The following is a 72,089-nucleotide window of genomic DNA, read 5'->3' on the forward strand; positions in this document are numbered from 1 at the left end:
TTTATACTAAAGCTCTGAAAATGATTTCGGTTGGTTTCCCTGCAGCACCCTCTTTTGTCAGACTCATAAAAAATTGCTCTTTATCCTTAAACCAATGCCAAAACTCCGAGCAGAACTTTGGCTTGAAATTCCCTGTATAACACTTAGAATCTCAGTGACCTGGATTTGTCATTTAGGATTTATTGTGACGATCGAACAGGCGAGATCCCAAACCTCTCAACACAACGAGGGTTTAAGGGCCAGTTCTGAAGTCTGTCTGTGTTCCGGCATGAGATTGTGAGTGCTGTATAAGAAGATGATTTAATATTCATTTATGATCATTTACATATTATTAGCATGCACTGTATCGAGGTATAATGATGTATTTTTATTAGAGAAAAATTATTAGCTCTACGATTTTGCACAAAAATTTTAAAAGTTAAAAATATTTAATTGTATTTTCTATTAATATTACAATATATTAAATGACATTTTAAGCCATTTTATTTTGTAGGCAACTTTTCATCTATTTATTATTTATGAATTTACTATTTATTCCTTTATTTATGCATTTTTTTTTACTTATGCATTTGTTTATTCGTTTGCTTATTAATTTATTTACTTATGCAATTATATACTTACATGTTAATTTGTTAATTCATGTATCTTTTAATATACTATTTATACTTTTTTATATTATTATACTTATTGATTGTTTACTTAATAAACTTTAATTAATTCATTTATTTGTGTATTTGTTTAGTTATGTGTTATTAACATTTATTAATGCATTTATTTGGTTGTTTGTTTCTGCATTTATTTAATTAAACAGTTACTACAGCAGTTTATTTCTAAATCTAGAACTCTCATGGTCCATGTTTTGAATCCATTTGTAAGTTTGAATTGTCTCCATCACACTGTCCCCAAGAACCTTTGTAGCAGAGACTTTATGAAATTTAACTGCAGCTGATTTTCACTTTTGTGCAAAATCAAACCTTAATTTTTTAGGACTATTTTTGTTGTAAATTTGCGCCTGGCCACTGAACCCCTCTCCGTTCCTGACCGTGTTCTGAGGAACCTGATGGTGTTTCTTCATTTAGATGACCAAAGTGGTTTATGACAAATCATTTAACGTTAGCTGTTTATTTGCTCTCCTGCTCTTACGTTCATTCCACCCAATTATTATAAAGTTTCAGGCTTAAAAGCGCAATCATCGATAGATCATTATCTTCTGCTCGTGACAACCAGCACTTTCCTTTCTGTGCTGTTCCCAATTTGCTTCGGAGATTACTCTTAAGTGCCATAAAGTCTTTCCTGTGTAATTATCACCAGCTAATATTCATGCTGCACTGAGAGCTTCAGGCTGGGAGAGATTGAACAAATCCTCGCATGTCATTCTGGAGCGTCCTGCTAGTCCTGATGCTCCAGATGCACACCGTTTAGGGTTGGTGTTCTTTATGTTTGATTGATTAGCAGTAGCTGAGGTTCTGAACTATTAGAGGTGAGATTGGGGAAAAAGACGAGCAGGCTGTTTGTCTTTGGCACGGTGTGAGCTGGAGTCTGCTGGAGCTGTCAGGAGACGGTGAACCTTCGATTATTTGTGGTGCAGAAACCCGGAGCTGTCCTATGGATAAGACATAAGTCCCGCATGAAGCAAATTAGAACAGCTGTGCAGTGTCCTTGGGAAAAAAGAGGAAGAAGGAACAAGTTTTTGTGTGTTTAGTGCATGTTATATCAGAATCTTTCTTACGTTTCTCATTCCTGTTCAGGAAGAAAAAAAAAAATTATTGAATCTGTGTATTTAATCCTAATCAGTGTGTTACATGGCTGATAAATCTGTCCCAGGAATTAAAGACCAAGAACTATCTCTGCTGCAGAGGATACGTTTATTAGAGTTAGCAGCTTCAGAAAACATCAATTTACATAAATACTTCAGACTTTTTTTTCCAGAATGACGTCACACAGGCGTGATGGGTGATCTCTGTTCATCTCTCAGTTTAAAACCATTTCATTCCCTCCTTTAAATGATCCATGTGTGGTTAGGAGACTGGAGAACATAATCTAAATCTGGTATCAGGGTTATCAGAGTTTGTGTGCATTCACACACAAGGAAGGAAAACACACTCCTGTAGACTCGCCTGCAGCACGTCAGACAGAGAGAAAAGTCAAAAGTCCCCAGTTCACTGCTAATTTCTTATCGGATCATTAGGCAGTTGTTGGGGATTTTGGCAGTGCAGATTACACTCAGAGTGGCTCTGAAGGGAACAGTGCTCCTAATGACACCGGTCTCCTGGGTGCAGATTGGATTGTCTGAATATTTGTAATTCCTTCAGCTTGTGTGTGTGTGTGTGTGTGTGTGTGTGTGTGTGTGTGTGTGTGTGTGTGTGTGTGTGTGTGTGTGTCAATTCCTGCTTCACACATCTCTCAGGAGTGACATGCATGAGTTCCTGCTTTCTCCAGACACGCATGACTGATGCTCAGCAAACCAACTCTGGTTCACAAATGCACCCAATAAAATCTAGACTTCATCTGCACCTGGGGGTATGGTTACAGTTTACCCGCGGGATACAGTGAATGAAATGACATGGAATAATTCCTTCTTCTCTAGAACACCCTTTATCATTGTCATAATCCATATGATCAAATGTGGTATGTGCACCCTGACATTCATACGAGTTTGGTATCAAAATGTTAGGAGACTCGCTCTGTGTACAAAAAAATACTTTATTTATCTACGTTTACACACGATCACCTTCAAAATAGTGGCCTTACACAGTAATACAGAGCTCCCAGTGTTCTCCTAGATCGTGTCCTGGAAGTCTTCTTTTCAAAGTGTTTTCGAGCATCTTCTGCGGTTCTCTTCAATGGTGTCAAAATTGTGAGCTGGATCTTCATCTTCGGGAACAGGGCAAAGTCCGCAGGAGCCAAATCTGGCTAGTAGGGTTAGTGCGGAAGGGAGATCATGTGGATTGTTCTCTGATCTCTTGTCGTCTTCCAGTGAACAACTGTATGTCCTGCGTACGTCACGTCAAACGTATCTGTGGCAGATTTGTTAGGTTTCATGCAGAATTTCATGTTTGCTCTTTGTTCTAACTTGCTTTCTGTGATGAAATCGAAATAAGATTCCCAGCAGTGCTCCAGTGGTGTGAAAGTTGGGCTGAAAGAACTTGAGTGTCCTTTACAGAGCCCTGACCTCCTCAACCAAACTGAACACCTTCAGAATGACCTGGAACTGGAGCCTCCTCGAACATCCCAAGATCAAAAATAAAAAAAAACCGGAAAATTTAAGCGAAAGCCTTTGTTTAATATTAGTGGCTTTATGGATTTTGATCTTAAATTCCTCTTGTCTTGATTTGATTGAGTCCTGGTTTTGGACTTGACAACACCCTCTAGATGTACCTGAAACTCTTTAATTATTACAGGTTTTTTTTTTTTTTAAAGAAAGCTTGTGATGTTGCTGAAAAAAAAAATTCTTAATTCAAACTTCTCCATAGGTGACACTTTTTCCTTTTAATAAATAAAGACAGTTGAGTGCGTCCGTGTTAGTGTCTGGGAGAGCTGTCTTAATTAGCAAGAAGCCTTTAAAAAAAAGCAGGTGACATTTTTCACCTTATCTGCCTGTTAAAAAGAATGCACTGCAGCGTCTCAGTCTTAGCAACAGCTATGCTTTTATTCTGCTTTTGAAGATGTGAGAGACAGAGAAAAAGATCAAGAGAGAGATGGAGAGAGAATTGAGTTTGCAGGAGCGATTCACACTCGCTCTGTTTTTCTACCTGAATTAATTAACTTCTTGAATATGAATATGGTTTGTCTCGAGACGCCGTCCCACGAGCTTGACAGACCGTGCTTCGTACATGAAATATGCAGGAAATTGTTACTTCATTTAAACAATCCCTAACCTCCTTGCTTTTCTGAAGTCCCAAAATAATTGGCGCACTTCATGCACTTGGGGGTGAAATCTGAATTTGTCGCTCGTGGCAGATGACGCTAGATGCTGAGATCACACTGGGGTTTTATATTTCCCCTCTGTGAGGTCTTATAGCAGGAAATAAGTTTACAGCTTTTTGGTGCTATAGAACTGGTGTTAATGTGATCTCATGTATGGGGATGTCAGAGACAGAGCTAATAAAACACACCAAATACATGTTTTCATGGTAAAATACAAAAAAAAAGGCAAAAACATGGCAAAGTGACTGTGTGTGTGTGTGTGTGTGTGTGTGTGTGTGTGTGTGTGTGTGTGTGTGTGTGTGATCAACAGAATATTTTTTCTATTGTAAGATCTAGTTTGAAGATGGAAGATAATGAAGTGGATAATATTGAAACCGTGATTCCCCTAAACAAAATCAGAGGAATTATAGACAGGTAGCATTTCTTTTTGCAATGTTTTTTTAGAACATTTTTGTTTATATAGTACAATTTAATATTCTACCATTTACTCCTATATGTTTTTCTATATAATTGTATCCCTATTGAGCGAGACAGTGGTGCTGGTGATGAGGGAAAAACTCCCTGAGATGATTTGAGGAAGAAACCTTTAGAGGAAACAGACTCTAAAGAGAACATATCTTCACCTAGATACCGGATATTTATTCATTATACACTGATCGGACAGAACATTATAACACTGAGGGGTGAAGTGAATAACACTGATGATCTTCATCATGGCTCCTGTTAGTGTGTGGATTTATTTATTAGGCAGCAGGTGAACATTTTGTCCTCAAAGTTGATGTTAGAAGCAGGAAAAATGGGCGTAAGGATTTGAGTGAGTTTAACAAATTGTGACGTCTAGACGACTGGGTCAGGGCATCTCCAAAACTGCAGCTCTTGTGAGATGTTCCTGGTCTGCAGTGGCCAGAATCTATCAGTAGTGCTCCAAGGAAGGAACAGTGGTGAACCCGGCGACAGGGTCGTGGAGGACGAGAATCATTGATGCACGGAGCATTATACTTTATTAGGAAAATAAAAAAAATGGACTAAAAGAGAGGAATCTGTTTGCACATGCTTTAATTAAGTTTGGAAAATGCCTGGAAACAATGCTTTCTGGTGGGAGAGATGTTTGATTAAAGTACAACATCATCACCTGATGAGAAACTGAGACAAGAACTTTATTCTATAAAGTAACACGATGCCGCATTTAATGGGGAACGCCGGTGCGTTAGAGGACAAGCTCTGAGATTTATGTGATCAGTTGTTTCAGTGCTGCACTGTTGTTTTAGATGTTTCTCACAGTGGAGATTTTTAACGTCTTATCTGTTTTTATTTTTTATCATTCAGCAGGTACAGGCAAAATTCTGGAAAGCCAGACATGATAAAAAATTGCAGTATTTGCCCTTTACAACAAAATATTGATGGAAATGTGCTGAACATAGTATTTTTTTTTTTAATGCATTTCCATATTACTGTTTGCATTTTATAAGTAAAGATGGTGGGAAGTGTGTTCTCATCCTGACTTTCAGCCACATGGAAAATTGAAGATGATGCCACTACGATTGAAATGACTGAGTAAAGCCATTCGAGTCAAAGCCGAGCTGCAGTTTAATCAAAACAGCAAACAGCTGAATATCACCTGGTTATTTTTATCCAGTTTTAGGTGTCAAATGTGAAGTATGTCGGGTCAAGAACATGAGCATCCCTGCAGCAGGTAATCAGAAAATTACTGTCATTGTAACTCCTGCTGTTTCCCACTGTTGTGAGAAACTATATACATTTATATAGAAGTTCTGTCCAGTTGTGTGCCTCCAACCGTTTTCTCCAAAACAAAAACTGAGGAAGGGAAAACAGATACAATTTATTTTTTTCCAATGACCTATCTTTTTGGCCAATTTCTTTTTGGTGTGTGATTTTTTTTTAGATCTAGTTGGGGAGAGTGAGATCCTCAGTGGTCATTGCGCCAGAAAAAAGGAAGGAAGAAATTGGAATTTAGGACACCAGAAGCCCTATTTTTGTCATGAGTATCAAAAGCATGCAGACGGCTTTATTGTATTTAAGTTATGAAACTATGAAAATGAGCACCATGAACAAAAGACGCTTTAAAATGAGGCTGTTGTGGTCTAACAAAAAAGCATGATAGGTTTCTACAAAATAAGACGATGAAAAAAAAGACATAAAACCAGACAGGGGCAATAGAGTCCACAGAGAAGTTGCACATGTGCCAATATACTTTATTGGTGTGGTTTTGTTGCTCCATTTGATGGCCAATGATGCTGTTTCACACCCGAAGTGCAGCACTGCCATGCTTCAGAACCGGCACCGGCATGCTACGGACCTGCACAGCATCACACCAAGTGAATAGAGGAACATCAGGAGAAGAATAAACATAGCAAAATCTCATTCACCTGCAGCAAAAGCAGCCATGAACGCAAGACCGACGATCGGAAATACAGAGTGGAGAACAGAATATACAGAAAAGGTGCGAAGACTATTTCAGAAAAGGATAAAGATCTGAAGACTGCATTGCAAATTCTGTAGTTCCGAGCAGGATGATGGTGTGCACCTGAAAAACCTGCCTTTTAATATATAGTCATATTTTTCTCTCTTGTTTTGATCTATTTTCTACAGAAACAGTAAAATATCTCCCATAATAAAAAAATATAGAATGATAGAGCTTCATTTTGGATTTTTTTGTCAGTATCTGGATGGTCAGAAACAATTCCAAAGCTCATGAGCTCCAAAAAAAAATGTTCCAGAAAACTCATTACATTGTGCAGCATTTTTTGTGTGTTTACAGCCATAAACCGGAAGTTTAACCGAAACGAGAAGAACGTTGCATAGCAACTGTAAAACGCCCTTGAAATCTATTCATGCGTGATGTGTTTGGAGCTTAATAGCACTCGATTTATTTGTTTACAAAACCTGGCTCTGTTTATTCTGCAAACCTCAGTCAATATGCAGAAAAAAAATATATATATATATATATATATATATATATATATATATATATATATATATATATATATATATACACCATATATGGCCAAAAGTATTGTAACAGACGACTTTTCTTTTACACACACACACACACACACACACACACACACACACACGTGGTTCTTCTCCAAACTGTTGGAGACACACAATTGTATCCGACATCTTTGGAGGCTGTAACTTGAATTATATTTTTACTTAAACTAGGAGACCCAAACCTGTTCCAACATGACAATGCTCCTGTGCACAAAGCCAGCTCCATGAAGATCTGCCTATTGAACATAATAAATGTGAAGCTGACTGCACCCCAGGCCTCCTCACCTCACCCACACCAGTACCTGACTTTACTAACACACTTGTAGCCAAACAAATCTCCACAAAATCTAGTGGAAAATGTTCCCAGAAGAGTGGAGATTATTATAACAGCAAATAAAGACTAAATGCAGAATGGTCCGGTGTCCACAAACTTTTGTCCATACAGTGTGTATGTTTTTATGTAGAGAGAGAAAGTACAATAACGTAGATAAAGACACTGCTACAGTGCAAAGAAAATGACAGAGCAATAGCAGCATCTTCTGGTCAATCATGAAGCATCCAGTAATTACAAATCACTGCTGTGGGACCATTCAGATCATCCAAAAAACATTTTTGCAGGCACCAGGTATGAATAAATCCTGCCAGTGATCTAGCAATTGGATGTATTTAACTAATTGGCCAGGTATGTCCTGAAAGAAATCACAGCATGGTCTGTGTGATAGAACTGATTTATGTGACCATGCTTTATTTTTGGTTTGTTGTGAGACAACAATATGAGACTCAAACGTGTTAAGCACGTTATTAATCACAATATTAATAATCTAACGATAAAAACACCCCAAGGCTTTTCTCCTCTATTTGATCAATTTGCACCAAAACATTCTTAAATATCAAATGACTGATATCAGGAAGTCAAACAGTCTGCTGCTGCTAACATCTGCATGATCCTCCCACTTCTTTACATCAGCTGGAAGACACGTGCGTTTGGCTTGTGTTACTGTGATTGACAGCCAACAGAAATGCACTGGAAACAACTTAATTTAATACAATATATTTGTATTGCATTTTTTACAGCAAAGGTTCTCACTAAGCGACTCGAAGGAAATAAATAGATTCATAATTTGCAATATTCTCTGAGATTCCCAGGGAATCAAACTTGCGATCTAATGCTAAACTCTGGCAAGGGAGGAAACTGCATTCTATTTGATTACCCCCCCCTTCCCCCATCCTGCAGTAAACCTCTAGAGAGCTCACAGTTCATCTCTGGCGTACAAACCAGGAACAGGACAAATGCATGGTTCTAACTGGTGAGTTCAGAAACTAAACAACGTCCATTTGATGTCTTCGGTGTTGAAAATGATGTTATTGTGGAATGATATTTGTAAATGATACTGAAGGATCTGCCTAGTATTTGGAAGAACCCACACCTCCATCTAGATCTCTGAGGCTGAAACCTGACTCATAGAACAACGAAATGCCTAAATGAAGACCATTGGTTCAGGCTTTTCTTTATTTGTGTGCTATGTGCATGCCAGTACACTAGGGGGTGCTACAATTAGCACAATCTAAATGATGATTATTTTGTTTGCGTTCATAAAAAAACTCGGAAATTCAGACCTCCCGCTTGGAAATGAATTTATAGCAGCATTTACTTTAGATATACAGTATCGTTATAGGCGTGTGGATAAATCTATAATCTTGTGCGCTTTTTGAGAAAGTAAATACATAATAAACTCATTTAACAGGACACATGATCTCATGGAGGTGGCCATGTTGTTTTATTTGAATTTTATCTAAAAACCCACCTGAACTTGACCCTAACAGTGTTAATGAAACCACTTCTTCTTTCCTAGCGTCCCCATTTCCTAACATCTACATATTGTTTTATTCAGCAGCAGAGATGTGAGATATAAAAAAAGAAGAGCATTGTTAGAGGCTGCGACTCAGTCGGTAAACAAACATTCCACTTCCTCCGATTTGACTTTCAAATACTGATCGCTGAGCTTTAGGTACTTCTGAACGTCAAGGTTCTCTCTTTAGACGGTTACTTCTGCAGTAACCTCAGAGCGTCGACTCTCTAAAGTGTTCACGTCGACCTTGATTAAATTATGTCTAGAGAACCGAGAGACGGCGAAGGACGTTGTTTTCGAAAGATTTCCGGAGAAAAGCAATGCCTTTAACATTTCCATATGTCACTGTCCAGTTTTGTCCTTTTGTCCTGTATGTGTTTGTGTTTACTTTATACGTGGCAATAAAACTCTTCATGACGTCATCCTTAAGCCTCGATCACGACCCAGAGATTACAGCAGGGTTTACTGTGATTTTATTTTATTACCAGAAATATTTTGCATCCCACACACACACACACACACACACACACACACACACACACTGCAATGTAAAATCGGAGTGTGTTTGTAGAAGAGATCGCTCCTTTTACTGCATTTTTCTGTACAATGAAGGTGTTTATCGTGCATTCATGAGCAGGAGAAGGAAGGAAGACAACGAGTATCACACAAGCTCGTAATCCTGTGTGCTCTTGTGTCTCTGACATAACAACTAATGAGGCATTAAACAAGTCACCAGGGAATCGATTTATCAACAGCATCACTCAGTGACACGTTCCAGCCCTGCTTATGTCACTGCAGACGCACACGTGGTCATGATTTGTTTACAGATCATCTCTAAAGGCATTTCGCTTAGCTCAGGTGTGTGAGTGTGAGTGTGTGAGTGTGTGTATCTGTGTGTGTGTGTGTGTGTGTGTGTGTCTTACATATAGCTCCCTAAATACCCCCACTTACCCCAGTTCCTGATGGAGTCGGGTAAATCACAGGGGCGAGGGAGTCGGTGCAGTGCATCTTAGCTGCTTTGTGACTCGACTGCACAGGCAGATCTTTTAGGCTCTTGAGAAATTTATGTTCAGAACTGAGCTCCTTTAAAACACACACACACACACACACACACACACACACACACACACACGTACACACACAAGACCTCATGGCTGAGCTCACAGATAACAGATAGCAAAGGGAGGTGTAGCTGGAAACAGGACTCACATCACTCATCCTCTCTCTCTCTCTCTCTCTCTCTCTCTCTCACACACACACACACACACGCATGCACAGCAAACCTCAGGCATGTCAGTAAGTATAAAATATATTGAGTATAAATTAAAACACCATTATTATGTATGTTTATATATTTACATTTCTATATAGATATTTTTTTATTTTCTTAAAGAAAAAAAACAACAACATACAACTTAGGAGTGAAAACAGCAGTCTGTAGAAAATCCACTTTCTCTGGATTCCCTCATCGCCAGAGTTTTTGGGCAACACGCTATAAAGGAGCGTGTGTGTGTGTGTGTGTGTGTGTTATGGCTGGAAGGGCTGGTTCTCTCAGAAACTGGGGCACTTAGATAACAGTTGGCAAACTGGGGAACGTATGGCTCAGAGGAGTGCAGAGCAAAAAAAAAAAAAAAGGAGAGGAGAGAAATGATGGAAAAACAAACAAACAAAAAAAGAAAAGGCTACAGGCCTTGACAGACAACTACAGCAGCCTGGGGAGCGATAAGCAGGAAGAGGAAAACGAGGTAGTGTCTGATCCTGGTCCCTTGTTGCTCCTTCCAACTTTCCCTTTACTCACTGAGTGAGTGGGGAACAGCTGTCAGAAACTGTTTGACAAAATGCGGAAAACAGGAGTAAAGATAACTCCTAAGGACAAGCACCTGGACCGGCAGTTCGGGACGAACGCTTGTGTTTCCGTCACCGCTGAGACTCGAGACTTTTTTTTTATTACCTAAAGAACATCCTCACCAGAAGCAGGAAATCAGCATATGTGACTGCGTTGGTAACCGAGGCGCACAAATGCTCGTGGGTCGAGTGTCGTTGCTATAAACTGTACAGGAGACAAACGGCCCTTGTTTCTGTAAGTGACGTTTATCCTCGTGTGTGTAATCAGGAGCTCCGGCTGTCTCATCACTTACTACTCAAGCTTCCTCAAAGCAGCCTGTCATTAATACGGGGAAGTACACCCGCTTCCTGAATACACTCTGTATGCTAAAGTTAATCCTAAAAGGCAGATTGACTTGTTTTGTCATCGTTCTTATGCAGAAGCAGCAAAATTCATCTGTGTACCTCAAACCCTGGAACATGAAAATATTGTGCACAGCTTTTCACAGCCTTTATCTGAGGTTTTTTGAACACCCTATTCCACATTTAGAGCTCCACTCTTCTTGGAAGATGTTCATCTAGACTTTGTGGAGATTCATTCAACTACAACGGTGTTAGTAAAGTCAGGTACTAGTGTAGGTAAGAAGCTGAGAAGACCTGGGGTGCAGTCAGCGTTCACATTCTTACCAAAGGTGTTCAAAAGGGTTGGAGTTCTATAGCAGGAGATCTTCCACATCTTCCAACTCATGGAAAGCAGATCTTCATGGAGCTTGTGAACAGGGGCATTGTGATGCTGGAACACGTTCAGGTCTCCTAGTTCAAGAGCAGGGAAAATCTCATGCTACAACATGAGCTGATGAGCTGATCAGTTCGAGGCAGAACCACATAAGGCTGGAAAAGCTGGTGTCCCAATACTTTTGGCCACATATTGTTGACGGTGGTGTGGTGGGTCGTCTCTTATCCCAGAGATCCCTCATGTCTGTGTTACCTTCTGGTTCTTCCTTTTAGTTATGCTGCCATAGCGAGTCTTGCCGGAGTCCAAACTGCACAGTGACATTAACTTTCATACACCAATAGTTACACTTAATAATCCATATCCTTCTCTTCCCGTCACCCTCTCTCTCTCTCTCTCTCTCTCTCTCTCTCTCTCTCTCTCTCTCTCTCTCTCTCTCTCTCTCTCTCTCTCTCGGTCGAGTTAAACATGCTCCTGAGGCTCCAGTGACCACTGTTCCTGCCCCTCTCCCCTCCGTGGATCTTCACACTTCTGTGCAGCTTGGGACGGTCTCTCATCAACACCTTGGGTGGTTCCATATAATTCGGAGTAGAACGGGTGCTTTGAGGACGGATTGGACTGTAGTTGGTGTCGGCGGTCTGCTGCACTGACTCGGGAGTGCAGTTTGCTTCTGATCATCATCACTGTACCCCGCAACTTTGTATATATGCTTCAAATGGACATTTGGTGCAACCCAGATGAGGATGGGTTCCCTCTTGAGTCTGGTTCCTCTCAAGGTTTCTTCCTTATGCCATCTCGGGGAGTTTTTCCTTGCCACAGTTGCTCATCAGGGACAAACATACTTACAAAGAACATATTTATGTTTAATCACCACATTATCTGTGTAAAGCTGCTTTGAGACAATGTTCATTGTTAAAAGCGCAATACAAATAAACATGAATTGAATTGAATTGAATATTGTTTTCCATGTAGAATGTCAGGATTTGAGAAGCCTTCTTTTTAAAAATTTATTTTATTTGTGCTTTTAATTAATTTTAATTTATTCCCTGTAATTGCATTTTAAAAAGGTATATCAAATCCTGATCTGAGAGATATTGAAAGTCCATTCATTATAGTTCCAACATTGTTGAAGTTTTCAGATGTTCACTGATGAAGATTCGAGTGATTGTAGAGCTGAACCATTACAGAAAAACCTTTTGTGTATATTGCAGTTTAAATCCTTTTTTTTGCCACCCACAGCAATCTGAAGTGGGGTTTGTTCTGCTATTCGGATCATCCTGAGCTGCAGTGAGATTGATGAGAACTTCATCAGGATGGATAGGAACTGTTTAAAAAAAAAAAATCTATCCAGGACCTGTGATGTCTTCATGATACACCTGCCACATCACATCACATGTCCCCTATTTCTATCCTGCCTACTAATATATATATATTACACCTAATCCTGAGAAGGGAATGAGTTCCACATTTACAGCCATCAACAACCAAACAACACATCGATGACCTTAAAGCGATATCGCACTGTTAACCAAACATAAAAAGATAATCCGGATCAATTAAAGGAACACTGAAGTGGATCCTACTGGGTTTAATAAGCCTTCAGTGATTCCGTTCACATGTATTCCTTTTGTAAAAGGTGTAATAGTGCTGGCAGAAGGGCTCGTGTCGTGCGTTAGTCGCCGCTCGTACTCAGCAGGAGCAGACGCTCGACTCTGAACCCTCCGTTCCACTAGATTGCGTTTAATTTGTCGGAAAGCGCCTGATACAGCAAGACATCTTTTATTTATTTGGTTGGTAAAGCCTCTATCAAATGAACCACTGAACCCGAGAATAGACAATCCTCTTCCCCGGTCACTCTAATATTCTTTTTTAATGAGGCAGTGCCGCTCCCTTCGGCCGGTGGTGACATGGGGGGGGGATTTATGCATCCGGAGCTTTATGGCGTTTTTGATGATCGTCATTATGAGGCGATTGTCCATGTTGGGGTTTTAATGTTTCCACAATAGGTTTTAAATCAGGCAAATGAATCATAATTCTTATTATAGTTTACAAATGTATTTGAATATTGTTGATAATTGGAGAAGTTGTTCTGGATAGTGTGGACTGGCACAAATGGAGATGGTAGCTTGGGGGTTAAAGCATTGGACCTTAGAAATGAGTTCAAATCCCAGTACCACCAGGGTGCCACTGCTGGGCCCTTGAGCAAGACCCTTAACCCTAAACTGCTTATTTGTAAGTTGCTCTGAATAAGGGCTTCTGCCAAAATGCCATATATGTAAAATGATTAATATTGTCCTTAAATACATAATTAATGTTTTTGTGTATTGAAGTTTCCAAAAAAAGAACAAAAAGTGTACAATGCAAAAAAAGAAATGGGAAATGTATTTATGATTGAATTGGTTTTATATATATATATAATTATATAAAAATTATATTTAATAATCACATTTTTTTAATGTATTATAAAAATTAATAGATTAAAATATGATAAATTTTTGTTATAAAAAATTTTATAACAAAAATAAAATTTGTATAAAATACATTTTTTGTTGTATACATATTTTTTTATTATCATTGCAGCAGATTGCTAGGAGTTTGTGAATGAACTCATATATCATGAGATAATATATAAAAAAATTAAAAATATAATAATAATAATAATAATAATAATAATAATAATAATAATAATAATAATAATAATAGTAACTCTAAGTATGGTCATGTTTATACGTATATAAGAAAAATAGAAATGCTAATAAAATGACTGCAGGCTTCCTTTTTCCTACTGACATGCATTTAAACTATTTCCTTGTCACTTCCTTGTGCAATAAAGTCAATGTGATACCCATTTCCTGTGCCAGCAGGAAGTCACCCCACCCACTGCTGATGCCCAGGCTGCTCGGTCTTTTTTCTTTATCTGGTTGCCTTTTTTGACAATCTGGTATAATTGGATTTGTGCAGCTTATACGATTAGATCTTTTCCTCAGCACTGTTTGTTGATGAATCACATTTTTTTGTGCAAGCGCAGCTTCGTTCTGCATCTGGAAACGCTTCATTTTAAGAACTCAATTTGAGATCTTCTGTTGTGATGACGCTGTAGGATTCACACACAAACAAAAAAAGATCAGTACTAATGCGATTAGCTCAGTCCCATGGATAAAGGATGAAGCTGTCCATCACATCACAGGCAAAAACACAAGAAAAAGTTCAGTGAGAAAGTAAGAACAATCACAAGTTCTCGTCCAGGCGACGTGTCTGCTTTGCTGTATTATGAAAATGTGTGTGATTCTGTTGTTGTATATGAACAATGTGGTTTAGTAAAAGCAGATAATCCTCCAGCTGTCTGAAGGTCAACGGCTTGAAGATGTTCAGCTCAATCAGAGATGAATACTGGGGCTAGACTTTATCTGAACATGATAGGAAAACACAGACAGACAGACAGACAGACAGACAGACAGACAGACAGACAGACAGACAGACAGAGACAGACTCATGATGAAAATTTTACTCTTTTTTGGCAACAATATACATTTTTATGAGAATTGTGAAACAGAGATTGTACACATTTCCTAATGACCTCACTGAGCTACATGGAGGAGTTTTGCGTGTGGTGGAACTTCTATGGAGAATACGAAATGAGGGAAGTAATGAAGTACAAATACTTTGTTTCTGTATTTAAGTAGATTTTTCTGGTATCAGTATTTTTACTTTATTTTTTACTTTTACTCTACACTTTTACACAAATATCTGTACTTTCTACTTCTTACATTTTCAAAACAGACTTGTTACTTTAGTTTTAATCTGTTTGGTGACATCATCAATATTTTCTTCTCACTGCACCGTTTTCAGCTCATCAACCTGCTTCCTGTCATTGTGCTTTTTTTTAATTCACTGGTGGATCATTTCCTGTCTCTCACACCACAGACGTAGACTAGATTCTGAAGCTCACAGTGAGCAGAGCAGAAGGTAGTAAGAAGTCTGGGGTTAATGTGGATGAGACAGAGGGAGTCAGTGATGAGAAAATGACTGAGAACAGAGACATTCCTGATCATCATCATCATCATCTTTTCTCTGCTTGTGTTCTATATGGTGGATCTTCAGTCTGGAGACATTCATTAGAGAACAACATTTTTAATTAGTTTTATATTAATATATTGATATGACGTGAGGTTCAGTTTCCAGCATGACACTAAAACAGGTAGTAATAATCACTACTTTTTACTGAAGAACATGTCGGAGCACAAACTTCTTTACTTTAACTTGAGTAAAAAAGTGCAGTCAGAACTTCAGCTTTTACCAGAGTCTTTTAAAACATCAGTATCTGCACTTCTACTGAGTGAAGGATGTGTGGACTTTGGCCACCTCTAGTGAATATGGGGATTTTGATAAACGGCTCAAGATACAATTTGATGAACTGGAGAAGAAAACGTTGAAATGAGAAATAGAAATGAAAAACAGCACCAGGTGTTCACTCCAACAGCTTCATTATCATCATCTACAGCCTAAAGATCTATGAAGTTACTGAGCAACTCCAGAACTTTGACGATAGATTGAACTGTAATTATTATCACCAGTCTGCTACAATGTGCTCAGGACCACAGTTTGCATGAACAATTCTGCACGTAAGCGTCCATCACTAAACACTTCAACAATGATGGATCTGCAATGAATGAACATCTGGTGCTGATGATGAGGATGAGGTTCCCTTTTGAGTTCCTCTTAAGGTTTCTTCCTCATGAAGTCTTAGGGAGTTTGTGCACAGAAAAACCTCACAGCTGTTATGAAGACTCGTTCATTGAGGAGAGAAACGTGTCGACTCTGAGATGCCTGAGAGAGAAAGACACCAGGCAAGAAAGCTGTTTGAAAGCCTGCATATAAATATCAATCCCCAACCTCGTGATAACTTTCTCTTCTTTAACCAGGAAGCTGATTTAGGAGGATGAAGGAGATGGGAAATCGATGTTTACGCCATACAGGTTGAGTGACCTTCTCCACCAGAGGAGCCGCAGGAGCTGCTGGTTATGTTGCCATTACTCATCCCAGAGTCCATCGCAATGAATTTTCACATTCCACCTCATTCACTCCTCCCGTCTCACCTACGCAAAGAAAAAAAATACGCAGCTCCAACATGCCGCCTGCACCCGGATGTGCTGTATTAATCTTTTTTCACATTCACGGATTCTTTGATTTGCAACAGCAGCAGATGCTATTAAATGGATTTGAGTGAATAAAAGGTGGGGATGGGGGATTTCTGCTTGGAATAGAGCGAATAAATCTCAGAGTTTAATCAAAGCTGTAAACACTCCTGGGATGAATGGAAGGAGGAATGGAGGAATGGATGGGGGTAGTAAGAGATGGATAGAGGGAGGAATGGATGGAGGGATGACTGAGGGAGAGAGGGAGGAGAGGGCTGGATGCCGCTGTCTTTGATGGAGTGACTTCGGAAAGTTGGAAACGATGGATGTTTCTGGAACCGGATGAAAAATAAAAAAAAAAAAAGCGTGCATTGGGAGGGATAATGTAAAAGTGCCATTTGTAAAAATAAAATATAACTTGATGTATGAGCTCATAAATCAAATCCTCGAGCACTCGAGTCACTTGCAAAAAAAAAAAGCAATGCAAATATTAAAATTCTGCCTCGTCGTCCACTTTCTAAACTTCTGCTAAACTTTTAAGGTCATGGGTTCCGTTCTTGTGTTCTACATCCCTTCAGAAACAAATGCTGTGTTCTGACATCTGCAGCGACCTCGTCTTCACGTCTGCTCGACTTCCCTCCACTTAACAATCCACTGAAACACTGTAGAAGAGTAGAAAGGAAAAAAGTACAAACGGTCATGAAAGTGAGGCCAGAGATCACCTCTGAAGGAAGATGGAGATAAGAGAACAAATTCAATCTGTTTTATTCTTCTTTCCTGCACCGTAAACTTTAAAACATATTATTATTATTATTATTAGGGCCCGAGCACCGAGGAGCAGGGCAGAATGGCCTGCACCAGAGGTGCGAAGCCCTATTGTTTTCCTTAGAATTTTTTTTTTTTTTTTTTTTTTTTTTACACACATTGGTCATTAGAGGTCCCTTAACATACTCGAAAACTCTTGAAATTTGGCACACACGTCAGAGTCCTTTGTCACTAGGGCCGGACAAAGGCCGGTATTCAGGCGTGGCAGGGGGGCTCTGTAGCGCCCCCTGTAATTAAAAAACAAACATTCGTGCACAGATCGGGCAATTATGTACGCACATGTACGAGAGTTGGTACGCATATAGATCTCATCGAGCCGAACAACTTTCGCGCTTTAAACTATGAGCTCCGCCCAACAGGAAGTCAGCCATTTTGGTTTGTTGTAAATACTCCTCCTAGGGAATTCATGCGATTGACATCAAACGTGGTGACCATGATGCCGAGACATTGGACTTGCTAAATTGTTTAATATCTAAAGCAAAAAAATGTCTTATTCGGATGACACGCGGTGTGTATGTTCTGACAAGGATTCCGATCGCATCGATGTGCCTATTGTGAATCTCGGACATAGCGCCACCAACAGGCGCCAGGAAGTGTGTCAGTCACAAAAGGTGGATTTTTTGACAGTTGCATGTGGTGAACTTTTAAATACTCCTCCCAGGATGTTTATGCGATTGACACCAAACGTGGTCAACATGATGCTGAGACATTGTAGATAATAAATTGCGAAGGAATTTTTGATATCTCGAACGCCGTTCCCATGGCAACGCCTCAAACTTTCATTTTCAGGCGTATTGAAGCACTTGGCATGCACTTTGGGTGCCTTAACATGCTCGAAAACACCGGAGATTTGGCACAGACGTCAAAGTCGTCTGCCATTAGGACCTGTCAAAGGCTGGAACATAGGCGTAGCAATAGGGCTCTGTAGCGCCCCCTGTAATGTAAACAACAAATATTGGTGCACAGATCAGGCAAACATGTACGCACATGAACGAGAGTTGGTAGGCATATAGATCCCATCGACCCGAACAACTTTCACAATCAAACCTATTAGCTCCGCCCAACAGGAAGTCAGCCATTTTGGATGGTTTCAAAAGTGCATGTGGTGAACTTTTAAATACTCCTCCTAGGGAATTCATGCGATTGACATCAGAAGTGGTGAACATGATGCCGAGACATTGCACTTGCGAAATTGTGAAGGGATTTTTGATATCTCGAACGGTGCTGCCATGGCGAGGCGACAAATTTATGGCGAATTCAGAGAAACAGGAAGTGTCTAATATCTAAAGCAAAAAAATTTCTAATTGTATGACACGCGGTTTGTATGTTTGGCCAAGGATTCCGATCGCATCGATGTGCCTATTGTGAATCTTGGACATAGCGCCACCAACAGGCGCCAGGAAGTGTGTCAGTCACAAAAGGTGGATTTTTGACAGTTGCATGTGGTGACCTTTAAATACTCCTCCCAGGATATTTATGCGATTGACACCAAACGTAATCAACATGATGCGGAGACATTGTAGATGATAATTTGCAATGTGATTTTTGATATCTCGAACGCTGTTCCCATGGCAACGCGTCAAACTTTACTTTTATTTCAGGCATATTTAAGGCTTTTGGCGTGCTTAGATTATCTTGAAATTTGACACATACATCACATTTGACAAGTCACATACATCACAAGTGTGGACAAAAAGGTCGGACAATGGTGTGTCTCTTAAGTAGCTCACTAGTGCCCCCGTTTGTCTAAAATGTGGGGTTTCTTTTACCTACAGTCCACAAATGGGTCAGTAACAACATAAAATAGTCCACTGATATTTACCCACTTGATGCACTTGCCCACCGTGCATTGTTTTCTGGAAGGCACCGTATAGCGATACACAAATGTGCGAGGGCCCGCCATCGCTGCTTGCAGCTATATTTATTATTATTATTATTATTATTATTATTATTATTATTATTATTATTATTATTTATATTTCTCCTATAGGGGGCAGTGTTTACATCGTTTGTTTTTATCCTGATATTTATAGACACATAGGACATCCAAGATGTTATCGGTCATAAAGTCATTAGATCCCCCACCAGAGGAATATCTGAGGAGCAAAGAGTTTACAGCAGCTTTCTTCCTCATATACACTATATAGCTAAAAGTATTGTGACACCTGACATAAGTTGGAGTGGAAGATCTCCTGCTCTAAACCCTATTAAAACTTTTCGGTTAAATGTGAACGCTGACTGCACCACAGGTCTCCTCACCTTCTCACCTACCTGTACCTCGGTATCTGACTTTACTAACACCCTTCTGGCTGAATGAATCTCCACAAAATCTAGAGGAACATCTTCCCAAAAAAAGTGGCGATTACAATAACACCAAATGGGAGCACAATGTAGATGTTCAAAAAGTACATAGCAATCTCGAGTGGTCAGGTGACCATGAACGTTTGGTCGTACAGTGTATATACACCTTCAAATCATAAGAAATGAAATCTTCTGGTCTTCGGTAGTTGTTTGGTGCAGCCTCAGATTCCTGTTCTTCATAACCATGATGTGATCTTCACAACAGTTGTAAAGCGTGGTGATTTGATTGGGAATGCCTTCTGGTCGTTCTTCTGCACTCTCTCATCAACCTCCTGCAGAAGTTCCGTTTGCTCAGTCGTTTCTCTTTCTGTTTGAACTTTACAGTGTTTAAAACAGTCGCAGTGATTAACTGAGATCGCAGGAATTCTCTTGATTCCGATGTTTGATGCAGGCTGAAATTGTGTGGATGAAAAGGTGTAGATGTGTTTCTAATGAAGTGGACAGTCTCCACACACCAAGTTTATGAGATAATCATGAGCGAGCACTCGCAATCTCACAGATTTATAGAGGAATGCACGTTGGAGTCGGTTCTCCTTTGCACTCAATATAAGGTGCCACGTGCCAAGGGTAATAAACAGAAATTTGACGTGAAGGAGGAGGAGATCTGTCCTCTCCCTCCCTCTCTTTTTCTTTCCTCATATGCCCAGGAGCATGGCCTTCACAATATTAGCCTGTCCACTCACCCAGCATGTATGAATCAGCAAACAAGGTGATGCAGTGACAGTAAAGGTCTGAAACAAATCATATACATTTTTGTGTTTTTATATATAAACATATACATACTGGAATAAATCTAAGTTTCTTCTTCCGTTATTCTTTATCACATTGCGATTTTCTCTTCAGCCGTAATCGTCAAATCTTTTAATTTTGTTATCTTTTACCCATAAAAGTGTCAGGTTTTTACAGGTGTGACGGGTTCCTGCAATCAAAACTGATCTTCTGGTGAAAAATGTGAGAAGCTTCTCTGCATACTGTATATTTTCTTTTTACTTGTGAAATCATTTACTCTTTGTCAACTTGACTTTTCTGCCCCCTTGTGGAACAAATAGAGCATGACAACCATTTCGAATAAAAATAAACCAAAAGAACACGTGTTTAGATTTAATAAATAAATCCTTCTGGCTTGTTCTTGGAACATTTTCTATTAAGTATCATAATTTCCAAACAGATCAGTTTCGAATGAACACCATTTGTATGTTTAGAGCGTATCAAAGCACTTCTGAGGTTTCTCTGTAAATATTTTTAATGAAACTCAAAAAGATTTGAGATGTTTTTCAAACTACAGAGTCGTAATGGATTTGCTTCAGTGTGTATAATCATGAGCTACATTGAATTTACATTTATTTAGGGTTTAATTTAGGGTTTAATAAAGTATCTTCTGCTTGTGGTTCTTCTGAATTAATAGTTTATTTGCTGCAATTTGACGTTGAAGGTCAGACTCCTCTCACAGTCTCCGCTGAACAGTGGATGTTGAAATATATCTACCATTTGAACTCTGAGTAGCATTTATGTAAATCTGATATTTCTAAGGCTGGTAATTCTAATAAATGTATCCTCTGCAGCAGAGGTAGCTCTTGGCCTTCCTTTCCTGGGATGGTCCTCATGAGAGCCTGTTTCATCATAGCGTTTGATGGTTTTGGAGACTGCACTTAAAGAGATACATTTAAAGTTCTTGAGATGGTTTGGATTGACTGAATTTCATTTCTTAAAGTAATGATGGATCTTTTCTCTTTGCTTAACTGAATGTTTCTTGCCATAATATGGATTTCTCCAGTAGTTGTAGTAGCACTAATAAGGATATTGACTGGTACTGTATAAATACAGTAATCCCCCGTTTATCGCCGTGGTTACGCGATACGAATTCCTCAGTCTGTCAGTGGGCAGGGTAGTGACAGCCACCTTTCACTAAAGCTGCTCCTCTGCCTGGAGACAATGCTGTGCAGTGGATGCAGTGGTTTGTCCATGATTGACAGGAACCTGCTCAGCACCCGTCTCTCTGCCACTGATGTCAGGCTGTCCAGTTCCGAGCCTCCAAATGAGCCTGTTTTGCTCACCAGCTTGTCCACACATGAAGCGTCTATCTTCTTGATGCTGCCTCCCCAGCACACCGCCACATAGAAGAGGGCACTTGCCATGACAGTCTGATCTGCAGCAGCTTTTTGAAGGATGCCAGCCTACTGAGGAATTACAGCTGGCTCTGCTCTCTCCTGCACAGAGCATCTGTGTTGGCAGTCCAGTCCATTCTATCATCCAGATGCATTTCCAGGTAGTTGTAGGTCTTCACAATCTCCTCACAGTCACCGTTAATAGTCACAGGCTCAGGTTGAGACATGGGCCTCTGGAAGTCCACCATCATCTCCCTGGTCTTTGTGGTGTTGAGGTGGTTAAATTCACACCATGTAACGAAGTCCTGGATTAGTTTCCTGTACTCCTCCTCCTGTCCACTCCTGATACAGCCGACAATAGCAGTGTACTTTTGTACGTTGCAGGACTCTGAGTTGTATTGGAAGTCCGATGTGTACAGGGTGGACAGGACCAGAGAGAGCTCAGTCACTTGTGGTGCTCCTGTACTGCTGATTACCTTGTCAGACCTGCAGTCCCCCAGTCGTACGTACTGAAGTCTGCCTGTCAGGTAGTCTGGGATCCATGCCACCTGGTGTGAGCTCACTCCCATCTCTGTCAGTTTATCTCTGAGGAGCAACAGCTGGATGGTGTTGAAAGCAATGGAAAAGTCCAGAAATGTAATTCTCACAGCCCTGCTGGCACTGTCCAGGTGAGAGAGACGAATCGGTGACATGCAGATGATAGCGTCCTCCACTCCCACCTTCTCCTGGTTTGCAAACTGAGATTACTGAGAGTACTGTACTGTATTAACATTTTACTTCATTTTATAATTAATAATTATATTTTTATTAATAAATGTAATTCTTTCAACATAAACTCCATAAAAACAATTCTCTAGTATTACTTACGTATTTCCGTTTGGGGAGACTTTGACTTTAACTTCACTACATTCCAAATTGAAATATGTAACTTTTTACTCAACGTCATATCGCCAAATCGCCAAATCAGTCGTTTCTTTTTATTATTATTATTACGTATAGAAACGTAATTGGTGAAACACGCAGCGAGTCACCAATCAGGCTCGAGCGCACGCTGTCTTCTGATTGGCTCTTGGCAGTGGCGGATTTAGGAGACGTGTGCAGACGCACAGAGTGCCATCTTCCCGGTTATGCGGCACGGAGAGTGTTGCACCCACCACCCGGAGAAGTTCCCTCACTCATACACTCAGAAAGGAGAGGAGGGGGGTTGGGTGACGTCTCACCAGTAACGTGAACTGAATCCAAATTATAATTATTATTATATAAAGGTGTAAACCCTCAGGAGACCAATTGAGAAAAAAGAAGTAGTGATTTAGTTCTCACTCTCCAGTGTTCTGTATTGTTTAAAGATTTATGATCACACTCTTGATGTCACCCAAATGAGGATGAGGTTCCCCTTTTAAGTCTGGTTCCTCTGAAGGTTTCTTCCTCATAACATCTAAGGGAGTGTTTCCTTCACCACAGTCTCCATCAGGGATAAACACACACCATTCACCTTGACTGTTGATTTCTGTAAAGCTGCTTTAAGCCAATGTCTGTTGTGAAAAGCGCTATACAAATAAACTTGACTTGACTTGGGGAAACGTGCAGAAGGTAACGGTGTGTGTGCAGCTCTATCACTCATCTCGGGATGAGGAGAATAAAGAATAATGCATTTAATGAAATAACTGTATATCACGTAGGTTATGCTGTTGCCTGCTTTGCTTTAATGCACAGAGAAACATTTCTTTTAGCTGCATAACATAATTTATAGTATGTGGTTTGTCATAAAGTGTGTAGTTTGCAAAGAAAACAACTACAACCTAACTAGTCTAGTCTGATACACTAGCTAAACTAGCACTTGTGGATTTCATTACATTTACATGAGGTGATGTCATAAAGGTTTATTTAAATATTTAGAGAGGAATAAATGATGAAGAAACTCCTAACTTGCCTCAGCAAAGTCGTTTAAGCAAAGAGTTTTGTGATATAAATTATAATACATTATAATTATAATAAATCACTTCTTTGGATACTGAAGTACATTTGAAGGCAAAAACTTTTGTACTTTTACTCAAGTGAAAGTTTAAAGAGACACTTTTACTTTACTGAAGTCACATTTTACCTACTGGATCTACTTTAACTCAAATACATGCTTTATGTACTGCTTCATCACTGGTGGAAAACACAAACAGTACTGCCATTATATTTCATTCATAAACAAATATGAATATAAAAAGTAAAGTATATCATGTAAAAGATGCACAGAAACATTGAATATAAACATATTTATTATCTGTTTTACTATTTTCTCTATTTACATTTCTGTCACATCCGGCACGTGAAAAAAAGACAAGCAGAAATTGTGCCACCTGTGTATACGTGGTTACAAACACTGACAACAAGAATAGTGTAAGGTATGATGGTGATGGTGATGGTGATGATGTTCACATTGAATCCAGCTCTTGTGTCAGTCTCTCTTTCTCCTTCTGCAGCTCCATGATGCTCTTTTTGTTCTGCTCCAGTCGGTCCTCCAGCCACTGCAACAGCGGCCCGCTAACTGCTGACATCTGACTGCACAGGTTTTTGGTGAATACTAAAACACACACACACACACACACACACACACACACACACACACACACACACACACACACACATCTCTTTGAAAGAGATTCAAACACTAACCTTTATTTACACTACATCTATAACTACACCTCTAACTACAACTCAAACTACAACTCCAACACCGACTAGTAGTCTAACTACAACTACAACACCAGAAATAACAACAACAACACTGACTCCAACTACAACTTTAACAACACTGACTCCAACTCCAACACTGACTCCAACTCCAACACTGATTCCAACTACAACTTTAACAACACTGACTCCAACTCCAACACTGACTCCAACTACAACTTTAACAACACTGACTCAACTCCAACACTGACTCAACTCCAACACTGATTCCAACTACAACTTTAACAACACTGACTCCAACTCCAACACTGACTCCAACTCCAACACTGACTCCAACTACAACACTGACTCCAACTACAACTTTAACAATACTGACTCCAACTCCAACACTGACTCAACTACAACTTTAACAACACTGACTCAACACTGATTCCAACTACAACTTTAACAACACTGACTCCAACTCAACACTGACTCCAACACTGACTCCAACTCCAACACTGATTCCAACTCCAACTTTAACAATACTGACTCCAACTACAACACTGACTCCAACTACAACTTTAACAACACTGACTCCAACTACAACACTGACTCCAACTACAACTTTAACAACACTGACTCCAACTCCAATTTATAGCAACTACTACAAAGACTAGTAATGTAAGAACTACTTCTTATAACTCCTAAAACTACAGCTACTACTAATACTAGTTAATTAATACTATATTATGCTACAACCAATACAACAACTAGTACCTCTGCTAACATCAACACCTACCCCAATTTAACTACCAAAACTATTACAATGTTAATAATAATAACAGGGTATGTAGAGCACAGAGATTAGAGTAAAGTGATGTACCTGATCCATTGTGTATCTTTGTGATTGGATCCAAATGTGTTAAACTACAATGAGAGAGAGAGTGAGAGAGCGAGTGAGAGTGAGAGTGAGAGAGAGAGAGAGTGAGAGAGAGAGAGAGAGAGAGAGAGAGAGAGAGAGAGAGAAAGAGAGATTTAGTTTATTTCTCAATGGTACACATTTCATAAGAAGAAATCGAATCATTATAATGAGCAGTGTTTAATTACCACGTGACCTTGGATTAGACCTTCCTGGAGAGGACAGATCTCCACAGGAACATTACACAAATGAGATTTAAAGTATAATGTGTTTTCTGATTTAACCTCCGGAGCACATCAGTTTAATTATTTTATTCCATCCTCTTTATTCCTTCACTGCACTGGATCCCGAGCTCATTATTATTTAAATAAATCTACTTAATAAACTCTTCTGTGGATTTCAGGAAACATACGGTGCATTATTTTTCCTCTTTCATGGAAAGACCTAAGAAGAGTTTATTCCACCTGTGAATCCTCCTGTAGGTGTCCTGTTCCTCCTGACAGAGAATTCGGGGAAGTTCCACTGCAGACTCCAGGCACACTTTGCCGATGGCCTCGTGAGGAACCACATGGATCGGAATCTCAATTCTCTCATACCTCGGAGTAACACAGAGGAAGAGGATTTTATTCCGGAAACTTATACAGTAATATATAATATTATACAGTATTATTATTCCTCCAACTCAAAGCTCATCCGCTCAGTGTATAAATAAAATAACTAAAAGATGCTTTGGATAAAGGCACCTTAATGTAAATGAGTATATACTATGAAGGCTAAAGAGCTAAGCAAAGCTAAGGATGCTAAACAGACCATTTCCAAATAATGTTTATTTGATGTATTTATTTATAATTTTTCAGTTTATATCTTACAAACTTCCAGACGTCAGAAATTAATTAATGAATTACTTTTAATTGATATACGAATATTTAGTGATAAACTGAAGTAGGATTTCTGCACAAATTTATATTTTTAAATGTTTGTGACTTACTCTGAGCCTTTCTGGGCCTGAACCGACTGAAAGCATGTGTACAGAACTCGACCCGTCTGAAAGAGAACCACAAACAGTACAATGAACAAAATCTGCCATCAGAATTGATAAAAAATAAATAAAAAATACAATCTCCTATTCCTGTTAAAATTTTTTTTTATTGTACTCAACTTAGATCACGAGTATCGCTTTACCTACAAATAGTAAAATGTTCTTAAATTAAAAAATGTAAAAAACTATTGTGCATGGTTACTGTATTCAAAGCTGTTACTCCACTAGGGGGCGAAAGAGAGCCAGAAATAACGCCAGCTACTGATAATGTTAATTTAATGTAATTCTTAATTATAAAGCTGAAACTATGTCTTTTACCACATACCTTACAATATACACATAACACTGTATCATCAAAAGTACTGGGACACCTGACTTTTCCATATACATGTGGTTCTTTTCAAAACTTACACAAAATTGGAGGCACACAATTGTATCGCACGTCTTTGGATGCAAGAGCATGAAATTTTCCCTTCACTTGAACTGAGACCCAAACCTGCTCCAGCATGACAATTTTCAATGGGTTGAAGTGGAAGATCTCCTACTATAGAGCTCTAAACCCTATTGAACACCTTTAGGATGGGTGTGAATGCTGACTGCACCCCAGAACTTCTCACCTTCTCACCTACATCACTTCCTGACTTTACTAACACACTAAACGAATCTCCTCAAAATCTAATGGAACATCTTCCCAGACGAGTGGAGCTCATTAAAACAGTAAACGGAACTAAATTTGGAAAAAGATGTTAAGAAAGCACATAATCTTATACTCAGTTGTCTACATAAAGCTGTCCCTGGACTCTGAACAGATTCGGATCAGATGAAACCGAATCTGATTCAGAATCGAATTGCTGATTTTTAATTCGTAATCGTGTTAGAGGTACGTGCAGAACCTGAGATTCAGGCCGAAACCCCTCATGTGTCTTTTTCTGTTTTTCTCTTACCTTTGTGTTCTTATCTTCTATGAAGCAAGAAAAGATGAGTCCGACAAAACCCTGATCCATCATTTGGTACATGGCCTGAGTCCTTACATCTGCACACACACAGTAAATTAAACTTTAATTTTCAACTTAATAAACACGTACAAATAAAATACTTAAATTAGTAAAGTACACTCGTATTATATTAGTACACTGTAAATACTCGATTGAACAAAGTGTGTGATAAAAGAAGAATGTGTGTGTGTGTGTGTGTGTGTGTGTGTGTGTGTGTGTGTTCTGCAGATCTCTGAAAAAGCCCATGCTTCACAGACCGACGTGTGAAGGCCAGACGGTGATGTGAGGATGAGAGTGGTACCATCCCACCACCCGTACAGGACGCCCAGTCATCTCAGCCTGTCTGTGCTCCGAGGTTAAGAAATCAAACTTTTTCCTTTGTATTTGGACGTCATATCCCTCACATTCTTACACTCACTGTACCTACAAATAAGATCAGAATGAATCTAATGGGTTCTGCAGGACACGTGACGTATACAGACGGGATGAACACATTTCAGGTAAATCTTTAGTCATAGTTTAAGAAAAGGAGAACGAAATCGGTCTCATAGCTGCATCATTTGTATTGGAAACACAAACATCACTGTTTCCAAACTGGAACAAAATGAGTAATTTTGTAGTTTGTTTCTGTAGTTCTGCCGGTAATTATTTGCTCTCGGTCTCCTGAAAGTGCCGAAAATATTCACATTTCTTAGAAATAATGTATAAATGCGTATTAAAAGATGAGGTTATCAAGATATTTCAGGACTTTTTATAAATAACATTTACAGTAAAAAGTATCAGCAATGTGTAATTCTGATGTTTTATCAAAACACCTCAAAAAAAGTTTGAAATTCAGCAGAACATTTAGAGGAATAAATGATGAAGAAACTCCAGACTCGAACTCACCACCACACACGTGACCTCATTTACACGATTTTACTGAAGTAGATGAAAAGAAGGTTTTGGGTTCATGATAATTGTAATAGAAATCAATCAGTGTTTGAGTCATTAATATCATTCTATTAATAGATCAGTGTGCTGAGAGTCACATTCGAGTCTTGTTATTATTTACTTGTTATTTGTTATAATAAATCATAGGATACTGAAGAGGCAAAAACTTTAGTACTTTTACTCAAGTGAAAGTTTAAATGGACACTTTACTGAGTGTTTCTACTTTAACTCAAATACATGGTTTGTGGTTTTCCTCCACCACTAAGATGTTGGACTTTGATCAGAAGGTCATGAGTTCAAATCCCAGCACTAATTGCTCAGCTGTATAACTGAGATAACTGTAAGTCGCCCTGATTAAAGGTGCCAAATACCATTTGTGTAAAATGATGGAGTGTGTGGTGAAAGGATATCTCAGCTTCAGTGGAGGCTGCAGAAAGCTGTTCAGGAGAAATCTCCACTCGATCCTTCCTCTTGTCGGACCTCCGCAGAATAATAACCGAATGGATGTGGACAATGCGATTCGTATCCACCTGCAGAGGTGATGATCGTTATTATTATCATCATCATTATTATTATTAAACACACACGGATATCGACACTGATGAATGAAGGAGATCGAGACTCCATCATGCGACACATTATTCAGGAAAACAATGTCATTACTCCACCTCTCCGATGCACAGCCCCATGACTTCTTCTTTCTCTGTACTCAAGGCGTGATTCATACACACTAGAAAGGCATCTGACTCCAAATGCACCCCGTTTACTGCCATTATAGAATTATAATCAATAAAATCTGACTTTTTAACTGATTTGTTTTCTTGTATACACTACTTCCGCATTTGCGTTACCGGTGTGTGTTACAATCAAATGGTTCCGGGAACAACACAACATAAGTTGAAATAAATGTCCGCGTGACTTAAAATAGAATGTAATCGAACCCAAATGAGAAAAGGAAACATTATATTATTTAAACAATGGGTTTATTGTTGTTTTAGGATGGCTCTGAAATAATATTCTTATGCTCGAATAAGCCAAGCAGGCCAACTCATTAATGAACACTCCTTTATTCTTTTAGAACACTCCCTCCCTTGCTCCACTAGGGGGCGGTATTTCCCCCATATCTCTACATCAGATACGTCTATGTGAGATGTAAACATTTAAACTTTTTTTCCACAATACAACAAAATCTGTTATCTTCAATAAATAATTACTTATTACATAACCAAATTTTGTCACATATTTCTTTTCTCTCTAGAACAATTTCAAAATTGAAATCAACATTGAAACCCATTCCTTCAACTGTTTAGTTCTCCAGTCTTCACTTGACAAGCAGACACTGTTTATGCTGCTAGACAGAGAGATGACAGAAAGAAAGAGGAGAAAAATGGGGAGTTATTATATATATATATATATATATATATATATATATATATATATATATATATATATATATATATATATATATATATATATATAAATGAGAACGTTGCAAACTGCAGTGTGTGTAGGAAGATTATTCACTACTGTGCAACACCACCAGTCTAGAGAAACACATTAAAAGGAGAACTGCAAAAGAACCCAAACCAGGAGCAGGATAATCCATCACAATCTCTGGCAGTGAGACACTGGCCTAGTCTTTTTTTTAGAGTAAATTTATATCCAGGTAGCTGTAGCAGTGAAATATAATATTTTAGTCATTTTAGTTAGTTTAGTTAATGCTAACTCAGCAGATTGATTATATATAGACTATATTCTGATCAGTTGTGGGCCGTGCATTTGGTACCTGGACCTTCAGTGAGGACGTACCAGACTTAATCCACCTCTTAATACCACCACTATCACGACACAATTATAGAAACTATCAATACTGTACAAAAACACAATATAACAATGTGTGGGAATATATATATATATAGAGAGAGAGAGAGAGAGAGAGAGAGAGAGATTTAACATATGAAGGTGAAAACCATTTTACTAAAACAACAAACCCAGTTAAAAACATTAAAAGAGACTCCTGTATTTAGGCTTTAAACTGGACCAGACTTAATTCTTTTCCCATTTCACCCAGGTGACTCCCCAACAGCTATGGATATTACAAGGATCCTGCTGAAATTACTGTAAAAGACCTGCAACCTAATCTAAGTTTTAAAACATTTGTTGTTCTCTAATAATAATAATAATAATAATAATAATAATAATAATAATTTTGTGGGAATTTAATGTCTATAAATTCAGTTAATTCAAGTAATAAATCGTAAAACCTCATAAATCGTGACACATTGCTGTCTTCTACAGGAAAGTACATAAAACATACAGAAAACATGTAAGGGCATGCTTTTATTTATTTGTATTTATTTTGGTATCGCCCACCCCTAGTAGACACGTGAGCAGACGTCATAGTGTTTCTGAAGATCTGTTCAAGGAGGTAAACAGAGAATCTCAAAGATACTGTTGAGAGCAGAGCAGACAAGACCAGGATTTACCGCATGTCAAGGGTAAGTGCACCGTTAAACTCAGCACGACAAATAAAACCACGATACAAGACGTATATGTGTATAGGTATCTCGGTGAACTTAGTCTGGAGTCAGTAAAAAAAAAAATACATGGGAAATCATGGATTTTCAGAGTAGAACAATCCCAATTTCTCTACATTTATGATAAAAAAAAACATAAATCCTGATTTTTGTTTAACTTAAACGAATGTTTGTTTCTGACCGGAAATTAATAACACGTGCACCAAGCTGCGGGTAAACAAACGAGCCGTGGCTTTACTATGTAGTGCACTAGGTAATGTCTAGAAGCGGTTAAAATGCGCCCTCGGTAGTGCACGTGTATAGTGATGGTAGGACTTTTTAGTAATTGCCCCACGCTGTAGATTTCTTCCGCAGGTGGAGAAGGTGTTGAGGTCTCCTCGCTGATCCACGCAGATGCCGCAGAAGGATCCGTGTCAGAAGCCAGCCTGCGCCATACAGAAGTGTTTACAAGGTAAACCGCGTTACGTGTCTCAGAGGATAATAAATATATATATATATATATATATATATATATATATATATATATATATATATATATATATATATATATATATATATTATATACGTTATATTATACATATAAATAATATATATTGTGTATTGATTATTAATATGTACATATCTGTAATTAAATGTATATTTTTTTATTCATGTGTTTACTATGTTTGGTCTGTTGAAAAAAAAGTTTTAAATCAGGTTAAACTTTGTAGTATGTATTAGTATGTAGGTGTATTATTAATCAATACACAATATATATATATATATATATATATATATATATATATATATATATATATAATTTATATGTATAATTAATTATAATTTTTATGTGCATGTATTAATGTCATATACTTAAATTTGAAGTAACTGCTATAAATAGTTCTGATCTGATGGTATTTTAATTAGAAAATTCATAACACATTTAATATTATCATGAGGATATTATTAGTTATTGTCTCGTATAGTTTTATGTCTGTACTTTTGAGTGTCGTCAACAGCTGGAACCAAATTCCTTGTGTGTCAACACACTTCTCCAATAAAGCTGATTCTGATGTGTGTCATATCCTAAATTATCAATATTTAATATATTTGATATGAAATGTTTCTAATACTTATTTTGTAGTGTGTAAGTATTTATTTCATGTGTGAATTGAACATTTATGTACAGTATATATTGGTATACAATTTGTGACTGTAGAAGAGCATGCGAAAGAGGAGATAATAAAAATCAAATTCAATATAATTCTGGAATATCTGTACAAAATAAACATTTTGCGCTTCTTTTAATATTCTCTATTCAACGTTAATGTTTTTTACGGGAGGAAAACGATTATCACGTAATTAAACGCGTTGCGTTCGTATTCTGGACTCGTGCTGCTCTGTACATGGTATTATTTATAACGCTGTCTTATTGCATTAAGCATTTTAAAAGGTCTCTTTTCTCTCTTTGAAAGCCAACAGATACATTGAAAGCCGGTGTGAAGACGTAATCCGGGCCATGAGAAGATGTTGTGAACTTCATGCAGGAGAGAACTCTGTGTGCTGCTCTGGATTTAAACACGATAACAAAACCACAGAGGAGAAAGCAGATCAAACTAAATGATGTGCTCTATACCAGAAATAAATATATATTTATTTTACCAGACACCATAACTCCAAAAGTATGTGCACCCATGATGATCACACCATAATGTGGTCCTTCTCCAAACTGGTTAACTTCTTTCCCTTAAGAGAACATTATAGTGTTCCAGCACAACAATGCTCATGTGCACAAAGCGAGCTTCAGGAGGTTGGACTGGAAGAAATCTAGTGTCCTGCACAGAACCCTAACCTCCTGAACCTCCATGAAGATCCTGACATCCGTGTCTGATGTCACTAATGCTCTACTCTAGTGGAAAGACTGCATGTTGAAACTTATTCCAAAACCAGAATAAATCTGGAATGAGACGTTCAACAGGAACATGTCTGATCAGGGGTGCACATACTTTTAGCCGTATCGCATGTAAACAGGGACGTTTGGAGGTTTGATCGCTCCAAAGAACCATCTTTGTACTGTTCTTTAAAAAAAAAAAAAAAAAAAAAAATGGGCTTTGATGCTGATTAAAGGAAATTCAAAGACGAACAGCAGCTGTTGAACATCAACTATTTATTTATGGATATGAAAATAAGGAGATTTTTAATCTCTTTAAGGGAATAATCCCCAAACACTTTAAATCTGTAACGTTCATGGGTTTTTCGCACAGTGCTCAAATTCTGCTTCTCGCATGCACAGAAGTCTTTGGATAAACATGTTTTGAATATGTAAGATGATCTTTCGTATCATGAAATATAATTCAAGGGAAAAAAAAGGCATCAAATCAGTGCAAATATTTAAACGCTGGCAGGTCGAGTGATGATGAAAATATAAACACCTACAATATATAAATAAACCATTAAAGAAAAGAAAGTGTTCTGTTTTTAGTCTCAGCACGATGCTGATGTTCATCGTAGTTTTGTGTGAGCGGCTAAAATGGACGAGAAAATCATTACGAGGCCAGACCGAGCAGGAACCCTCCCACGAAGCCTCCCGAGAGGACGATGTTCTTCTTCACGAACTTCTGCACCTTTACGAGAGAGAGAGAGAGAGAGAGAGAGAGAGAGAGAGAGAGAGAGAGAGACACGACTGAAAATTAATGAATTATATAGAGAGGAACGATACAAAAATTATTAATTAAAAAGGAATGAATAAATTATTTAACAAAAAAAGACAAATAGAAAAAAAAAAATCTGACCAAAATAAATAAATAATGCAAGTAAAAATATAAAATATACAGTTAAAGACTGAGGAAAAAAGTATTAATAAAATAAATAAATAGAAAACAATTAAATAGAAAACCAAATGAGTGAAAAATGAACAATGCAAAAAAATGAATGAATGAAATTTTTAATAGAACAGTTAAATAAACAGAAATAATAAATGAAATAATTTAATAAGCTAATGAAATAGAAAATACATTTTAAAAATGTTTTTAAAAAATCAGTACATTAATTAAATGAAGCAACTAAAATTGACAAATAATACAAATACTGTACAATACTGATAAATAATCTGCTTTTAATTCTTTTTTTGTGTGTTTTTCTAAAATGCTCAGCTTTATAAGATTCTTTTCCCCCTCAAGATAAGAAGTCTGTGTCGCCTGATCCGAGCGAGCGAGCAAACGATGCCCATCGGCTACCTCTTCCACTTTCGTCTTCACTTCTTTACTCTGCCTCTCAGTGTTGAGCTTAAGCTGCTTCTTGGCCTTGTTCACGTCGTGCTCCACTCGCTTCCAGTCCACTGTAATGTACCCGGTGTGATTAGCAATCTGGAGAAAAAAAAAAAGTTCTGAGATTAGACCTGTAGCACTACACAGGATCAGATGATCTCAGGGGCTTAGTCAGGATCAGTGATGACCAGGAGATGATGTAGGCTGATGGAAATGAACCTGGCCTCATCAGACCACTGCAACCCTATAACAGATTATTTTTTTCTGGATCTATCTAATAATCTATTTATCCATCCATCCATCCTTATCTGTCAGTGTTTGACAGTTTCTAAATCAAGAAATCAGAAACTTCAACCGTGTGATCGGTTTCAATCCCTGCTGAGCCGAGGAACTGGGATATCTCCATGGTTACCGCATCATGCTTTAGATTTAACAATTGGACATCTGGGAATGTTGATTGCTTTAAAGCTAAATCTGGGGGCGGCCATTTTTATTCACTGCCCCTCCCTGATCTCAATGTTATCATTCCCTCCACTCTTCTGGGAAGATTATGTGGAGATTCATTCAGCTTTTACGGGTGCTTCATGCTATATAAATATGATGCGTGTGCACCTAGAACTTGATATCGAGTTACCTGAAGCAACAAGAAGCCTCCTCCTACAGCCGACGCTGCAACCTTTCCGACTTTCTGAAACAGGTATCCTGCACACCTGAAACACGGAGACGTGGATTTAATGCAGTGATGTAATCATAATAAATATAACTGTGGCACTTTGAAGATGCCCGGTCCTCCATTACAGGTTGTATTACTCACCACCCGGTCACTCCACCGATAGCCAGCTGTGTTGCGACCGAGTATTTCTCGGCAGCTGGGCCCGAGTTATTCCCGAACATTTTGTTCCACCATCTCTGCTTCTTGACCTGTTCGGCCAAGTCGAGAACATCAAAGGTCTCGGGCTCTGTTCAAAATCGAGAACATATTCAGCATCAACAGATTCCTTAATTTTATAACAAATACAGTCTGAAGTATGTGTATATAAACTTCAAGAATCCATTCACATTTAAAGAGTTTATTGGAGGAAATATTTCCTCGCTGTCGTCCTGAGGTACACAATTTACTGAGAAACGAATACAATCCGAACAGGGCTGAAGGAAACAAAGGCCAGACCCATTAAAAAAAAAAAACCCGATAGAAAACTTGTTAATGTTTACATGTATACGTTTTTTCCAACTGTATTCTTTTACATTTAAATCTTATTGTACAAGATTTACACCCTTTCTCCCTGCTCATGTTTGATGATGTGCTCTATGATCTGGAGGTTAGAGTTGTGACCTCAGAAGACCTTGAACATGAGAAAGCGAGCGATGAGTCGTTCACAATTGAGTCGACTCTTAGAGTCACTTCTAATTTTAAGAGCTGACTCTTGTACTTAAGACGTTTAAAGTTTATTAATGGCTCTCTTTAATCCATTTTAAGTGTAATGTAATGGATGGACATTTAATATCCGAGATACTGATGTTTATTGAATATACATATTGTCATTTGAGTTAACTTATTTACATAGCTGCAATTAAATGGTATGTAAAAAGGCTTTTATGTATATCAGAAGGTATAGTAAGGACTGCAAATAACCATAATTAGGCAAATAACTAGAAAAAAATCCTAAAATCAGAAATTAGCCGTTTGGGAGTCGGCTCCTGTTTGTGAGAAGAGTCGAATGATTTGACTCACTGAAGGATATCGGAATTCCCATTACAAAACCGACTTACATATTTTTCCGTGTTATTATTATGATATTATTTTGTAGTTTTCTAGAAAACTATACTTAGATAATTTTACGATTATTATTATTATTATTATTATTATTATTAAATATTTATATTATAATAAAAATCAGTAACCGCGCATGCGCAGAACGATTTTCCAGCGCATTAGTTATCCTTTCCATCAGAATGTCATTAAACCCGTGTCGGTGTATAAAGACTCACTGTGAGACACTGCTGCCCTGTTTTTTGTTTTTGTGTCATCGTTTCGTTATTCATTCAGACAGGATTTTCCCTCGAACCCTGCGTCATTTCAGCTCTTTGTTTTCGGTCCCCAAAGTTCACAAAATGGTTTAGAAAATTCTGAAACCTCCCTGGATAATTCTGAAACATTCTCTCTTTTAACCAATACAAATTAATAATTACCTATTTCCTTTTAAAGATATATGGATAAATAAAAACGCTTCTCCTTGCAAGTCATTTGGTCCTTCCAGTTTACTAGCGTTCATCTTGCTAACTGACTAGCATCAAGCCTGTTTATTTACCCTGAAAAACAATTCAAAAAGAGTAACACCGGATAGCTGAATGCTGCTTAAACATTCAGCTTTATATTAATTATTTTTTTAATAAACACTTTTCTTTAAAAAACACACACACCGGCAACATAATCCTTACCTTTCTTCTGCCCTGCCATTTTGTTTGTGTTTCTTACCCGGACGTTTATTCAGGGCACACCCTTGCAATCACGTGACCTATCCAACACCTAATTTTAAAAGTTTTTTAACTCATAAATAATTGCGAAAAGTTCAAAAACGTATACTTTTATAAATGAATATCACTTACGTATGTTTGATGACTTTTATCAATAAATATGATTGTTACCTGAACTTGTAAAAAGGTCTGGGTTTTATTTTTATTGCGTAATTGTTAATATAATTAGAATTTTATTATTAATAATAATAATAATAATTATTATTATTATTATTATTATTATTATTATTATTATTATTATTATTTTCTTATCTAGTTTTTGGAATGGGTAACGGCAAAATAAAACCCTTGCTAATTCAGAAAGTATATTTAAAAAAAATAATAATTTGTCTCTGGGCCTATAAGTGTGTTATGGTTCAAAATGGAGGCCTGTAATAGACCATGATTCAGGGTGAAGGTCTGATAGGGAGACATGGTTCAAGGTTGCTCAAGGACATGGTGCAGCTGATGAAGCCGAAATCAGCTCTGAATTCTGTTTCATTGACGCATTCAGACACTCGTTGTGGCGATGTCATCACGACTAAGGTAGGACATGAAGAAGTACAGCTGTACAAACCTTTAAACCAAAAGCAACAAAACAGGCATTATGATAAAGATTATGATGAGTCTTAGAATCTAGTTTATGCGCAATGCTGTTATAGGTTTAAAACTTAATGCAGTTTTGGTGTCACGCTCAGAAGATTCCGTTAGAGGAACCCATCACTAAACCTCCGTCTCATGTCTTTTTGTGCAGCCTTTTATCATTACATCATGATTTAACTCATGTCTGCACTACGATTTTGGAAAAGTTTCGCCATCACTGCAAGTGTTATATAGTCTAAGATGAGGATTTCTGTGATGTGTAGGCGATTCGATTTCTGTGTTTGTGTTTATTATTTTGGTTGATTTATGACTTTTTTAGGAGCACTAGATTGAGTGTGGGTTCATGTCAAGATAAAATTATATAAAGGATAAATAAATACAACCAATTGATCTGTAACATGGATGGGTATGGGGCTATGATCAGGCTTTTAATATGCATTATCTGTCTGTCTGTCTGTCTGTCTGTCTGTCTGTCTGTCTGTCTGTCTACCAATCTATCCATCTATTATCCTTCAGCATTGCATTTCACCTGTGTCGTAGGTCCAGTCTGATGATGAATCTGGCTTTGTTTGTTTGTGTAAATGTAAAGAACATCACAGTCCCTTATACACAGTCCATCACAGCTTATTGAGATGTTTCCCACTCCTTTCTATTAAAACCCTTGACTATGAGCTTGTATATAAAGCTGTAAGGTAGAAAATGCCAGTGTTTCACCTGTACACATGGTCCCTGGATTTCTCAGCAGAAAAGAAAACAAGCATCATCTGTAAAATCTAAATTCGTCAGTTGACGGAGAAAAGAAGAAACCAGAAAGCACTAAAAACATGATTTTGATTAGTGAGTTTTTATTTTGTAAATATAAAACCCATAACAACAGCATGCATTTTACAGGAGTAGTTCCAGTGATGGAGGTGTGATGTAGGACGAGTGAGGTGTGATGTGATCCCTGACCCAGTAATCAGATGTAGCTGTAGTTAGATCGCACACAGACCCTACACTGAGTACCGGGTCGGAGAAACACACCCTTAGAAATGGACAGATGTTTCTCTGAAAAACGGAGGAAGAGATACACCTCAAAACCCCTGAAAGACTCAAGAACTTGTTACATTTAAACTCGTGGTCATGGACGAAGATGATTTATTAACTTAATGTAGGATGTATGAAGATAAACACATTTCTTTAGTATTTAGACTGCAAAAAAGTGAATATATATATATGTAGTTTTTTTTTTTTAAATAAATAAACAGAATCGTAGACCCTGCAGAAAGCAGAGCTGCATTCGAAGCTTCTGCACTCTGGATCCGAAACCAAGCACCAATAATTGTGAAACTGCTCACTGCTTGTGAGTTTGTTAAGGGGAATACCGGCCTTTATGTTTTATATACACACAGGTTATTTCCCAAAAAACATTCACACACACACACACACACACACACACACACACACACACACACATACACATACATACACACACACACACACACACACACACACACACACACACACACACACACATGAATGAACTGACCTGAACTGGAAAAATCTCCACACTTCCGTGTCTCTTTTAAATATACAGGTTCAAGCTCTCAAACTGGAAATACTAACATTCACGTTGCCATCATCATCATCATCATCATCACCATCATCATCACCATCATTAAAAATCAAGATTCCGATTTCTACATCGTTTCAAACCTCAGAGTAGAACTTACAAACTTGAACGTTCCTGAGAGGTTCTTTCTCCAGCAGCTCCATCATATAGACAAAGAGCACGCACCAATGTCACCAAGAACACAACGTCTCGAAGATCTCCTGAAGAAGCCGCACTCGCAGACTCAGGGGGAAAAAAACCCACGCTTCAGACCATACCCATTTCCAGAGAAGTTCTCGTGCGGCGTTTTTGCGCAAACTGCCTGTTGCTCCACATCCTTCCTCTAAGCTTTACTCGAGCATGAGTTCTAAGAATCCGAAAGAGAAAAGACGAGCGACTTCCTCGATTAAAGAAGAAAACGTTGTCATTTTATAAGTCTCTCTCTCTCTCTCTCTCTCTCTCTCTCTCTCTCTCTCTCTCTCGCTCTCTGTGTAGACCTTCCTGCTCCTCTGGTGTGTGTGTGTGTGTGAGTGTCTCATCGAGTGTGTGAGTGTGAGCTGTGAGCCACAGTTTTATGGAGCGGTGATGAATTTCCCCCGGGTCTCTCCCTTCACCTGGCTGGGAATTATAAGAGTTAGTCACCTTGGTAAGGGACGGTCCCTCCTTCAGCTCCCGACACATAACTCAGCCCAAATCTCCACCTCATCACCACCTTCTTCACTCCACCTCACCTCACCTCACCTCATCTCATCTCATCTCATCTCATCTTACACACTTCATTCATCTACTATATACATGTTAATAAAGAATGTGAAAATAAGTCTTTAAAAAGCATGCAGATTCATAATGTACTAAAACCTGAGCCTGGTTTATTTATTGATTTATTTATTTATAATTTCTGTTTGTTTGCTTATTTACTTATTCGTTTTGTTTACGTTATTTATTTGTTTAATCATTTTCAGATTTTTTGGTAAATAATATCATTTTTAGTACATAATTAACATAATTTTTTTCCCAAAAGGTCAGTTTTATCTTTACCATATTTGCTTGTTGTTTTTAAATATATCAGTTAAATATCATTATAATACAAAGATAATGATTATGGAAATTCAAATGATATATGTGTGAAACAACTGAAAATATGTCATATTGTAGGTTCTTTAAAGGAGGCATCAAGAGAATGCCAAGAGTGTGCAAAGCAGTAATCTAAGCAAAAGGTGGCTACTTTGAAGAACCTACAATATGACATATTTTCAGTTCACTTTTTTGTTATGTATATAATTCCATATATAATTCCACGTGTTAATTCATAGTTTTGATGCTTTCAGTGTGAATCTACAATTTTCATAGTCATGAAAATAAAGAAAACTCTTTGAATGAGAAGGTGTGTCCAAACTTTTGGTCTGTACTGTGTATATATATATATAAACTTTTGGTCTGTACTGTATATATAATATATATAAACTTTTGGTCTGTACTGTATATATAATATATATAAACTTTTGGTCTGTACTGTATATATGATATATGTTCTGAGTAACATCAATAATTCTTTTTGAATTTTTCTCTTTTGCATTTTTTTATTTAATTTTCTGTAAATATTTCTGACATTTTCTAAAAAAAAAACCCAAATATTTTACTGAATGGTTTCATATATAATAACAAACTAAATATATATATATTTTTTAACAAACCCAAAAATGTTTATAATGTATTTAATGTATCTAAAATAATAATAATAATATAATAATAATAATAATAATAATAATAATAATAATAATAATAATAAATGCAAGATTATGGAGTAAGGTTTCTTATCTACTAATTAATTAAAACAAAAAAAATGTTGTTTAAATATTTGATAAATAATTTATATATATATATATATATATATATATATATATATATATATATATATATATATATATATATATATATATATAAAAGAAAATGTATAAAAATGCAATAAAAATGTACTGAAAAATAAATAAAAAAGATAACAATACACACACACACACACACACACACACACACACACACACACATTATTTATTTAATTTTTTTTAATGATTAATCTTTTAGATGCCTACATTCTCCTTTATGAGAACATTCACATGTATGTAGATTTCAGAATATTTTTTATTCAGTCAGAAACCAAAACGTCGTGTGAATGAAATAAAGGCTGCAGTAATTCACACACGGGAGAAATTTTCTGAAAGATGATGAAGTGAAAGTTGGAAAAACAAAACAAAATTCACAACAACAACAACGAGAAAACACACAAAAAAAAAAGTTTCCATTCATGTGGGGAACAAAGCACAAATTACTACTGTGGTGTGTGTGTGTGTGTGTGTGTGTGTGTGTGTGTTGTCTGGGCATTAAATTTAGAGGAACATATTTCAGTTTGCAAGACTCTCTCTCTCTCTCTCTCTCTCTCTCTCTCTCACTCTGTCTGTCTGTCTCTCTCTCTCTCTCTCTCTCTGAGAGTATTTCCCCTGTGTGAGAACATTACATCACATTTCACACTCCTGTGTGTCCGCTGACCTTCTGTAGGTTCGAACAGTGATGTCATAATCTCAGAATCAAGCAGCCATAGGGTCTCATTTGCATAAAAATTCTGGTGAATCATAAAGAACCCAGCATCTGAAAGAGGGAAAGTTTTGCGTGTGCGATGTACAGGAAGTGAGAGCGATGCCTGTCACTACCCAGTAAACCCCCCACACACACCAAAAGAGGGTGGGGCCTCCCTCTCTTTCTCTTTCTCTCTCTCTCTCTTTCTTTCTCTCTGTATTTGTTTACTCATGCATTGTCCAACACTTTACTATTATTGTTGTTGTTGTTTTTATTATTATTATTATTGTTGTTATTTTAAGCATATTAATTAATATTTTATCATTTTCCTTTGATGCTTTCTCGTAAACACTTGAAAGCTTTAGAAAAATTTAATAATGACAAATACCTGTTCATTTTTAAAAACCTAAACCCATTTAAAATGTAAAAAAAAATTATTACAAAATTTGTATTATTATTATTATTATTATTATTATTATTATTATTATTATTGTTAAAATATCTATCTATAGAAATTGTAAATTTCCCTGTAAAAATCTTCTATTACCTCTTGTTCTTCTTCTTCTTCATATTATTTTACATTTAATTCAACCATAAATCCAAATCTTGTATGTATCAGTGATACAATATAATTAAAGCAAACGTAAAATCTTTTTAAAAATGTAAAAATATATGAACACTTAATTTACAGATTTCTAAAATCTACACAGAGACTATTTAAGAAGAAATATATGTATAGACACCACTCATCATCAGCACCGTTATTACGCTAAATATTTAGGAAATTAATTTTCAGAAACAGCCGAAGCTGAAATTTAGCCTTAGACTAGAAATGAAAATGGAAAAATAATTTTTTAAGTAAATAAATGTCAATTTCTGCTCAAAAACATGGTCCTATCAGACATGTGAGAAATGACTCAGTGTTTTTCCCCACCCATGTTAACCGTACACTGAACTAACTGACTATCATCATCATCATCATCCTCATCATCAGTGCTCATCTGGAATGAGAGTTTATTCTGAAAAACACAGGCATGGATATCACCGGGTAAAGAATTCATAATGTCATTGAATTTCCCCGTGACTTGATGAGTTCGATATCTGTTTCCTGAACTCATTGTTTCATACATTTCCAGATAAAGACGGACTTTTTGTGGTGATCATTTACATTAAGGCTTCTCCTCATTTATCATCATCATCATCACCATCAAAACATTCATCATTCTTTAAATAACCAACATCTCCACAGAGTTCACTGCTAATTAACTGTAAACAAAACAGAATGAATAATCCTGAATTAACTGAGTTTAGTAGAATTTTTAGCATGCTATAAATTTGACTTATTTTAATTTTTTATTTTATTTGAATGGGTTGGATTTATGATTATGTCAGGGTCTGATACGTTTTCTATGCAATTCCTGCCATTTTTTTATTGACATATTTGTTCATTTATATCACCTTCTGCAGCCAACAGACACTTGAGCTTGTGTCTGTACAGTAATATTATTATTTACACATTAGAATTTATTTATTATATAAGTGATGATCCAGGTATGGGGTGTTACAGGATGTTAGTACACAATGTGGAGGTGATAAAAATGGTGTACGGCCTCACACCTTGCCAAAGATAATGGCATTGGCAATTCCCAGCATTGAGGAGTTAAAGCTGTTATTGAGTGAAAGAGAGAGAAGATCTCTGTTAATAATGAAGCTGTTGGAGTTCACTCTTGCTGCTGTTTTTTTCTCCAGTTCTTCAAATTTATCTTGTGCCACAAGCTGTTTATCGAAATCCTCGTATTCACCATAGAAGTTCCACCACATACAAAACTCCTCCATGGAGATCAGTGAGGTCTTTAGGAAATGTGTGCAATCGCCGTCTCACTCTGGATTTAACTGGAACTGGATGTTACTATGGTTTATAAGCAGCACATTAATTTAGATTCAACTGAAAAACGTACAATACCAGTGTGTACAATGCTCTGAACTCACTCCTGAACTTCCAGCCAATCACAATCCACTATTCACACCTGAACTTCCAGCCAATCACAATCCACTATTCACACCTGAACCTCCAGCCAATCACAATCCACTATTCACACCTGAACTTCCAGCCAATCACAATCCACTATTCACACCTGAACCTCCAGCCAATCACAATCCACTATTCACACCTGAACCTTCCAGCCAATCACAATCCACTATTCACACCTGAACCTCCAGCCAATCACAATCCACTATTCACGCCTGAATTTCCAGCCAATCACAATCCACTATTCACACCTGACCTTCCAGCCAATCACAATCCACTATTCACACCTGAACCTCCAGCCAATCACAATCCACTATTCACACCTGAACTTCCAGCCAATCACAATCCACTATTCACACCTGAACTTCCAGCCAATCACAATCCACTATTCACACCTGAACTTCCAGCCAATCACAATCCACTATTCACACCTGAACCTCCAGCCAATCACAATCCACTATTCACACCTGAACTTCCATCCAATCACAATCCACTATTCACACCTGAACTTCCAGCCAATCACAATCCACTATTCACACCTGAACTTCCAGCCAAAAACAATCCACAAGTTTCAGATAATTATTAAAGTTTTGTTATGATCGATGTTTTTTTTTTTAATAACGCAAATTTTTTTTAAACGAGTGTGAAAATAAAAGGTTCCAGAAAAAGTTCCCGTTTTCCCAATGAAACTTCTGATTGATGGATTTTATTTTTCTCTTTTATTATGCTGAAAGATCCTCGTGGTGTGAAACAGTTATTCAGGTTAATGTTTAAACAAAAACAACAAATAATTATGTTTGAAATGATCCTGGACGCAAAAGTTCTATAAAGAGGATATATAAGATATATATAAGAGGAAAAACGTATCAGTTAATTTCAGAAAAGAAATATTTATACAATTTTAATAACCTGTATAATTAATGGGTTGTGCGATAGCATATGTGGTTTGTCTGGCGCTGTTGCTCCTGGCGCATGTTGATGATGTCAGTGGTAGACCTGCAGGTGAAGAGAAAATAGTGATGATGTCAGCAAGCATTCAGGAGAAACATCATGGCTTTGGATCTGTTCCACCTCAGCCAGGATCCGAGAGAGTACCGAATACAGGTACCAGTGGTACTTTTCATTTTTATATAGATTCCAGACAGACAGACAGACAGACAGATGTGTGCTGAAGCGTCTGCTCTTCTCTCCTGCAGGTTCTGCTGCTCAGAAACAAAGTGGAGGGTTGAAGGAATTTGTGATTAAAGCAGTAGAACATTTTCGACTCCACGCTCCTCCAGCGGCAGTGATCGCTTTCCCCGTCACCTTCATCGCCATCACACTCCTCTGCTGCATCACGTGAGTCACAACAAACAAACACTGAGACACACATACAGACCTGAAAATTTAGATTAGATTAGATTAGATTAGATTCAACTTTATTGTCATTACACATGTACAAGTACAAGGCAACGAAATGCAGTTTGGGTCTAACCAGAGTGCAATAACAGCAAGTGCAGGATTTACAGTGTTTACTTGATTTACATAAGTTAAATAGAATGGTAATAAACAGGACTATAAACAGTAATTTACAGATGTATATGTACTATGAATATAATATACAGATGGATATATATATGTGTACTAAGGACATGATTTACAGATGAACAATAATATACAGCACACCAATAAAAAACTTCACACCAATATAACTACAATTATTACACCATGATTTTTAAAACGTTCAAAAACTATAAATAAAAACTTTCTAAATATTTCTACACAGTAAAAAATTACTTTCTAAAACATTTTGTTTCAAAAAAAAAAATTAAAGTTTCAGACGGTACTTTTATAGCAACCACTTCCACATTCAGATTCTACAATGTTTTGAGTAAAGTTCTAGTGGTGTGGTGTCTCGTAATAAGAGAACTGATTCCAGACAGTGGCTTCCACACTGTAATACAGCGGTCAAATAAATAAGAAATAAAAGTATCATATAAAATAAAAGAAATAAAGAAAGAAATCATAAAATAAAATTAATCTTAAAAAATATATACAGTATTTTTTATTTTAAATTCAGATTAAATGAAGATTAGCCTGTTATTTTCCTGTAATGATTGTGGATTTATAAATTGTTTTGTACCTTTTATATTTATTTCCCTCTTCTCTTCCTGAACAGGTGTGCAGTCGACAGACCGGCTCACTTCTAGGACAAGCAACAAAAAAATCATCAATAGTTTTATTCAGAATTATCCTTCAGTTACCTGATTTATTACAATACTAACACAAAACACTCTCATGATATATAGATGGATAGACAGACAGACAAATAGTTGTGTACAATATAAGTCGAAAGTTTGGACACCTTCTCCTTTAGCGTTTTTTTTTTCTTCTTTATTTTTATTATTTTCAACATTAATACCAAATAATCCAAACTATGAAAGAACACGTATATAAATAAACAAGTGTTAAAGAACCCATTATATTTTCGATTGATTCATGAGGTAGTCAACTAGAACGGGTTCCAGGTCACAGGTGTGTCTTATAAAGAGTTAATTTGTGACATTTCTTGCCTGCTTAATTAGCTACAGAGTTTTAGAGCACTGTGGTGTGTGAATATAGTGCAGTAATTACAGTAGGTTAAAGGTGTAGTAATATCATTTAACCACAACGTGTCGCGTTTTCACCATTTTCCATCACAAAGAGCAGACAGTGGTGTCGAAAAACAAGAGCTGATGATAAATAAGTACACGAGATCAATTGTTTCCCTTCTTTCTGCTCTTTTTACAGACTTATCGAGTTGTTTGTTATAATCTACCTTACTTAGAATTCACGTCCTCCCTTCCCTCCATCATTCCGTACTTGTGACATACTCTTACTTTCATTATTGCTTATCAAATCAAATTTTGTTCCATATACATACCGAGTACGACATGTAGTGTGAAATGCTTATTACGACTGTATAAAATCTAAAGTCTAAATTATACAAGTATAATACCAGTAAAAAGCATATCTATAGAGTATAAAATATAGGGAAAATCTTTATATAATTCTATAAGGAATGGGTATGTACAGAATGACAGTAGTACAGATTTACTTATTATGTCTTTTCACATAAATTGACAAATTATTACAGGAACATTATAGTTATAATAAATCATAGTACTTTGGATACTTAAGACATTTAAAGGCAAAAATGTTTGTACTTTTACACAAGTGCAAGTTTAGTTTATAGTTTACTTTTAATCTAAATCTAAACTACATGGTTTATGTGCGTCGTTCTCCATTGTGCATTTATTTCCTTACACACACACACACACACACACACACACACACACAACTACTAAAAATGATTCGGTGGACAAAGGGTTAACGCAGAACCAGTGGGCGTGGCCATTTGCTCGGAGCGTCTAATCTGATCAGCTGATCTGAATCTGGTGTATCAGCCAACCAATCAGAATGCGACGGGGCGTGGCGTTGTGTTCGCTTGCAGGGTGGGTGGGGGAGTGGAGAAGCAGCTGGAGGAACGCACACACACACACGTGTTATTATCTCCATCGAATTCCAGCACGCTCGTGACGTCTTACAGCTCTGTGTGTTCATTCGTTCATTCTTGGTGTGTATGTGTGAATGAATTTAAGATCTAGGAACGGGGTGGAGGAGATCCGTCTACTAGCGTTCTGTAGAAGGTGTAGATGTTCATGGTTATGGGTTCCTGAGTGATGTCGTAAAGACGCCCAGGAGAGCCCGGTTACAGCGCTGACAGCTTTACGGCTGAAGCAACCTGCTAGCGAACAGCTCTTTAGCTTAGCCTGTTAGCTTAGCATAGCTTAGCCAGCTCTCCCTCTTTTTCTCCACCCGAGGCTCTGACGGAACCCCACCGGCTCCAGGAACGCCCGCGTTGTCCCGCATGTTCCGCCACGAAGTCGGCGTCCTGTCGTTCATTCCGTCCTGTTCGTACCTGTTCCAGCACGGGAGGAACCGGAACATGTCCCGCTACAGCGTCTACAGCCTGCTGGACTGGATGTACGGCGGGGTGGACCCGCGGTTTGAGGGGAACGGAGGGGCCGAGTGCGCCGCCTTCCTGCCGACGCGACAGCGCGCCCTCGAAACGCTGGTGTTCGTGCTGCTCTCCGCGGCCGAGGTCGTCGTCTCGGCGCGCCACATCAGCGTCTCCAGGGCGCACCGGGAGGCCGTGAGGGACACGAAGCGGCACAAGGACAGCCCAGGCAAAAACCTGCTCCTCGCCGCCCTCTGCATCACCTTTGGAGTGGAGGTGGGCTTCAAGTTCGCCACCAAGACAGTCATCTACCTGCTGAACCCGTGTCACGTGGTCACCATGATACAGGTGTGCACAATGCATGCGTTATAATGATCTCTCATTACAATTAAGAAGTCACGTGACAGGGGTGGAATATTCATTCAAATCGAGGTGTTTTACCTTTTTATATATTTACAGATGTTTCACTACTCCAAGGCGTTTTATAGAAATATAGATGATGTATCACTGATCCTGAGGTTAACAAAAAATAGCAAAATAAACATTAACAAAGAAGAAAATAATGATAAACAATAAACTAATAAATGATTTCAAATATAAGGAGTAATGGTTCAGTTCATATGAAAGCACCTTACAGATAATAAATAATACTATAAAGTTTTTTTAACAATTAATAATACATTTTATTTACATGTGCCTTATGACACTCAGACACCTTACATCCAATAACAAAGCAATTTAAAATAACGAAACACTAAACAACCAATAAGACGTACGTATACGATGTCAATAACAAATATGTTTTGCATAAAAATAAATAATTGTTTGGAACAGAGACCGAGCGACACTTACGACATCATTTCCTGTGTTTTTGTGTTCAAAACACTTCACGATCACCAGGACGAGGTTGACACACTTCAGGGGGAAAACCTAAAGCTCTTGCCCCTGAAACATGGCATTTGGTAGATACCCTCATCCAGGACATCTTACATTGATCTCATTTATACATCTGAGCAGTGATGGAGTTAAGGGCCTTGTTAAGGGGCCTGGGATTGGGAGAGTGGTGTGGCTGGGATTTGAACACATGATCTTCAGATCCAAAGACCAGTACCTTTACCACTAAGCTACCACCTCACCTACCATATCAGAATCAGAAAAGGTTTTATTGGGTTCAGTAAAGAGAATGTTACGGTACTAGGAATTTGTCTTGGTGTCACGTGCAAACATATACACAGCTGCAGAATGTGTACACAGCTTTAAAATAAACCATAAAATATTACGTTTATTAAAAAAACCCATTTGTATTGATGAGGTCACAGCTAAATGAAGACTTGAACTCTGAGATGACGTGATGATGGTCAGGGGTAAAATCGAAGCTTTGAAAGGTTTGTTTGTTTGCTGTTTTGTTTCTTTTTTAACGGGATGTAAGAAGTTTGAACAGGTCAAAGCACCAAAGCCCCGCTGCATCAATCTCATAATCTAGAGATGAAATCTTGATACGCTGTTGTCCACAGGGGGCCGAAAGGCATTGTGAGTAATACAGGATGTGAAAATACACAGAATTCAACACAATGAAGCGAACATGACACCGTTTAGGGGTTTAGCAACTAAAAAAAAAGGTGGATTTCTTTGCTTGCTGCATATCAATGATATACAGTTTTTATATATATTTAATTTATTTGATTGAAGTCAGTTTTTAAAGCAGTATTTTACTCCTTCTTTTCATTTACTGCTTTTGCTCAGTAAAAAAACAATCATAAGTGAAAAAAAAATGCACAAAACGTCATTTGCTCACTGCATTCGAGAGTTTAATTAGAATCGAATCTGAATTCTTCACGTGTCACGTGTGTTGTAGTGCTAAGAGTGTGTCAAATCTAACGCAATACAAAACGCCCAGCTCTCACTTCAGAGTTAAGAAATATTTTCTTCCTCTTGATACTCTCCAGAGAGCCGCAGTGGTCAGCGAGCAACCAGTGAGAAGGAAAACATCATCTGTTTATGGAAATCCGGAGCTGTGCTTTGGATAATTGTTTCAAAGTCCACTGACCGCGACTCTCACACACACACACACACACATTTCTGGCATTAATTATTTAGGACTTTAGGTGAATCTCTAGGAGAAGCATCGATATTGCATTTTTTTTGTGGGGACTTAAAATGAAGATGCAAATTCTACAGGAAAAGTATAAACAGTTCATGAAAAAGCTTAACAACTGTTTTTGGTGAAGTTTCCTCACGACATCCTGTTTTCCTCGAAAAATCCGTCTTGTAAATGTCCTTCTAAATGTATCAGCGACCAAATTAATTTCTTCTCCTCTGTCAGTCGGTGTGAAAAAAAACGCTCTTAAATCCACACTGATATATTTGAGTTTGTGCAGTTTGCTACAGATGCCAGTTGTGAGCTCTGACTAGCGCGCTGTCTGACCATCCAATTAAAAGACGTGAAAATCCTGACGCAAATGGACGCCTTCTAGATGGCCTCAGAGTGACCAAATCGCAATCTGATTGGTTAAATCGGTAGATTCTTTTTTTACGTGTAAATGGGCGTGACTGTTTTTTAATTGTATTTACATGTTATGGACTTTTATCGCATTTGCCAGGTACCGAGAGAGAAAAACGAGTTGTACAATGAACGATGATGTGTGTAAACCATCAAAACGAAGAATCGAGATGGTGGACGATGCAGTCATTGTTCATGTTCTCCTGTTTCATGTTAACACCACCTTGTAGAATCTTTGCTTTAGAATGTTTGCTCACAACCTCAAGGGTTTTCAGGCGTTTGGGTGAGAACGAGGGTTTTTTGTGGATGTGGAGATGTCCACACAGTTCCACATTTTATATGAAGAACCGTGAAGCTGAACATTAAGCGTTCATCGGTGCTGCTGATAGATGATTGCAAAGATTTCGAAGATCTCAAAAAAAAAAACCAGTCGAATGTGAAAGGCCTGAAATTTTCCCTTTTCAAAATTATAAAAAAAATTGCAGAAGGAAGTCTGTAAAAGGCAGAACTCCTGAACGCTGAGAAGTTTATTTCCGCAACGGATATTTCAAACTGAACTAACCGAACCAAGTCTTGCACATCATCTCACCTCACAGATTGCACGTTTCTTTCCTTCCTTCTGCTTTTTTACTTCCGCTTATAGCGTTGTGTTGCGCTCGTGCACCACGGCGCCACCCGGAGGCTGGATTCAGATCAGATCAGGAGAGTTTTTCTGAGCGATGAGACGCTGTGCCAGGTTCTGAGCAGAGAGGATCTCCTGGCACGGTTCCTCGTATTCAGTCGGGGGAACATGGGTGTTCTGTGCCTGAGGAATGGAACGTCGTTTTCTGAGGATCATAAAAAAATGTTTTTTTTCACTTGCTGTAACTTTGTGTATTTAATGACAATTTTGGCAAAAAGAACTTAATGAAGAAGGAATCTTTCTGCCTTTTCATGCTAAATGTCATGGTGTTGAAAATCCACAGCACTGCAGTGTGGAAGCTCAGGAGGAAGTACTGGCCTCACTGGAACATCTAAAAAAAACCCATCAACTAATATATATATATATATATATATATATATATATATATATATATATATATGATATCTGTCCATCAATATAAAGATTTTTGGATGCAGGAGAATAACATTTTCTCTTCACTTGAATTCGGAGACCCAAATCTGTTCCAGCATGACCATGCCCCTGTGCAGAAAGACTAAAGATGCTTTCCATGGTTTGGATTGAAAGATCTCATATAGAGCTCCAAACCTGTTGAACACCTTCGGGGTGAATGTGAACGCAGACTGCACCTCCATCAGTACCTGACTTTACTAACACCCTTGTAGCTCAATGAATCTCAAGAGTGGATCATAGAAGAGCAAATGGAGACTAAATGTGGAATTGGATGTTCAAAAAGCATATAGTGATCTTATGGTCAGGTGTCCACAAAGGTGTTGTGTTTATTTAGGGTTAGCAAATGAGTGGTTTTTGTATTTCGTAGGTGCGACTTCAGTGAAATCGATCTAGCGTGACTTTTTACTGTTTCTTGTTGTACATTTAGTACTAAATTAGTGAACACTTTAAAGCATTCGTTTTAAACGAGGAAAATCTGATCCATCATCCACCTATGAAACTTCTCAACACCTAACAGTTGATCTTTTGTGTTGCTGGAACACGATAACAGACGTATGAAAGGCGAACGTACGCAACGGCTGCTATTGTGTCACAGATTTTACGGTGTAATGTGTCACGGATCGTGTTTCAGGAGGATTTTGTCAGCCGTTCCTCCCCTTCAGGTTCTTACGCTAATTTAAAGCGGAGAGCAGAAATCTGAGCCACGTGACGCCACCGAGCATCGTGTCTCGATTCGTTTCAAATCAAGCCTGAGATATACACACCGAACAAAACACTTATAAATAAACAATAAATATTGTCAATTGTTTATTTTGTGCTTTAAAACTTAGTAAAATCTGCATTTTTTTTTTTGTAATTTTGATTAATTATTAAATTAATCCCCACATTTACTGTTCATTAATTTTCATTAATAAACAATAATTGATTAAATTAATAATTATAACATCTGATCAGAATTAACTGTGAAAATAACGAACGGTTACACATCTTGGAAATATTATTTTTCATTATTTTATTATGGAAAAAAAGGAAGAATGGCAGCTATATCATGCTGCATAGTACAGAAAAATAAATATATATTAAATATGATAAACTTTTTATATATTCTTTGTTCTTTAGTATTTGTTTAATGTTCCTGAATCTGATCAGTAGTGTGTGTGTGTGTGTGTGTGTGTGTGTGTGTGTGTGGTTGCTGTGAACATGAAAACATGGAGTTTTCATGTTCACACACACACACATTTCAGTGTTCGCTAGCCTAGTAGTCTAAAGTAAGTGTGTGTGTGTGTGTGTGTGTGTGTGTGTGTGTGTGTGTGTGTGTGTGTGTGTGTGTGTGTGTTGTACTGTTGCTGTGTTTGGGGAGGAATGGATTGAGACTAGTGTTTGTGAACTGTATTGAATTGGTGTTTGTTGGGAAAGAAAAGTCTGATTAATGTGTATGATTGTGTTGTGGGTTTTTGTTGGTTGCTGCAGAGCTCGAATCAGTGAAAGGCCACAATTAAATAAAGCACAGTCCATTTATTAACCTGTTATTATCTGCTCTCATCATAGAACAGGAGTGGAGATTGTGAACGAAAATCTGTGTTGCTGGACGCATTGTTAAGTGGCGTTTATTATATGATTAAAGATTTTGTTTACCAGTATTTAGGGTTTTATAGACATTCCAGCAAGAATTCTAGTGTAGTATCGGGTCGTGCCGTGCCGTCCCGTATCGTGTCATTCATGGTCTGGTGCCTCTCCATGACGAGAGTTTCTCTTTTCCTGTCTTCTCTGTCCGAGTTCTGTCTGAGAGAGATGTTCTCGGTGTGGATCTCCAGTGTGGTTCGACACAGAATTGACTCGCTGCATTTGACTCTAAATCTCGCTATATTTATCATTTCTTTCCTAAAGATTTGTCAAATTTTTCCTGTTGTTGTATCAGGATGCAATGAAAGAGTGTTTGAGCGAACAGTCTGCTTCCTCTAGGTCAGATCGCAGCAAGAAAGCAATCTGACACGTGTTCGACTCGCCGTGTTCGACTCGCCGTGTTCGACTCGCCGTGTTCGACTCGCCGTGTTCGACTGCAAATTGACTCCCGCGATTTATTTGATTTTCTCACTCCATAAAGTTTTATCCACTTTTCCCCCTCGTCGTATCTATAAACGATGATGTTTTCTACACGTCCCTCTGTTAAGTGTGTTTGTTTTTTCCACGTTTGCAATCCAGATCCAAACCAAATAAAACGCATTAATACACCGCTCAGATTTGAACTCTATCGATTAGACAAATATTTGTGGGCGTGTCCCGGTGCTCATCGTGGCTTAAATCACTCTGTTATCTTTATTACTGATAAACTACAGCGTAGTATCTGGTGCACTGTTTGGTGACTTTTATTATACTGATTAAAGACTGTTAAAGTCTGTTCTCAGAGTGGTACAGAAAACTCGATTAACACGTTCATATCAAATCCTTAATTCTGATCAAAACCACGTGATAAAAAATGGTGTACGATGCCTATTAAATGATCATTTAAAATGCTTGAGAGGAACATCAGGTTCCTCTTGTGTCGGGTAAAGAACAGGAAAAGGAAAGAGGGAAAAAAAGACAGAGAAGGAGAAAGAAAGAGGGTGACACAGCACCCCTGGAGCACAGAGAGTTAAGGGCCTTACTCAAGGGCCCCAAGGTTGAGGCTTGAACTTCCGACCTTCTATTCTGTAACCCAGTTACCCCAGAAACAAGAACAGTCACCTCAAACTGCTTCTGTAAACATGAGGATGATTTTGAGGAGCTTCAGTTTCCTCCTCAGGGATGCTGTGGAACAGGAAGCTCTTTCACACAGATGATAAAATGTGACTCAATCGACAGAACAGAGGAAACTGAAACTCAGAGAATAAAAAAAAATAAGAATAATAAAGAGTAGAATAGAAATAAAAATATATATATACTGTAGAATGAAATAGAATTGCAACAAAATAATTTTGATTTTTAATTTATTTTGTTCGTTGTATTAATTTATTCTTATTATGTTTTAATTTGGGCTTTTTTTTATAAAATCCTTAGTATTATTTTTTTAATTGTTTTAATCTTATTTCTATTTTAAAGGCATTTCACTGTGTTGTTTGCGGTTGTGTACGTGATTTTATTAAAATAAAAATGTTAAAAAAAGGGTTAGGGTTGGAACAGACCCCATTAGAATAGACTTGTGGCTCTCTGTAGTCGAGGCACAGCAGTGTGACTGTGAACATTTAATAAACGTTCTGTTGAAAGGCTTTCTGCTGTTTTCCTTCCTGCTGCTTTCATGCCTTTTAGTGTTTTTATCTGCTCTGTGATCTCTCTCTCTGTCTCTCTGTCTCTCTCTCTCTCTCTGTGCTCTCTCTCTCTCTCGCTCTCTCTCTCTCTCTCTGTGCTCTCTGTCTCTTTTTCTGTCTCTGTCTCTTTTTCTGTTTTTCTCTCTCTCTCTCTTTCTCCCTGTCTCTCTCTCTCTCTCTCTCTCTCTCTCTCTCTCTCTCTCTCTCTCTCTCTCTCTCTCTCTCTCTTTATGCTCTCTCTGTCTCTTTTTCTGTTTTTCTCTCTCTCTCTCTCTCTCTCTCTCTCTCTCTTTGTGCTCTCTCTGTCTCTTTTTCTGTTTTTCTCTCTCTGTCTCTTTCTCTCTGTCTCTCTCTGTTTCTCTCTCTCTTGAACTTTCTCAGGAGAATTAGGCCTTGAAACATGTGCTCAGGTTTCCTCTAAACAATCCCGGTTCGTTTCTGTGTGCAGTGATGGACAGATGGGAGGAGTGTTTTGTGTGAATGTTTTGTTGATGTTCTTGTGTTCAAATCCACATTCCTGGGCAAAAAAACCCAATATGGCAAAAAATAAATAATTTAATGATCAGGTAAGATTAAGTGGTTCAATTCCAGGAGCTGAATGATTTATAGAATGTTTGTTTGGAGTTAAATAACCCGAGTTTGTGAAGCATCCTCTTCTGTTTTTCATTAGAACTAAAATTTAATAATAATAATAATAATAATAATAATAATAATAATAATAATAATAATTAGATATCTAATGTGGACACTCAGACACGTGGTCGTCTGGTTGAATAGATATATGCCCCGCCCTCTCTCAGGAGGCGTGTTTTGCTCTGTGATAGTATCAGTAAACACTGTTTGAAGTTGCATAATAGGTCACATTCTGTTCTCATTTGTTTCACCCTGGATAATATTTGCTGAAAGAGAAAGGAAGTCTCTCTTTGTTTCTTTTTCTTGCTATTCATCTCTCGTTTGCTTTCTCTATCTCTCGCTCTCTCTCTCTCGCTCGCCGAGGGAAGAAGTCATGCTATCGCTGTAAACGAATAGACAGTATCAAATCTGTTTCCCTTTCAATCTCAGATAGATAGATAGATAGATAGATAGATAGATAGATAGATAGATAGATAGATGGATAGATTCATTCATTCATTCTCATATTCATTTAGAGCACACCCTGAAGCTCATGTTTCAATCTGTGACCCAGAAGGTCCAGTTTAATGAGCTGGATTTTTTTCCTTGTTGCACCGAGCGGAACAGAAGTTTTTCCCCGAACTGTGTACATTTAGAGCAGGAATATCAGAATCAGCGGTTCGGTGGACATGTTTACAGACTGACTAATGATCTGTTAATAATCTGTTAATTGAAACGGATCTGTTTCAATACAAATAAACACCTCTGTCTCATTTATTAAAGTAGGTGTGAAAGTTAATTCCAGGATTCTTCATCATGTGACTTTTAGAGGAATCTCTTCATGCTGAGGATCTCAGATGGCTCTCAGGAGAAACCTGATCGCAGTCTGATGCGAAAATTTGACTTGGAATTTTTTTGACACATTCATGAAATATGAGACTGTAAATGAAAAGATGATGATTTCTTATTTTAGAATTTAAAAATAATAAATAAATAAATAAATAAATAAATGCAAAAATTGTTTGCCATTTTATTACTACTAACTTACCTTAAACATGATGTTATAATTTTTTTTTTATTTTTATTTTTTAGCTTTTTGTAATTGTGAATTGAGTATCATATCATTACACCCGTTACTGTGTATCTAATACTCTTATAGAAGCTTAAATACAGCTTATAAACTTCACTAACAATTGTCCGTCTTTGTTTTGTTTTTTCCCACAGATCTTCCTGCTGGCGTGTCCTCCATGTAAAACTGCCATGGTCGTGTTCAGGTGAGGAACATCTCAAACCTCTGCTTCTGTTTAAAAAATCTGGAACAAAAATCTTCTACAGGTTGATGTGTGTGCTAAGGGTGCACAAACTTTTAGTTACGTACTAAAATGAGTGTGTAATTATAAATAAATACCGGACTACAGAACAGATGCACACTTTCTGACCAATCAGATTTGAGTATTTGTCCATGCTGTAGTCTTAAAAAGGGACATATAGAGGTCATAGCAACATGACGTCAATGGCACTTCTGTGGCACGTGTTTGATACGTCCTAGCAGTGAGAAGAATCTTCCCAAGCACTGAGCTCTACAGAGCAGACAGAAGTTCTTAGGAGGAATGATCTTCCACTGTGGTGTTACTGCTGATTTATACATGCTCTGACCAAAAGTATTGGGACACCTGACTTTTCCAACCTTTGATGGTTCTTCTGCAAACTACTCCAGGAAAAGTTGTGTAGGACATCTCTGAATTCTGTAGCATGAAATTTTGCCTTTATTTGAACTAGGAGACCCAACCCTGGTCCAGCATGACACTGCCCCTGTGCACAAAGCAGCTCCATGAAGATCTGCTTTACATGGGTTGGATGATGTAGAAGATCTGCTAAGCGCTCCAACCCTATTGAACACGCTGACTGCATCCCAGGCTTCCTCACCTTCTCACCTACATCACTACCTGACTTTACTAACTGAGATGTTTAAAAAGCGCACACCAAACGCATGGTCAGGTGTCCACAAACTTTTTCCCAGAGCACACAGTGGAATCTCTTTCTCAAATGGAGCCAAGTTTTCATTTAAATTTTAACATTGTTGACCTGTAAAATGTAGATCAAGATTCTAATTAAACCTGAGAAACATTAACCTGAAGGACGTCTGAAGGACAGAACTGTATATACATTTGATTTGGGGTTGACTTTGTGATTGTGAGATTACCCATAAACCTCTTCTCTGGGACATACAGAGAACATTCCAGCACATGAATCTACACCAGGCCTCAGATTAACACACGCCACAGCCGAGTGTGTGAAGAAACCAGGAGTTGAAGGAACTGACCGAGCGATGGGGTTTTCTGTCTCGAGTACGAGAAACACGAGCAGCTCAGAAAGTTTGGATGTACAGTACAGACCAAAAGTTTGGACACACCTTCTCATTTAAAGAGTTTTCTTTATTTTCATGACTATGAAAATTGTAGATTCACACTGAAGGCATCAAAACTATGAATGAACACATGTGGAATTATATATGGAATTATATACATAACAAAAAAACTGAAAAATGTCATATTCTAGGTTCTTCAAAGTAGCCACCTTTTGCTTTGATTACTGCTTTGCACACTCTTGGCATTCTCTTGATGAGCTTCAAGAGGTAGTCACCTGAAATGGTCTTCCAACAGTCTTGAAGGAGTTTCCCGAGAGATGCTTGGCACTTGTTGGCCCTTTTGCCTTCACTCTGCGGTCCAGCTCACCCCTAAACCATCTCGATTGGGTTCAGGTCCGGTGACTGTGGAGGCCAGGTCATCTGGCGCAGCACCCCATCACTCTCCTTCTTGCTCAAATAGCCCTTGATGCCTTCAGTGTGACTCTACAATTTTCATAGTCATGAAAATAAAGAAAACTCTTTGAATGAGAAGGTGTGTCCAAACTTTTGGTCTGTACTGTATATAAAGGTTGATCAGATTAGCTCTCTGTGAACACCAGCAGCATTTGAAAGTCAAATTGTTTGTAAAAGTTTCTTCTGATCTTTGTCTGCTATTCAAATGAGAACTTCTGACGGACAACCGTCACGTCGCTCAGGAAACAGGAAGTGGTTCATGCCGAGGATCTGAGGAGTTAGAATCAGTGTTAATGTCCTGATCTTTACAGTCACCTTCTTCCTGAATCCTGAATCAGGAATAGTGAAGATGCTTCCATGCAGAGAATCCCTGCAGAACAGCGACACAAACATGCATCAGACTTTTTTTGTTGTTGTTGTTTTACAAATGCAGAAACATTTGCATGTTTTGTTGTTCAGCGTCTATTAAACTTTGCTAGTTTGCATAGCGTTGCCGTAGAGACGTCAGGAAGCTGCCAAGAAGCCTTCAGGCTTTTTTTTTTTTACTCTGTGTTTCCTTGTTCCAGGCTTCAGGTCCACATGCTGAACGGCGCTCTGTTAGCGCTTCTCTTCCCCGTCGTCAACACCAGACTAGTAAGTAACGTTGACTTTTTATGGTCAATCAATAACACGCCATAAAGTGAATCTAATGCCTATTGATTATACACTGTGTGGACAAAAGTATTGGGACACCTGATCTTCCACCCATATGTGGTTCTTCCCCAAACTGTTCCCACAATATGTTGGAGACGTCTTTGGGTGCAGGAGCATGACATTTTTCTCTGCCTGTTCCAGCATCACAATGCCCTTGTGCACAAAACCAGCTCCATGAAGATCTGCTTTACATGGGTTGGAGTGAAAGATCTCCTGCTGTAGAGCTCAGAACACTTGGGATGAATGTGAACATTAACTGCACCCCAGGCCTCCTCATCTTCTCACCCACATTAGACACTGACTTTATTAACTGCCATGTAGCTGAATGAATCTCCACAAAATCCAGTGGAACATCTTCCCAGAAGAGTGGAGTTTAGTATAACAGTGAATGGGGACTGAATGTGGAATAGGAAGCACATAGCATTCTTATGTTGGTGTCCACTAAACCTTTGGCCATGTAGTGTGTCTCGTATCGTTTACTGTTTCAGCGTAGTTTTTTTTTAAGCCGGCATTCTCCTTATTACAAGAACGTTCTCCTGGAGCTTCGACTCATTAAATCTGATCCGTATCTTAAATGTGTTTGCAGCTTCCCTTTGAGAAGGAGATCTACTACATCCAGCACTCCATGCTCTACTTGGTGCCCATCTACCTGTTCAGAAAAGGAGGTGAGATTTCCCGCAGGAACAAAACCACTAGAAACATTAAAAACTGAACAGGATGAACAGCAGGAACAATACCAATCTGCCATCTAGTGGTGAGATTGTGCTGTTACACGGTTTATAATGTGGATTCTTCACCTGCATGCTTTTACAAACCACCAGGACTGAGCCCCGTAAAGCTGTGAAGGTCACAGTAATAATTAGTGAATTCACACAAAGTTCTGCTGCACGTTCTTCCTCCAGGAGCTGCACATGATTTGGTTCTCCAGTATCTTCTTCTGCAAAACTATTACAAAACAAAGAGCTCAAGGAATAAATATGATGCATTAAGAGCTCAGGGTGGTTGTGTGTGTGGGTGTGTGTGTGTAGGGAAGTGTAGTTTTGAACAGGATGAACAATGTGCTCCTGTCACGTGGTTGGCTGATTGTGTGTACGATAAGATGTCCAGCTAATGGGGTTTGTGATTGATGTTCCTCTGTATGTTCCTCTCAGGTGTGTACAAACCTGAGCCGCTCTGTGACATGTGGTGGGCTTTGTTATCTACAGGAATCCTCTTTCTCTACCATTTTGTGTTCCTGCAGGGCCTGGGAATGGTACGACACACACACACACACACACACACACACAGAGCTTGTGTCTGATACAAAATCCAGCTGAAAGGCATCATCCATTTCACACTGTATATGCAGATTGATCTGTGTGTGTGTGTGTGTGTGTGTGTGTGTGTGTGTGTGTGTGTGTGTGTGTGTGTGTGTTTATATATGGTATATAATTATCTGACACCTATTTATATATTATTTTGTTTGTTTGTTTGTTTATTTCTCTGTTGAAGGTAACTGAGGTGAATCTGAACAACATGTTGTGTCCGGCCGTGTCCGATCCATTTTACGGGCCGTGGTACCGCGTGTGGGCCACCGCTCACCAGACGGCGCTGACGCTCCTCCACGGCAAAGCGCTGACGGCCATCTGCCAGCAGGCCACGCCCGCTCTGTGCCACCTGCTGCACTCAGCCCGCCTTCGCTCCAAAAAAGTCGACTGAATCCCCACACAAACCCGGAACCTTCTTTCATTTTAGTTTTTAATTTCTTTTAATAACAGAATGTCGAAGCAGACCTGTGCGATTCTAACAAGCTCGGTTTTATCGTCTTGCCGTGACGTCACACTGCCACGATTACAGTCACGTTTACGCTCATGATTATATTATAACATAGTGTCATTTCCAGACTTGACGTTGGAGTACGTGCGAGTTCTCGCTCCATAAATCCTCTTTATGTTCTCGGTAAAGTGTCCGATCCGGTCAGGACATAAAACTGAAGGCGTTCTGTCCTGATACACTGAAACTGTTTTCAGTTCATTAATGTGATATGAGGTGTGTGTGTGTGTGTGTGTGTGTGTGTGTGTGTGTGTGTGTGTGTGTGTGTGTGTGTGTGTGTGTGTCTTTACACACTAGTAAATTTGCATAACGCTACTGTATTTATGAGCAACTTGCTGGGAGAAAACCTCGTACTGAAAACGTCTTTTAGGTTAAAAAAAGAAGAAGGTTGCAAGCGAACGCTAAAGATGAAATGTTCTGATGTAGAAATTTTCCATCAAATGCTTTTAAAATTTGATTTGTGTTTTTGTTTTTTTTTCCCTGCTTAAATGCGCTCGAGTGTCAGTGAGAGCAGCCATACGAATTACTCGAAATTTCAGTCTAAATCTGGAATGTTTACAGTCTCTGACTATTTAACCTTTTCATATTCGGCTCTGTGCGCTAAACAGTTCCTCTGCTAATATTACCACATTAGAACTTCTCACACTGAGGTGTTTCTGAGCTTCTGCCCGCTAACAGCTTACTTTTATCTTCAGTTGCCATTTTATTTCTTGTATAGTCGCATTTAAGCTGGAGCTTCATGTTTACTTTGACACACACACACACACACACACGCTCATCTGTAACACACACTGATCCCAAACACTCTCCCACATACACATATTTTTGTTTAAAAACATTATAGAACGTCTTATTTATATCGTTTCTGTTTTTTTCCTCGTCTTGACTTTTTTCAGTCACGTGCCTCCAAACAGAACATCTCCGTTTCTTTTTCAGAAAACTCATATTGCACATCAACTTTTATTATTCATTTCTCCTTTTTAAAACGTTCTCATATTGTGTACATAGGAGAAAAATATAAGTTTTAGATCATTTCTAAGTATGTGGGGTTTTTTTTTTATGTAAAACGTGACGTCATTGACTTTTTGAAAGACTCCTGTCTGAGAACCTGAGCGTCTCACGTTCATAAGGTAAACGAGGGATTTACGGATCATTCATCATTCCAGTTACAGTATATAGACAGATGCTCTTGTCTCTCACACACACACACACACACACACACACACACCAGAAACTGGTCTGCTTCCAGCAGCTGAATCTCACCAGGATTCTGATTGCAATGCAGATGTTTTCTCTGAGGACCGAATCGGAGACAACGAACTAAAAGGGATTTTGTAGTTTATTTGTTTTTTGTACATATTTTTGGTAATTGTGTGTGTGCTGTATTGTGGTAATGAAAAATAAAAATTCTTCCGCAAAGCTTTTGGTTGAATCGACTATTTACCAACACACACACACACACACACACACACAGTGCACCACAAATCAACAGGCATTTTTAGTATGAGGGTTCAATTTAAACATCTTAAAGGCCCTGTAAATATGTGTAAATGAGATAAAATTTAGGTATGAGGTGTTCCAGGACATTAGTGCACGATGTGGAGGTGACGAACCTCCCGAGATGAAGTGGAGAGCATTAAAATGATGTAATGTCTCACACATTGCCGTGGATTATCAATTTAGACTAGTGGTCCTCAAAGTGTGGGGGCGCTGCCCTCTAGTGGGGAATAAAGATAAGACAGGTGGGGCGCAATGAACAGCCGGATTTCTTGATCTAGTTTGTTTTTCAGTAATCTTTATTTGGGTCATCAAGTAAATTCTAACAAAATCAGTCAGGGTGCCTAACAAAACTACACTTTTATTTTCGCTATTTTTGAACTTTATGCATTTAATTGTTATATAATTTATATAATAAATTAGACATTTTTAAACTTCAAGTTTTTGTGACGGCTTGAAAATCACCCCCACTCTGAAGTTGTGAATGGCAGAAAAAAATCTGAAAAACACTGCCTGATATCATGGTCACTTCCAGCATTGAGGAGTTCAAGCTGTTATTGATGTTTGCAGAGTGAAACTGACTGAATGGATCAAAATAACACTTTTATTACACATTTTATATACGACCCGTACATCTACAGTTCTGCTGCTCCGAATCACACACACAGATAAAGTAGTGCCAGAAGATTATATTTATTTACAGGAGTAAATCTGTGATGTGTATGAGATGTGTGTTTGATACGGGGTGTTTATGTGCGAGATGTTCATTGGGAGTGACGACGATGGACAGGATTAGAAATGAGTTTATTAGAGGGACAGTGCATGTAGGACGTTTTGGAGACAAGGTGAGGGAGGTGAGATTTAGATGGTTTGGACATGTTCAGAGGAGGGACATGGGGTATATCATTTGGAGAACACTGAGGATGGAGACACCAGGAAGGAGGAAAAGAGGAAGATCAAGGAGGAGGTTTATGGATGTGGTGAGTGAAGACATGCAGTCAGATGGTGTGAAAGAGGCAGATGTAGAGGACAGTGGGGTATGGAGACGGATGATCCACTGAGACCACTAATGGGAGAAGCCGAAAAAAGATGTGTGTTATATGATATGTGTGTGTGTGTATATATACATAAAGTGTGTAGTTAAAAAAAAGATCCAGGTCAAATGTGACTCCAGTAAAGTAAACCTTCACTTGAGTAAAAGTACAAAAGCCTTTAAATGTACTTCAGTTTCCAAAGTAGTGATTTATTATAACTCTAATGTTCCTGTGATCATTTTTATCACAAGATTCTTTACTTAATCACCTCAGTTTCTGTGTAAAGACTCGAATGTGACTCTCAGCACACTGATCTATTAATAGAATGATATTAAAGACTCAAACACTGATTGATTTCTATTACAATTATCATGAACACAAAACCTTCTTTTCAACTATCCCACAACACACGTGACCTCATTTACACCATTGTTTTAAGTATACTTGTGGTGAGTTCGAGTCTAAAGTTTCTTCATCATTTATTCCTCTCTAAATGTTTTGCTTGATGTAGAACTGATGCAGATGATAAGTAGAACTGGCAGTGGTGGTTCCAGGTTGAATGATTCTCTGGGTGAAGCACACTATGACCCAACATCTCTCCTATTGATTAGTTTCAGCTTTAAAAAGCTCCAATCTGCTTCCTGATCCTTGATGCACTTCCACCTCCACCATGAACCAGTCTGTCGTTCCTACTGCACACTTCACTGCTGTCACACTGTCTTTATACATGTCATGTATGATGTGTGTGTTGTGTTTGAAATGTGAGCGTGATGGAGTGAATGTTGCGATAGAAAAAAGCTGTGGATGATGAGTGTACAGGTGAGAAGGTGAGGAAGAGAAAACAGAAGGAGAAACTAAAGTGCTGCTGCATCACTCTCTTCATACATGTGGGTAATGAAGGCAGCTGTGGAAAAAACATATACAAACCGAGGACATGTGTATGTTTAGAGGGAAAATGGAATTCCTACATGAGCAGTCAGGAAGTGGATCTCCACTCCGAGTCTCAGAGTTTTGTCCATGACGTCATTTCAACATGGCAGCCAGCTAGCTTGTAGCAACTGTAGATAACAAAGCATGTGCTTTCAGAGACTTACACACTTTACAAATTCAATATTTGTATGGCTTCCCATTTCCGACTTCTGATACAAATCTAATTCAATTGTGTGTGATGTCTGATCCATTTAACTCGGACTTTCATTATAGAATAACCATAATAACTAAGGATCACAGTTAATTAATAAAATAATTATATCATTATTATAAAGATTTTAATGCAAAATAACGTTTTATTTCAAAATAATATTCTTTCTTTCTCTGCAGATCCTGAAAAAGAACAAGTTTTTATTACATTACATGCAAAAAAACAAAAAAAGAAAAAAAAACAGAAAAGAAGGAAACCCGACAATTCTGAATGTTTTTTTTCTTTGAGAATATTTTTTATTGGATAAATGATTTAAAAGGTAATAACAAGGTTTAAAACTACATCATCGCCACAGCTCACACACCCACTGATAATCCACCATATACGAGTTCCCCCCAAAACGCACAACTTTTGTTTTTTGTTTTTTTTTGTTTTTTGGGTTTTTTTTTTCTTTAATAGATATTTATAGATTTACTTCGAGTCATTTCATCAATCTGTAATAAATGCCCGTTTCAAGTTTCTGCACACAATAAGAGCAAATTCGGGTGAGGAAGAAGAGGAAAGGGAGGAAGAGAAGGTTCTAAATACTACAGGGGAGGAGCTTTGACTTTCTTTTGATTTTTTTTTTTAAGAATCATCATCATCATTAACAAGTTCAAGTTATTAAAGCAGAGAGAAAAAACCAAACCGATTAGGAATAAAAAAGAAAAAAAAGAGAAAAGGATAAAGGTGTGTGTGTGTGTGTGTGTGTGTGTGTGTGTGTGTATGGGGCTACACCAGGTAACCCGGAGCTCGCGCATACACCGGCGGTCAGCGAGCCGCACGTCCAAAAAAAAAACAAATCCAGAACATAGAAAACCACTAAAATAATTTAGAAACTAGATCCAAAATATTTTTTTCTTTTATTTTAAAGAATCAACTTTTTTTTCATTCGTGTACAAAAGAAGTTTGTTTTTAACTGTTGTCTTTTTTTTTTCTACACAGTTGAAGCTTTTTTTTTTCGTAGAAAACGTTTATTGTATTTTTTTTGTATTTCATGTCATTTATTATTATTATTATTTATACGCTTTTTATATATATATATATATATTTTTTTTTTTTTTCGTCGTCAGTGCGATTGTATACCAGTGCTGCTACTGGGTCCAGAGTAAAGAAAAGAGGCTTTTTTTTGTTTAATGGCATTTAAAAATAAGGTTTAACACAATCTTTTGTGTATATATATATATATATATATATATATATATATATATATATATATATATATATATATAAAATATATATATATATATAGATAGATAGATAATATAACTGCTGGTCTTTAGGAAAATAAAACACATTAAGAGAAACCCATGAATCTAAAGAGGCACGCTATGGGGTTCATTACAAAAAAAAAAGAAAAAAATGAACAAAACAATTACTAATCAAATTAAACGAAAATAGAAACTATGCAACCCGAAGTTGCGGTGACGGACACGCGCACGTGCGCGCTCCCGCCGACTCGGGTTGCAGGGGAACAAATAAAAACGAAATGTTACAACAAAATTATATCAAATAAAATTCTAACAGAAAAACCTAAAAAAAAAAACAAGGATTTTTTCTTGCAGGAAGTTTGTGTAGTTGTTGAAAGGACATGAAGGCAGGTCTGAGAGCAGCATTAGGACATGGCTGGAGGCATCTTTGGTTCGATCGAACACACAAAGTGAACGTGAGCCTTAACACGTGAGTTAGGAGAAGGGAGAAAACCAGAAGGTCGATAAAGAGGAGGAAACCGGAAAACGCTCAGTGGAGATTAAACCTCGTGCGACTCGGTTCAACGTTTGTGTTTTATTTCCTCTCTCAGGACCATCAGATCTCAGACTCCGCGTCGGAGCGACGTGACAGACACTCAGATCGGATTTCAGAGGATTTGAATCGGGCGACTTAAATCTCATCTTCTGATCGTTTCGGGCGACAGAAATAACACACGGAAACGGCGTTTTAACGGTGTGTGTGCCCCCTCCCCTCCCCTCCCCTCCCCCGACATTCTTTCCATCTTGCGACGGATCTTTGTGATGTTTGACGTGAAGCTCACGTGAAAGTTTTTTTCCTGTTGTTGTTGAGCGAAAGTTCAGTCAGTAAAAACTTCATATAACAGACTTTTCGAAATAATCACGTGTGCGCGCGTGTGTGTGTGTGCGTGTTTGCGTATGCGTGTATCTAGTTGTGTGCGCGCACGTGTAGATGCAAATGTGCACGTGTGTGATCTCTGCTGCTGCGGATGTCTACTGTACGATCGACGTGAAGCGACGTGACGTAAAGTGAATGAGTGTGTTTTTCCCCCCGAGGCCATGAGGGAAGGATGTGGGATTAGACACGTGACTCCTTGTCCTTTCAAACCTGCAGGAAATTTCCGTTTGTTACTCGAAAAATAAAACAACAACAAAACAAAAAAAATCAACACACCTGTAAAACAGATCTGCATATATCAAGGATAAGATGAAGTCTGATATGACTGATGAGTCCGCATGACCAGTCACGTCTCAAATGTGACCTTGAACCCCCCCAGGAACAAAAAATATAAGGTCCAGTAGCACCATTTTATAGTCTCTCTCTCTCTCTCTCTCTCTCTCTCTCGAACACCACACAGGTAACACATGTATTGCGAATTTGTTTACGCAAAAAATAAAATCCTTAATTTATTTTGCAGCAGAAAAGAAAAGGAAATGAGTGCAGTTTGTGCTGTACTCGAGAAGATCACGGATCGGTGTTCTGATCGTTCAGCGCTCGCGAGGCGTTTTAAAGTGATCGGAAAATTAAACCCGGACACGAGATGCTGGACACGATGATGACCCGAAAAGTCTGGAGATGAAACCCATCACCGTGGCGAAATAAAGCAGACTGAACGATCAGGATGCTCCCCTCATGCTCCTCACCGATCCGTTTATTCCAAAAACAAAAAGGTTTGTGATTTAGACTTTTCATGGAGCTGGAGATGACTGTGGATGGAACATCAAAAGCCCTTACCGCTTTATGCTATTTATTTATTTTTGCATATGAAAGAAAAGAAAGAGTTCGCCCTCTTGCGGTGTGTTTCTGCGTTTAAACACGAACATCGCACGGTTTTATATCGGGTTTTAACAAAATGCGGTTTTTCGTGTCACCATCACACGAATTTATTAAACTATGGAAAAAAAAAACAGCACGTTTTCTCTTTAAAGAAGTAACGGAAAAAGGAAACGAGAGAGATCCCCGACCGCAAACAAACCAGGAGAAAGACGATGACTATGAGATCGGGTCTGGCCACCTGTGCTCCAGGTGAGTCTCAGGTGAGTCTCAGGTGAGTCTCAGGTGAGTCTCAGGTGAGTCTCAGGTGAGTCTCAGGTGAGTCTCAGGTGAGTCTCAGGTGAGTCTCAGGTGAGTCTCAGGTGAGTCTCAGGTGAGTCTCAGGGTCTGGCCACCTGTGCTCCACATGACCTTCGCGGACGACCGATGTGTCGGGATGGGTTTTGTGTCGTGTTCGGACGTGAATGTAAACATTGCTTGTGCCAAGCACGATGCTTTGAGGCGTTGCGTCGGAGTCATATTGTGATGTTTGCGTGAACGTCTCAGTGTGTGTGAGGTAACTTCTTGCGAAGAGGTTTCCAGTCTACAAACACCTGGGATGACTTGCCCGCTCCCCCCCTCCCCAAAAAATTACATGAAAAAATTCCCCAAACACACAATAACCCCACAACACGCCCTGACCGCTACACAATGCCTCTAAGAAGAGTATGGCTTTTAGTTCACGTTGCGCTCACACTCCTGTCGTCTGAGCGAAAGTCTCACGTAGATTTGAGTTCCTCTCTGTGTGATAAAATAAAAAAAGCGTTTTTTAGAGGAAGGGAATTAAATCCTGTAATTCTAGCTAGCAAATATTTCGAGAGTCCTTCCTCATCATCATGTTCCTCCTGATGATCTCCTGGCTGGTCCCTCACTGAGAAAACGACGAGACTAAAGTTCTGCAGTTTGTAAAAGTTTGAGCACCTTCTACACCAAACCCCCCCCTGAAGTGACGCCATGAACAGGAACGGGGGGAAGGTTGCAGTTGTTTTGTTGTTTTTTTTTATTTTATTTTTTATTTTTTTATGAAGCACCCTTCAGAACGACGACGGCGTGATCCGGCGATTTGTACCAAAGGAGGGAAAAATGAAACGATGACGAAAACAGGAAGCAGTTCATCAGAGCCGCCGGCGTGACGTCACCGAAAAGGGGTCCGAGAGACCTAGCGGCTACATACTGACGAGTTTTAGTTTCGAACATCAGCAATCTGACGTCATACAGGGGAAACAAAGTCGAAAGCTTCGGAAAAATTTTAATTATGTCCAAGATAACGGAAATTTTTTCGATTTAAATAAAAAAAAGAACACAAAAAAAAATAAAATTGCACAAAGAGGGAAAAACAAAAAAAAAAAAAAAAAAAAACACGCCGTCTGATAACTACATGACGGACATAAAAACAGATAATAAAAGTATACAATGAAAACCACCCTGGGGAACAGTACACAGCTTTCACACCCGTTACGAATTCACTTTTATACCAGTTACGTTTTTGTGAATATTTATGAAAAATTCTGCGGTACATTGAGTTTAAAAACAAGCACGTCAAAGTCACGTTTAGGTTTAGCCACGCCCACTTTGTAATCTCCATCAAATGGAAAAAAGCAAACAGAAAGTGTGTCTTTACTGATCCCTCATTTGAGTCTTTAACAAAGGAAACAAAACGCGAACAAATCAGCGTCAGCGTTGTTACGTGAGTTAGAAAACTCGCTCGCACACCAAGTGTAAACTTACATCCAGTTTGTGACTTTGACACTGACTCGTATTTATACGTACATTTTTGGCGCGATGGCTGAAATCGTAACGGGATCGAAGTCGTGTAGCGTTCGCCTGGAACTAACGCTTAGCGCACGTGAACACGTCTCCTCTCTGTGAGACGAGCCCCTCATTAATATGACTTATTTCCATCCACAGACTCAAAAAACCTGATTAGGATTCGTTGAAAAAAAAAAAAAAAATTTATTAAAAAATAAAAGAAAAACGCAGTACTTGTTTATTTGCTTTTTTAAAAATAGGGAAAAAAAGGGGTTATACGTTGATATATTTGTGTATATTTTGATAATATATATGCTGCAAAAAAATTAATAGAAAGGATAAAAAGGAGAAAATATACGAATTGTTTTGATATTTTTCCACGTCGTTATCGTGATGCTTCTTTGCCACCCGCTGCCATGCCATCATCTACATCGGTGTGTTGGCATGGCAACGGAAACTATCATCATAAAATGGTACAGTAGTAGAGATAGCTAGACCACGAGGGGGTGGGCTCTCCCGGGAACAGGTCCGCGGAGAGGTCCAGTGACTGGTCATGCGGCTCGCTGTCAGGAATAATGGTTGTACGGGGGAAGGGGGTGCCCGATGCCGTTCTGGTAGTGGTGATGCTGGCGGTGAGCGATGTAATCCGCGTAGCTCATAGTCATCTTTTCGCTACGGTACCTGAAAAGAATGCGGAACAAAACGTGAGCACTCGGGAAGCTGAGAAGAAGCTGAGATGATAAAACATCACGGCTGGATGTTTACATTTGCTGTTCTTGAACACACACTATTTGGTCAAAATTATGTGGACACCTGACTAGAACATTGCTGAACATCTCATTCCACATTTAGACTCCATATGCTGGTATACTAAGCACCACTCTTCTGGGAAGATGTTCCACTAGATTTTGTATAGATTCCTTCAGCTACAACTGTGTTAGTAAAGTCAGGTACTGATGTAGGTGAGGTGAGGAGGCCTGGGGTGCAGTCAGCTTTCACATTCATTCATGTTCAAAAGGACTGGAGCTCTATAGCTGAAGATCTTTCACTCCAACCCATGGAGCTGGCTTTGTGCATGTGAGCATTGTCATGCTGGAAGGAAAAACACTAACACTGCTGCATTCCAAGACGTTCCATACAATGGCGTGCTTCCAATCAAAGAATCACACATGGCTGGAAAAGTCAGGTGTCCCAATACTTTTGGCATTATTGTTTCGATCACATGGTGCTGGGGGTCCCAGATACCGCTCAATTAATTGTCAAGAGATCAGCATCGGGTACGTCCACTTCATGCTGGCAAAACGTAATGTGACACGGTGGAACCATTGACCCTGCCGTAAGCTAGCGATTTAACTACTGACTGAAAGCGACGTACAGTGCGTTCATCACAAAACCATCAAATATAGCTATATGATCCAAAATGGACACGTAGCAGTAACACGCATCGGCCTCTCCGGGTAAAAAAAATTGTGCTTTTCAGATTTTTAGCCCAACTTTTCAAAGTACATGGACACCAAAGACAGCTGTGTTTATGTATACAACCGCCAGACGCTGTTATGGTACAGAAATCCAGCTACAACAAATCTGCATGATGATATACTTTATTAACCTTAACCTCGGCTTCAAAGACCAGGCCCCCAGTCCTCAGTGTCGCCTGATGCTGGTGGTTGGGAGAGGGACGTCGTAAGCGGGTTTTCGAGGAAGCAGAAGCGCGGCAAGCAGGCGGGTGTCAGTGCTAGGCTAAAGGCTAACCATAACCGGCCGGCTATAAAATAAATTAGACTACATCCGACTCCAGAGGGACAATGTGGCGAGAGTTTAGAGACTGCTGCGTCTTTGTTTCAGTTCCGGACGCCACCATTCAGCTAGACGCGCTAACCGTGTTTGGTGCAGACAGAAACGCAGCTCTGTGCGGTAACACCCGCAGTGGTGGCGTGTGTGTTTTCACCAGAGATTTTAACCATGCCAATCCCAGGACTGTGCTCCCTAAAGTCCATCAACACGTGGACTTTGCAACAAGAAGGGCAAACATGCTGGATTGTGTTTACACAAACATTCCCAGTGCGTGTGTTAAGCCCCCTGTTTAAACATGTTTAAAGAGGTTGCAACTAACGACGATTCCATCAACTTGTAGTTTCAATTATCAGTGACCAGCTACATCAGCAAGTGCGTTGATGACGTGACCATCTCCCAGACCATCACTACACGCTCCAACCAGAAGTGGTGGATGACTGCAAAAGTGGGTGCGCTGCTAAAGTCTAGAGACTCCGCCTTCAGAGCAGGGGACAAGACGGCCTTAAGAACAGCACTGGCCAACTGTGCCATGACATCAGAGAGGCGAAGCTCGAACATGCCAAGAGAATCCACCACCACTTCCAGGACAGCGGAGACACCGGGCGCATGTGGCAGGGCATCCAGGCGATCATGAACGACAAGATAACTTCACCTGCTTGTGACCGTGATTCCATCCTTCAAGATGCACTGAACGAATTCCACACTTGGTTTGAGGAGCAGAAAAACGTGGCTGCTCTGTCCAACCATGGCTGAAGTGAGGAAAACTCTATGCAAAGTTAACCCACGGAAGTCTGCTGGACCATACAACATTCCTGGCAGAGTGCTCATGGAATGTGCAGAACAGGCTCATCATGGGGCACATCAAGACCCATTCTTCCACAGATATTCTTGGACTTCCTGCCTGAAAGACCTCAGTCAGTCCGGATCAGGAACAGCATCTCCAGTTCCACCACACTGAGCAGTGGGGCCCCTTAGGGCTGTGTGCTCGGTCCACTGCTGTTCACTCTGCTGACTCATGGCTGTGTTGCAATGCACAGCTCAAATCAAATCAAGTTCGTCGATGACGTCGATGATGGTGGGTCTCATCAGCAAGAACGACAAGTCAGCATACAGAAAGGATGTGAAACAGTTAACAGCCTGGTGTAGAGCAACAACCTGTCTCTGAACGTTGACAAAACCAACAAGATAGTTGTTGAGTTCAGTAGAGCACAGAGTGGCTATTCTCCACTGATCATCGAGGAATCCTCAATGGAGATCATAGAGAGCAACCAAATTCCTTAGTGTAAATCTGGCGGAGAACCTCACCTGGTCACTCAACACCAGCTCCATCACTAAGAAAGCCCAGCAGTGCCTTTACTTCCTTAAAAGGCTGAGGAAAGCCAAACACCCCCCCAATCCTAACCATGTCCTACAGAGGGACCATCGAGAGCATCCTGAGCAGCTGCATCACTGCCTGGTTTGGGTCTCGGATCGCAAGACCCTACAGAGGATAGTGAGGACAGCCGAGATCATCATCAGAGTCTCTCTCCCCTTTATCACGGACTTTTACACCACACGCTGCATCCG

General features: G+C 38.6%; 5 protein-coding genes and 2 long non-coding RNA genes across 8 annotated transcripts in view; 2 read left to right on the forward strand and 5 right to left on the reverse strand.

Annotated features, from left to right (window-relative positions):
* Nucleotides 1–5,599: 5,599 nt before the first annotated feature.
* On the reverse strand, nt 5,600–11,259 carry LOC124398112. Its single transcript, XR_006928019.1, has 3 exons — nt 10,202–11,259; nt 9,741–9,872; nt 5,600–6,244 (listed from the first exon to the last, which is right to left on the reverse strand). It is a non-coding gene; the product is annotated as an uncharacterized LOC124398112 (long non-coding RNA).
* Nucleotides 11,260–24,021: 12,762 nt separating this feature from the next.
* On the reverse strand, nt 24,022–29,198 carry brcc3 (BRCA1/BRCA2-containing complex, subunit 3). The gene is made up of 8 exons (XM_046867932.1): nt 28,991–29,198; nt 28,733–28,852; nt 27,647–27,734; nt 27,339–27,427; nt 26,344–26,399; nt 25,820–25,951; nt 25,320–25,363; nt 24,022–24,344 (listed from the first exon to the last, which is right to left on the reverse strand). Exons 1-8 carry the CDS (start codon nt 29,093–29,095, stop codon nt 24,196–24,198), a joined length of 783 nt encoding a protein of 260 aa, XP_046723888.1. The 5' UTR covers nt 29,096–29,198; the 3' UTR covers nt 24,022–24,195.
* A 1,503-nt stretch (nt 29,199–30,701) lies between these two features.
* cmc4 (C-x(9)-C motif containing 4 homolog (S. cerevisiae)) lies at nt 30,702–32,981 on the forward strand. Its single transcript, XM_046868684.1, has 3 exons — nt 30,702–30,820; nt 31,201–31,310; nt 32,314–32,981. Exons 2-3 carry the CDS (start codon nt 31,253–31,255, stop codon nt 32,460–32,462), a joined length of 207 nt encoding a protein of 68 aa, XP_046724640.1. The 5' UTR covers nt 30,702–30,820; nt 31,201–31,252; the 3' UTR covers nt 32,463–32,981.
* Nucleotides 32,982–32,988: 7 nt separating this feature from the next.
* fundc2 (fun14 domain containing 2) lies at nt 32,989–36,620 on the reverse strand. Its single transcript, XM_046868682.1, has 5 exons — nt 36,544–36,620; nt 34,919–35,063; nt 34,739–34,814; nt 34,075–34,203; nt 32,989–33,462 (listed from the first exon to the last, which is right to left on the reverse strand). The coding sequence occupies exons 1-5, from the start codon at nt 36,560–36,562 to the stop codon at nt 33,385–33,387; spliced, it is 447 nt and encodes a 148-aa protein (XP_046724638.1). The 5' UTR covers nt 36,563–36,620; the 3' UTR covers nt 32,989–33,384.
* A 7,488-nt stretch (nt 36,621–44,108) lies between these two features.
* Nucleotides 44,109–47,490, reverse strand: LOC124398092. Of its 2 annotated transcripts, XR_006928014.1 has the most exons (4): nt 47,353–47,490; nt 45,535–45,597; nt 44,322–44,408; nt 44,109–44,235 (listed from the first exon to the last, which is right to left on the reverse strand). It is a non-coding gene; the product is annotated as an uncharacterized LOC124398092 (long non-coding RNA). The 2 variants fall into 2 exon arrangements; XR_006928015.1 differs by having other exon boundaries at nt 44,109–44,408.
* Nucleotides 46,764–60,684, forward strand: LOC124398091 (transmembrane protein 164). Its single transcript, XM_046868110.1, has 6 exons — nt 46,764–47,739; nt 56,126–56,175; nt 58,289–58,355; nt 59,002–59,080; nt 59,567–59,667; nt 59,907–60,684. Exons 1-6 carry the CDS (start codon nt 47,302–47,304, stop codon nt 60,111–60,113), a joined length of 942 nt encoding a protein of 313 aa, XP_046724066.1. The 5' UTR covers nt 46,764–47,301; the 3' UTR covers nt 60,114–60,684.
* Nucleotides 60,685–66,303: 5,619 nt separating this feature from the next.
* Nucleotides 66,304–72,089, reverse strand: part of ammecr1 (AMMECR nuclear protein 1) — a 26,665-nt gene continuing 20,879 nt past the window's right edge. The window contains exon 6 of the mRNA XM_046867606.1: nt 66,304–69,410. Within this exon, the coding sequence (XP_046723562.1) occupies nt 69,296–69,410 (115 nt within the window). The 3' untranslated portion in view covers nt 66,304–69,295. The remainder of the gene's footprint in view (nt 69,411–72,089) is intronic.

Source organism: Silurus meridionalis, chromosome 15 (genome assembly GCF_014805685.1).
Source record: "Silurus meridionalis isolate SWU-2019-XX chromosome 15, ASM1480568v1, whole genome shotgun sequence".
Lineage (NCBI taxonomy): Eukaryota > Metazoa > Chordata > Actinopteri > Siluriformes > Siluridae > Silurus > Silurus meridionalis.

Bases quoted from the DNA above. Each gene is read 5' to 3' on its own strand.
- brcc3 (XM_046867932.1), bottom strand. From the start codon at position 29,095: ATGGCAGTAAACGGGGTGCATTTGGAGTCAGATGCCTTTCTAGTGTGT. The intron at 25,364-25,819 runs GTGGAATAAACT...CTCTCATTGTAG, and splicing joins ACCTACAGGAGGATTCACAG to TTTAACACATTTGGATCCAA. The intron at 24,345-25,319 runs GTACATCACTTT...TGTGTGTTTTAG, and splicing joins AAAGATACACAATGGATCAG to TATTCACCAAAAACCTGTGC.
- cmc4 (XM_046868684.1), top strand. From the start codon at position 31,253: ATGCCGCAGAAGGATCCGTGTCAGAAGCCAGCCTGCGCCATACAGAAG. The intron at 31,311-32,313 runs GTAAACCGCGTT...TCTCTTTGAAAG, and splicing joins CATACAGAAGTGTTTACAAG to CCAACAGATACATTGAAAGC.
- fundc2 (XM_046868682.1), bottom strand. The intron at 34,204-34,738 runs GTAACTCGATAT...TTTTTTCTCCAG, and splicing joins GAGGCTTCTTGTTGCTTCAG to ATTGCTAATCACACCGGGTA. The intron at 33,463-34,074 runs GTAGCCGATGGG...TCTCTCGTAAAG, and splicing joins TGAAGACGAAAGTGGAAGAG to GTGCAGAAGTTCGTGAAGAA.
- LOC124398091 (XM_046868110.1), top strand. From the start codon at position 47,302: ATGTTCCGCCACGAAGTCGGCGTCCTGTCGTTCATTCCGTCCTGTTCG. The intron at 56,176-58,288 runs GTGAGGAACATC...TCCTTGTTCCAG, and splicing joins ACTGCCATGGTCGTGTTCAG to GCTTCAGGTCCACATGCTGA. The intron at 59,081-59,566 runs GTGAGATTTCCC...TGTTCCTCTCAG, and splicing joins CTACCTGTTCAGAAAAGGAG to GTGTGTACAAACCTGAGCCG.